Source organism: Tachypleus tridentatus, chromosome 2 (genome assembly GCF_004210375.1).
Source record: "Tachypleus tridentatus isolate NWPU-2018 chromosome 2, ASM421037v1, whole genome shotgun sequence".
NCBI classification, from domain to species: Eukaryota; Metazoa; Arthropoda; class Merostomata; order Xiphosura; family Limulidae; genus Tachypleus; species Tachypleus tridentatus.
The window spans coordinates 23,808,792-23,864,711 of NC_134826.1; the positions used below are offsets into that span (position 1 = coordinate 23,808,792).

At 35.0% G+C, this 55,920-nt stretch overlaps 3 protein-coding genes across 3 annotated transcripts; 1 reads left to right on the top strand and 2 right to left on the bottom strand.

Moving 5' to 3' along the window:
* Positions 1-3,877: 3,877 nt before the first annotated feature.
* LOC143245450 (protein FAM200A-like) lies at positions 3,878-4,517 on the top strand. The gene is made up of 2 exons (XM_076491814.1): positions 3,878-4,205; positions 4,474-4,517. Exons 1-2 carry the CDS (start codon positions 3,878-3,880, stop codon positions 4,515-4,517), a joined length of 372 nt encoding a protein of 123 aa, XP_076347929.1.
* An 8,583-nt stretch (positions 4,518-13,100) lies between these two features.
* On the bottom strand, positions 13,101-29,019 carry LOC143239560 (uncharacterized). Its single transcript, XM_076480750.1, has 2 exons — positions 28,761-29,019; positions 13,101-18,050 (listed from the first exon to the last, which is right to left on the bottom strand). The coding sequence occupies exon 2, from the start codon at positions 18,010-18,012 to the stop codon at positions 17,035-17,037; it is 978 nt and encodes a 325-aa protein (XP_076336865.1). The 5' UTR covers positions 18,013-18,050; positions 28,761-29,019; the 3' UTR covers positions 13,101-17,034.
* A 5,669-nt stretch (positions 29,020-34,688) lies between these two features.
* LOC143239565 (trypsin-1-like) lies at positions 34,689-55,619 on the bottom strand. The gene is made up of 7 exons (XM_076480763.1): positions 55,462-55,619; positions 50,488-50,600; positions 49,746-49,834; positions 46,755-46,836; positions 43,147-43,336; positions 39,047-39,189; positions 34,689-35,096 (listed from the first exon to the last, which is right to left on the bottom strand). The coding sequence occupies exons 1-7, from the start codon at positions 55,517-55,519 to the stop codon at positions 34,941-34,943; spliced, it is 831 nt and encodes a 276-aa protein (XP_076336878.1). The 5' UTR covers positions 55,520-55,619; the 3' UTR covers positions 34,689-34,940.
* Positions 55,620-55,920: the final 301 nt, after the last annotated feature.

Consider the following 55,920-nt stretch of genomic DNA (forward strand, 5'->3'; position numbering starts at 1 on the left):
CCTGAAGCCGTGAGGGCGATATAATGTTACAGTCGCACAATCCCACCATTCGTTGGTAAAAGAGTAGCCCAAGAGTTGGCGGTGGGTGGTGAGGACTAGCTGCCTTCCCTCTATGCTTCTAAATAAGGGACGGCCAGAGCAGATAACTTTATGTAAAGTTCCAAACAAACCAATAACAAAATGATTTTTTTTTATTTCCACGTAAAAACATTATAGCCAGGTCATCTATTAACCGGGCTATAACGTCTTTACCCTCTTTACAATTTGTTGCTGCAGAACTTTACTCCAGGGATCCAGAGACATTTGTAGGTTACATACAACACAGGCTCGTTTGTACTTTTTTGGAAACAAATATTTTTGTAACTACGTTTCAGTTATCAAAATATTAAACTTGTTCTAACCAGGCGGGATTTTATAAAAATTGAGTTTTCTTTCAAACAATGCCCCACAACGACACAGTGATAGGTCTGCGGACTTGTACCTCTAGAAACTGGGTTCCGATAGCCGTGGTGGACAGATAGCCCTTTGTGTAGCTTTGTACTTAATAACAAACAAACAACAACTTGCAAACAATATTATAGCACTCATGCCTGTTTTAGGCCCGGCACTGCGAGGGAGTTTGATAAACTAGACTTTTATAGTTGTGTCTAGGAGTGGCTTAAGTTTTTTTTTCTAATTTCGCGCAAAGCTACTTGAGGGTTATCTGCGATAGCCGTCCCTAATTTAGCAGTGTAAGACTAGAGGGAAGGCAGCTAGTCATCACCACCAACCGCCAACTCTTGGGCTACTCTTTTACCAACGAATAGTGGGATTGACCGTAACATTATGACGCCCCCACGGCTGAAAGGGCGAGCATGTTTGGTGCGGCCGGGATTCGTAAGAGTGGCTTAGGATAACCATTGTTAAATACTAGTATTTACAAGTGATAAACAATAAGGTCGCGCTTTTTAACAACCGAGCCACATCAGGATATCTGCTGTGTCCAACAAGGACAATCGAATTTTAGCGCTGTAAATCCGAAGACTTATGGCTGTCTCACTCGGAGACTAACGACAAGGTCTTGACTCTCATGACCCTCTGGATTCTCGTTAACTGCCGTATTACGATTCCTGTCCGACATACTGAAGATAATGAGAGAAAATAGCATCCATAATGGCTTTTGAATGGTTTACAGGCCCGGCATGGCCAAGCGTATTAAGGCGTGCGACTCGTAATCTGAGGGTCGCGGGTTCGCATCCCGGTCGCGCCAAATATGCTCGCCCTTTCAGCAATGGGAGCGTTATAATGTTACAGTCAATCCCATCCCACTGTTTGTAGATAAAAGACTAGCCTAAGAGTTGGTAGTAGGTGGGGTGGTGGTAACTAGTTGTTCTTCTTCTTGTCCATCACTGCTAAATCAGAGAGTGTTAGTGCGTGTAGTCCTAGAGTAACCTTGTGCAAAATTCAAAACAAAAAGCAAACAAATATTTCGCATGTATCCTTCTTTATTTTGGTTGTGTGTATAGTTACGAAGTTTGGGGTAGCTATTGTTAAAGATACACATTAGAGACACTTCGAGAAGGTTAGGGTAAATACTAGAATGTTCTGTATTATTTGCACATCAGTAAGTGAGATTAATAATAGTTTTTTCGCTTCCTTAATTTGTGGTCAATGGATGAAGTGTAATCACGGTAATGAAAATAACATTCTGTGTAGGTTGTATATAGTTATCACGTGAGTGAAAATAGCATGCTGTGTAGGTTGCATACTGTGATTACGTGAGTGAAAATAACATGCTGTTTGGTTGTATATTGTGATCACATGAGTGAAAACAACATGCTGTTAGGTTGTAAATTGCGATCATGTGAGTGAAACTAACATGCTCTTAGGTTGTACATTGCGATCATGTGAGTGAAACTAACATGCTGTGTAGGTTGTGTACATTGGTCACGTAAGTGAAAATAACATGCTGTTAAGTTGTATATTGTGATCACGTGAGTGAAAATAACATGCTGTTAGTTGTATATTGTTATCACGTAAGTGAAAATAACATGTTGTTAGGTTGTGTACTGTGGTCACGTAAGTGAAAATAACGTGTTGGGTAGGTTGTATACTGTGGTCACGTAAGTGAAAATAACGTGTTGTGTAGGTTGTATACTGTGTCACGTAAGTAAAAATAGCATGTTGTGTAGGATGTGTACTGTGATTATTGTTTTTTCATCCCAATCTGATAATTTTTTAAAGACGATAAAATTTGTGTCCTTGAATTTGTGAAACATTTGGGGACACATGCTCAGGTGTATTGTTTGCATTTTATTATTCGCAGTTGTAAATGTGTACCGAAGAAATAATCATACTATAATAGGATTCTTGCTTACATGATACTAGAAAAACTTTTTCCGTTACGTGATGTACAATCCACAATTTCGCGAAATTTGTATCCTTTGTGCATGTAGATTTGCAATAGCGGTCACAAAATTTTTCTTTTCACCTCCCTTTCCGTCACGAAGAACTTATTTTTCTCCATTTTCAGTGTGCAGATATGATGTCATGCACACTTCACACGTGGATCTAATGCAGTGGTACCACAGGTAATCGGCTCAGTATAGTATAATGAATCATTCAGAAACCTTTGTTGATCACGTATTCTTATATTCTAAAGACGGCAAGTACGGGTATTAAAACATTAATTAAAATAAAATACAGAACAACGTTTCGACCTTCTTAAGTCATCTTTTTGTTAACCTGAAGAAGATCGAAAAGTTGTTCTGTATTTTATTTTAATTAAAGTTTTAAAACCCATACCAGCCGTTCTCTAAAATACGTTTTTGTTGATTATGGACAGCAACGTGTTTGACAGAATCAGTGTTTCTTTCAAATTTGAAAACACTTTAAAGTATTGTCTCGAAACAATGGGGCAAAACCTTTACAATCTTTCGTTGATTGTGGGCATTTTGTTTCACAAAAAGAAGCAACAACAGCTCTTTTTAAAACGAATAGGAGCTAAAATTTTTTAGAATTACTCGGGAAACTTCTTAGTTGGAAATAACCAATTATTTGAGAGGAATATTAATGCATGTGATCAGATTCTTATACATGATAATTGTTGTTTTCATCGCCGAATTGGGGCGGGCATGGTCTAGGGCAGTGATTTCCAAACTGTGCGCCACGGCACCCCAGGGAGCCGTGGGGATAGTCCAAAATTTCGAGGAAATCACAGCGATATCGACATCTGTTGGACACCGTGCGAACTATTATCTCGAGGTAATTCAGAATTTTAACATCAGATCGCGCTACATTCCTTTGGATGACGTTCTCGAATGTTGGAAATATGCATTTGTTTATGTACTTTTGGATACGCCAGTAACTTTCCGAACTTTCTTGTTTCTTAGATTTTGTATATAAATACCTGTCGACTCTCCGGATTCGTCAGTAATCAAAATAACTGAAGGGTGTTGTGATCAAGTGTCTCTGAGGTCTCGCGACGTTCAGTGAATTATTTTGTTGATTTTTAGTTCTTGTGCATAAAAACATAAAGATTTTTGAACATTAATAAGAAGTATTGGAGTGAAGAAAAGGATGGCGACCACAGACCAGTGGAAAAGTTGTGAAGAAACGGGAATATGAGAAATATGACGATAGATATCTGGGTTTTGGTTTTGTTTCGGTAGATGGCAGTCATGAAGAAAGTCCACAGTATGTATTATGTCTAGAAGGTTTGGCTCCAGAGTGCATGCTTCCAAGTAAACTAAAATTCCACTTAGAGACCAATCATCTTAATATGACTAGTGAATTCCATGATTATTTTACCAGAAAGTTAAAATAATTGAAAGAACAAAAAGGTACATTTTTGGAACAAGTATAAATACCAAGCAGTGCTTTGCTTGCATCCTATAAGATGGCGTATAGAGTCGTGAAATGTAAAAGGCCTCACCTAATCGCAAAAGTACTGATTTTACCGGCTGCATTGGATATGGTGAGCATTATGGTTGGTGAATCTGCGGGAAGACTTCTTACAGAAATGCCTTTATCCAACAATATTATCAGTAGTAGAATCCAACACATGGCCAAAGACCTCAACGATGAGCTAACTGACAAAATGAAAGAGAAGGAATTCTGGTTACAGCTAGATTGGGTAAAGGATAGTAACAAGGATGCTCATTTGATTTGGTACATACGGTTCGTGGATGGTGACAAAACTGTGGAAGATCTTCTCTTTTTTAAAGGTATCACTGCAGATACGAAGGTTCAAGACTTGTTTGAGATCCTTCACACTTTTATGTGTGAAAACAACTTAGACTGGACAAAGTGCGTTGGCGTCTGCACCGATGGTGGTCGCTCTATGTCCGACTGTTATGGAGGATTACAGGAACTCATATGAAGCAAAGTTCTTGATGCACTGTGGACCCACTGCATGATCCACAGAGAAGTTCTTGCATCAAAGCTCCTGAGTCCTCATTTTATTAAAAGTGTATATTTTTAATTATCTTCCAGATTTCCTGAGTTTAATAGCTAATATTTCCGTAATCCTGAGATAAAGCTCATCACAGGCCCTAAGAGCAATATTTTGTTGTTTACTGGTAGGTACATCCTACTAGGTGTCCAAAGATTATTTATATTATTGCTTTGGTTTAGGCTCTTTAATAAGTTTTGTAACCTACTGGCAGAAGGTCCGATATAGTTCTGTTTACTTTGCGAAAAATTGTTCCAGGGCTATCTAGTCTAGCAGTTCATAATATTGAAGTGATAAACTAGAGAGAAGGTAGGTAGCCAGCATCACAACCCTCCAATTCTTGAATTATTCTTTACCAAAGAATAGTAAGATTGAACATCACATTATAATGCCACCACAACTGAAAGGGCGAGCATGTTAGAAGGCGGGCAGAACCTGCGACCCTGAGATTGCACGTCGTGTGCTCTAGCTATCAGGCCATGATCTTATTATGGAATAACAGAACAGCGTGACTCAGTGGCTTTGTGCTTTGGACTGGAAGTCATGCAATTACATGATCGAGGTACATACACACTTTTTCTTGACCAAGTCACTTTATCTCACTTGTTCCAGTCTTCCCAGCTCTATGATGGATAGAACTTGTTGATTGCGGGTTAACTTTCAGGTGAAATACTAACTGTTGACTGAGGGTTACCTTCCAGGGGAAATGAAACATTATTATCTGCTTGTGCCACTTAAAACAGGAGTTTGAAACCACAGTCCATGCGTGTCTTACAAAGGAATGATAAAGATATAAATTTTCATTTTTTATAACGATATCAAGGCATTATAATACCTTTTTAATGATATTAAATTATTGCAAGACCTTTATAATCATATTAAAGCATCTCGATCTTTCTGTGATGATACTGAAATATTACAAACTCCTTAGACAGATATCAAAATATCACAAGCCATTTACACTGAAAAAAAAGGATATTTATTTGTTTGCTGTTATGCACAAAGCTACACAAGAGGCTACCTGTGCTCTGTGCACCACAAGTATCGAAACCTAGTGTAAGTCCGCAGACATACCACTGTGATACTGGAAAAAAAAAAAAATGTTTAACCATAGCAACTGGAGACAAGAAATATTCTACCATTATATTTGTTTATTTAAATATAAACTTCTACTTTGCGATGTTTTACACAGGAAATGCGATGCTTCATCGCTTTCCAAATGTCTCTAATATTGTACGTATTTTTACATGTAGCTCGTTTTCATAAGTTATCAGTTGAATAGACTGCGAATTTTCTGCCATTGAAAAGTCTGCTGTGACTAAAGATTATAATAAAAAAAAAACAGTTTGTTGTCACCTGATGGGCTAGTGGTAAGTTTACGGATTTATAACGTCAACCTTTGATGTTACATTCTACGTGGGGACGAAACGTAAATAGCCTATAGAATGGTTTTGCACCAAAACTAACCACCTAGCCGACTAAATGACCTGCCTTGATATGTTATAATGAAAAATGTTAGGATATGTGAAAACATGTCTTCCATTTTCTTAGCAGTAAGTCTAAGGCTCACGACCCTAAACAATCTGAACAAGGCCTGTGTAACTTTACGCTTACTAACAAAAATACACGAAGTGTTCGAATTTACGACAGCGCCACCTTTCATACCGTTAACATTAATATGGAGGATGTTTAAAGTGGCGCTGTCGCTGAAGTCCTGCTGCTTACTATAAATTCGTTCTTGTCCACACACGACTTTAGTTTTATGGAAATAGTTTTATTCCGTATGTAAAAATACCTTGACGTAAACAATTAACATAACTATATTTCTATATTAAACCGTCTTCAAAAAATAATACTTAAATGAGCACGAGACAACAATTGTATTTTAATTAGAAACAAAATGTCATAATTTGATTTTCAAATAGTTTATTGCAATTTTCTTTCAAGTTAAGCACAAAGCTACACAATGGGCTATTTGCCCACCATGAGTATCGAAACCCTATTTCTAGCATTACAATTCTACTGACACACCGATATGGTATGGTTTGAATTTCGTCCAAAGCTACACGAGGGCTACCTGCACTAGCCGTCCCTAACTTAACAGTGTAAGACTAGAGGGAAGGCAACTAGTCATCACCACTCACCGCCAACTCTTGGGCTGCTCTTTTACCAACGAATAGTGGGATTGACCATCACATTATAACGCCCCCACGGCTGAAAGAACGAGTATTTTTGGTGCGACGAGTATTCAAAACCGCGACCCTCTGCACACCACTATGCTACTAGGAGCCTTTATTCCAATGTAAACATGTTGTTATACCGATTATTGCTAATATTTACAAAATAATATTTACATAATATTTACAACCTAATACATAAGATTAATACAAAAAAAGAATGTTCAAATAATACCATTCACGTCTTAATCTGGGGTCGTATAATACAAAAAATAATTATTAGATACCTGAGATGGCAGCACGCAGGTTGTCCATTGTGTAGATTTGCCCTTAAAAATTTATAAACAAGTCAAAACAATTCTATCTAAAACCTGTTTGTGAAAGTATTGTTATAAAGTGATTGCTCTCGTTGTTCGGGTCCTTTAAGATTATGTGTTAAAAAGAGTACGAAGTCCAGTGTAGTTCATGATAATGAATGGAGTTGTATATTTAATAACGTTCCATGCTGGCTATGAGCCACGTTTACTGGTAGGCCTAACTCCAGAAACAACGTTTCAGCAGGATTTACGAAAGAACTGGTATGACTGACTTACAAATGAAACTCGAGTCACTCAATTGGAACATTGTTTAACTGATAGATCGATAACAAATGCGTAGACTGAATAATTTGCCGATTCGATCGACTAACTCTCAGTATCTAACTTACTAAGTGAATCATAGATTAACTTACTGTCTAACTAAAATTCTTTACCTGATCCTAAATTTATTAAATAGTCTTAATTTACCCAATCTGACGTTTTGAATTTCTATTTACTCTGTTCCACCAAAATTTAAAATTACACTAAAGCATGAACTTTCATGAAATTTCTATACTTCACACAATTATAATATCATATAAAAAAACTTTCTCTAGCAAATAAAACGTTAGACTGTTAATAACATAGATTACAACAGTATTACACAGGTGTTTGCTTTGGTTTGAATTTCGCACAAAGCTACATGAGAGCTAGCTGGCTAGCCGTCCCTAATTTTGCAGTATAAGACTAGAGGGAAGGCAGCTAGTCATCACTACCCACCGCCAACTCTTGGGCTACTCTTTTACCGACGAATAATGGAATTGATCATTACATTATAACGCCCCTACGGCTGAGAGGGCGAGCATGTTTAGTGTGACGGGGATATAAACTCGTGACCCTAAGATTATGAATCGAGCGCCTTAAATACCTGGCTATGCCAAGCCTGTATTAGTGAGGGGACAACAAAATGTCATTTTATATCAGCTCTAAAATATAGGCTCCATCTGTTGGATATTTACAAAATTATTAAAATTACTAAGCTATGTCACTTTATCATTCGATTTATCAAGTCGAAAACAAAAAAAAAAAAATATTCATAGCTTTTTCATTTCACAATATTATCAGCATATAATAACGTACTGTAACTTATTACATATAAACGAATTTTCGTTATGATAAAAAAAGAAAGAAAATAGCGAAATACAAGGTGCTCAAACATATCAACATATTCAAAATCTTTAATGGACGGTTTCCATACCACGATATAATTTTGCCGATTTAAGTTTTACTACTGCATTTTTATTGACCAATAAATTTTTCTTTCTTTTTACTTTTTATAAATAATGAAACGAAAGTGAAGTTAAATGTCATACAATGTCTCAGCGATACATAGGAACTCATGCTGAATTCCAATTTCGGTAGCACAAGTCGATGAGAATTGCTACACATTGTCTTTGAATGTGATGACAGGAACTCTTATGTTGCCCGTGTTAAAAATGGGCAGACTGCAACAATTTCGTTAAAGTATATTACTCAAAAACGAAACGAAAACTTTCTACGAGAAAGCATCAAACTCACAATCTTCCAAGAGCGAGCCAAAGAACTAACTACATGATCCAAATTGAGGGTTAATTACCTTTGGTGTAATGATATTATCCAGGGTTATTTTAAATAAAGAAAGGAACATTTTAGTGAAATACAAGTCAGAGAAACGTAGTAGTAAAATCTGTTAAAACAACGTATTCAAGAAATAACACCAGCCTTTAAAATATTCATTGTCACCCCTTACAAAAATGTTCCTCTTTTAGTCTGGAATTTTTTAGTTTGTTTCAAAACAGATGTTACATGTTGTAGTACACTTTTTTTTTTCTAAATGAAGAAACTGAGAATCTTTCAACTTTTCGTATCTTTTCCTTCAGATGGCGCTGTTTCAAATTGTGGTGAATAAAGGAACGATAGAACTATATAATAAAAATATATAAACCCAAACAATCTGCTAATTTTAAGACAAATCTTTTCTTTCCTATACAGCAGATGCTTTTCAAATTATCAACGAATAAACAATCACAATATGTTTTCATTTCATTCCACCAGCTTAAAGGATTGACGCTAATTCAAAATCAATATATAAAGCAAAAATAATAACAACACAATAATATAGAATTATAAATAATCAAAATATATCCAGTAAACATTACAACTAATATTTTTAATGGAAGTGACATAAAAAAATAACAGAGTATATCTTACTTCCTAAACACAAAAACAACTTAGAAAACAGAAAACAGTTAACGACAAGACCTTGATGGCAAGAAATTTGGCAGTTATCAAGATACGCAAAGTGAAAACCTCATTTAGATAAAAGTAGAAAAATGACTGTTCTTAGACTAGTTGTTGGTTGGTTGTTGAATTTCGCGCGAAGTTACAGAAGGGCTACTGTCTCGAGAGACATGACTTGGCATGGCCAGGTGGGTTAAGGCATTCGACTCGTAATCTGAGAGTCGCGAGTTCGAATCCCGGTCGCACCAAATATGTTCGCCCTTTCAGCCGTGGAGGCATTATAAGTGACGGTAAATCCCACTATTCGTTGGTAAAAGAGTAGCCCAAGAGTTGGCGGTAGGTGGTGATGACTAGCTACCTTCCCTCTAGTCTTACACTGCTAAATTAGGGATGGCTAACGCACATAGCCCTCCAGTAGCTTTGCGCGAAATTAAGAAAAAGAAATCAAGAGACTTTTTTTTTCTCACTTTTTAGGGTGGCTGAAAAGGGCCATCTGGAATGTGCACTGAGAGACATTTATTACATTGGCAGATAATGTGATGAGACGTAGCGTATTTCTTAGCTTCCTGCGAGTTATTTTCTTACCTTCTCAGGTTCGCAATCTATGAGCCCTCTAGTGACAGAAGAGCACACCAAACGCTTCACTCCTCAGTAAGTGTCTCCCACTCATTGAGACTGACGTTAGTTAATGGTAAGTTCCCGAAGGTATTGTACCTATTCTAACTTACCATATGGCAAAGCAAGTCATTGGATATGCGGCCATCTTGCATCCTCACAACGTAATCTAACCATTGCAATTGAAACTGGTACATAAGAGGAATGCCTGCCAATTGTATCACCTCTGATAGCAAACTTGACATGTTCTAAACATCAAGAGGTACATGATAACAGTGTGTGTAATTAATATTTGTATATATTACCTTCAATGTGAGCTATAAAGCTTGAGAACTGTTGCACTAACAACAAGTAGAACAACTTTAACAAATTATAAACATATCATTAAACCTTTCTTGTTAATTGATGCTTTACGCTCGGTGCTATTTTTATATTAAATATATAAATGTAGACTTTAGATCATCACACATAATATTTAAAATATAAGTTTTGAAAATTTAACTTTAACCCTGGATGAAATTTGATGACCTCGTTCATGATACCATCTACTACAATGTTCTCGACAAATGATTAACTGTTGAAAAACAAAAACGTAGACTACAAGACCAACGTTTTTCGGTAAAATTAATATTGTTCATTCAGTTGAAGTTACAATAATTTCCTGTTTGATTTAATGTATGATACCTTGTAGTTTTAAACTTACAGTTGTATCGAATGTTTTTATACCGAACAACATAATAGTGGAACCAAAGTTTGAGCCATACCTGAGGTAGAGTATTTCAAGGGAAAAGTATACGTGTGTTTTCTTCTAGCAAAGCCACATCGGTTTATCTGCTGTATCTACCGTGGGGAATCGAACCCTGATTTTATTCTTGCTAATCCGTAGACTTATCGCTGTATCAGCAGGGGACACCAAGGGAAAAGAAAACAACATTTTATTCAGTGGAATTTGTTTGCGAAACGGGGTTAGGGGTGAAACGCCAAAATCAAGTTTGTTTGTTTTGTAATGTAAAACGCTCGGTTAATTCGCTAAGTTTATGAGAAATTACCAATATTATTGTTTCTCTGTTTGGAATTAAGCACAAAGCTACACAATCAGCTATTTGTTCTCTGTCCACCATAGGTATCGAAACCCGGTTTCTCGCGGTATGAGTTCGTGGACATATATATTTATATTACAATATAAAAAGTTCAAAGTCAAATTTACATGTTTGTTGTTATTCCTCTTACTTCTGATGCAACTATTACAGTTCATTTATTTATACAAAAAAGTGCTATGTTCTCAACAATTAAATCCCCCATCCACGTAGGCACTCTAGAAACCGGTTTCGATACCGGTGATGAAAGCCAATTTTGTAGCTTTGTGATTAACTCAAACAACAACAGTTCGTGTGTTTTGTATGCATCACACTTCATCTTTCTTCCCTCACGTCTTCAAAGTTTTGCTGAAATGGCGCCACTGTTTGTGTTTCAGATTTAAACTAGTTTAACAGTTTTTAAATCTTACTCTTAGGAACTTTCTTTAGACCAACTGAATACTGTGCATAATAAAGATATTATAAAAAAAATTAATACACACTGAGTATACAAGAAGCACAGTCGAAACGGTGAAGTCTCGTGTTTCTAAAGAGAACACAAGAGTGGTTTGTTTTTAATTTCGCGCAAAGCTACACGAGGGCTACCTGCCGTCCTTAATTTAGTAATGTAAGACTAGAGAGAAGGCAGCTAGTCATCACCACCCACAGGTTACGCCAACTCTGTTTTACCAACAAAGCTACTCGAGGGATATAGTAATTTAGTAGTGGATTGAGGCAGCTAGTCATCACCACCCACCGCCAACTCTTTTACCAACGAATATAGGATTGACCGTCACATTATAACGCCCCCACGGCTGAAAGGGCGAGCATGTTTGGTGCTGCAACCGGGATTGGAACCCGCGACCCTCGGATTAGGAGTCGAGTGCCTTTAGTAGCTGGCCAGGCTGGACTTGAATCAAGTCTGAATGAGGTCATTAAATATATTTGGACGAAATCTCGACATGGACTAATGTAACAGTTGTAACTAATTTTATTTGTCTAAACTTGTCATTTCAACAGTTGTTCCTCTGAAACACATTAGATTACAATCAATTTTTCAAACATTCAAAATCACGTGGTTCCCGTGGGATAAAGGAACACATTTTCTCGCTTTGTTCCAAAATAAAACTTTAGAAACAACATCAAATAAACTCGCTTTCTTTTGTTACGAAACTCTTTATCAGATTAAAACGAGTTGTTCAGTTATTTTACACTTAGATTTTAGGGCAATCTGATAGAGGTTTATAGGTTTTAAAACCGTATCGTCTTCAGTTACAACGAAATATGTAAATGTTTTAGTCCAGCTGTTTCTTTCACATATCCGTCACTGATAAATAAACAGTTCTTGCAAATAAACATAAAATATGAAAACAGCGTCTTTAAGTAAAGTCTTACATTACAAACTTATAAAATGTGAGAGTAAATGTAATGTGTGAATTAGATGTAATTTACTATGACGTAATATCAATGACGTGTTGAAGACGGTTGTGATGAGTTGACTTGTTAATTATGTTATTGTTTAGTAAAAGCTACACCGACCACTATTCGCGCTAACCGTCCCAAATTTTGAAGCAATAAATTATAATGAAAGCAGTTTGTCTACACCATCCACTCTTTTGTCAGTGGGGTTGACCGTCATATTATAACTCTCATATGGCTGAAAAGCTGAGAACGTGGGAGACTGGATTCGAACCTGCGACCCGCAGATAACAAGTAGATATTCAGTTGCCAGCAAAACAAACACGACTTGGAATATTAGGTTCATCTAGAAATGAAAGATACTAAACTTTACTACCTAGCGGTGACAACCAGAAGTATGTATGTGTTGGAATTGTTCAGGCTGTTACATTATTATAAATGGAAAAAAAATCACTTATCTTGATAAAAGATATTTTCTTCTTCTACTGAAGTTCAAGCCTGGCATGGCCGAGCGCGTAAGGCGTGCGATTCGTAATCCGAGGATCGCGGGTTCGCGCTAAACATGCTCGCCCTCCCAGCCGTGGGGGCGTTATAATGTGACGGTCAATCCCACTATTCGTTGGTAGAGTAGCCCAAGAGTTGGCGGTGGGTGGTGATGACTAGCTACCTTTCCTCTAGTCTAACGCTACTAAATTAGAGACGAATAGCGCAAATAACCCTTGAGTAACTTTGCGCGAAATTCAAAACAAACAAACTCTTATCAAACAAAAAATATGATAACTTATTTACAAAACGTCTTGTTCAATAAATTTTGATACAATAAACACGAAGATAGTTATCGTAATATCTTTGGGTATTTTAAATGTCCAGTATTTTTTGTGATAATCGACGAAATACAAACGGCAATGAAACACAGTATTCAATTGACCGTTACACAATGTGTGATTCCCTTGAAATAATCCCTAAATGTTCATAACATACCACATGGGAACATAAAACCTGTGCATTGGAAATCAGATGATATGTAACTTTCTTCTGTATCCACCAAGAACAAGCACAATCAGAGAGATTGTACGCGTCTATATTGCATAACGTTAACACTTACCTTAGAAAACTCAGACGGCTCGGGGCAGCGGGCTAACAACCTACTCACTTAAATACCTGTTGAAGAATCCGCAAGCGATTGCGGCCCTATGTTCCTTGATGGAATCTAATGGTGATAACTAACTAACTAACTCAAGTTCAATATTTTCCAAATGAATTATTCTTGAGCATAAAGACAGCAATATTTTATTTATCGTGACAGAAAAATTGATGTCAGAAATTAGAAACAAAAATACAACTAACATTCATCACAAATAGCAAGATGTCTGTGTGTGTTTTCTTATAGCAAAGCGACATCGAGCTATCTGCCGAGTCTACCGAGGGGAATCGAACCTCTGATTTTAACTTTTAGAGAAGTATTTTTATTTGTTATCGCATTCCAATCACGAATCTCCATCGCGTTGGTTACGATGTATTTTGGGATACGTACCAAAACTGGAATATCGGTTTATTTAATACACCAATAACATAATTTAATATGTTAAGAATTACACCTCGTGTAAATGTCACTGCACAGCAACGTTTTTGCTTATTGAACACTGTTGGATGTTCCTTATAGATTTTTGGCTGCTCACCACAAAAATCACATCCAAATTTGCCCATCACGTACCGTTTCATCGAAATCTTCAGTTTCACCAGGACATTGCTACAATGGAAAAACGATATCAGGACAACTGGAATCCGTCAATGCTTGCTGACTACTGTTGGACACTGCAACGTGATGCACCGGACATTGAAAACAAACGAAAATCAGGAGCAAAACACTTTTAATTATGTTGAACTTAATAGCGTATTAGAAACATAAACACAATTAAATACGTTATTGCCGGTAAACAGTTAACTGTCTATTTCTCAGAGTTCCTACGTGATGAAGCAAAACCAAAACTATATTTGTGCATACCCACCAGGTACCTGTCACAATCAGCAAAAACTTGTCAGGAAGCAAAACTTTTCAAAAAAATTGTTGTGTAGTGTTACTTTATACACGTGTAATGAATGTAAGTTAATAAGAACAGAACGGAGATATAAGACGTTAGATCGTAAGACGATTGCTTTATAACTTTGATCAAAAACATAACGTCTACAGTTTTAAAAGTGTTTTATTTCATAATACGTGACTGAGAAAACAAAAAATGAAACATGTCACTGATAACACAGACAGGCGAAGTTAAACTTCATTAAATTTGTTTCGGTTTTAATAACAGATCTATAACTCAGCTACGCAGATTTCGAGAATTCATTTTATCTATCACATAAGGATTCTTTACAAATCGGGAAGAAAAAAACACTTACTGAGATCAAATTATTATATCGTTTACTACAATGAACATTTTTTTATCATTATGTTTGTTAATAAAAATACAAACTAAAGAAATGTGAAAAATATGGATGTCAAACAAATATACATAACATTCATTCTGATATTCGTTTGTGAAATTGACATATTTTAGTGTAATAACTACGCCATCTAAGCTTTCTTTTTTATATATACTGCATTATGATGTGTTTAGAAAAATCTATACGTGATGGAGAAAAATGGACACTATTTTCGGATTCAGTGTTTAAGAATTACAGTAAAACCATCGCAGGCCTGTGTTATTAATTCATAAAATATTATGTAAGAAAGTAGCAAAGATAAGATGAACATCAAAAACATTACAAGTGACAGATGTCAAACTCGTGAATATTTTGCGTGAACTAATCTGATACAGAGAGATAACTTTCTATTTTATCACTTTTTGACAAACAAAATAACTCAAAGACGTTTAACCTGTACCCATTGATTCAACGTTTCAAGACATACGAATTCTCTCTTACCAGTAAGCCAGAATGAAAAATTCATCATGTGAATAACGTGAAACTTACGTTCCTTACATTCGAGACAATTCACCAGAATAATTTGTATAATGTCACTTCAGTGGCAAGAAAGAGTTCTAACATGCAACAAATTGGAAATTCGAAAATAGTGGACCAGAAAAGTGTGGCTGGAACAAGTAAGGAACAAATATACTGTATTAACAGTTTTTCCAAGATTTCTATATAACTATATCTAAGTTAAAATTAATTTAAGCTTATTTTCACTCGTTGCTAAAGTCGTCCAGTAAACTGTTACCATAGCAAGAAAAGTTTAAAAAAAATATATCGTAAGCAGAGATTAAGCCTCTCAATATGTTACATCAAAGCAATTTGATTTGTAAAACGTGTATGAAAAATAATCTATGATATAACTCGATACTCCCTGATTTCTATTACAAATTTAAAATTTTCATGTTATAGCTTGCAATAACCTTCCGCTCGTGCAAATAGCCATCAGAATACGTTAATTATCCGATGTAGAAAAAACAACCTACAGTTACGAAAACATGACTCATCATGACGTCTCTAATTAAAACAGCTTCCATCAAGAAACAAACTAGGCATGTTTTTAGCGGTTAAATCTTTGTATTTGTCCAAAGCGAAAAAAAATCTTCACAATCTATTATTTTTAACATATAAGCACACGAGCGCTTGTTTTGAATTTCGCGCAAAGCTACTCGAGGACTATCTGCGCTAGCCGTCCTTAATTTAGCAGTGTGAGACTAGAGGGAAGGCAGCTAGTCATCACCACCCACCGCCAACTGTTGGGCAACTCTTTTACCAACGAATAAGGGGATTGACCGTCACATTATAATGCCCCCATGGCTGAAAGGGCGAGCATGTTTGGTGCTGCAACCGTTATTCGAACCCGAGACCATCGGATTACCTGTCGAACGCCTTAACACACTTGGCCATGCCGAGCCCCGCACGAGCCCTCATTGGTGAATATTTTGGATATTCCACACAAACATTCGGTTTTCTCGGACATTTAATTTCTTTTTTCAATGGAACACGTTGTTTTGAACCAGTAACAAACAAATTATCATTTGGTTTTAGAAACGCTGAATTTCAGTTATATTCGTATTGGGTCGTAAAGTCATTAAGAGATGTTGTCTTAAACAAGTATTAGACGACTTAAGGTCTCCGACTACAGTGATTTTCTTTATTTTCCCTATCAGAACTGTTAGACGAATTTTAAGCTGTTTTGATTACAATGAAAACCATCTCTACTTTTAACGGTATAAAACTGCACTATTACAAAGAACAAACAGACCGAAAATGTTCTCCCACAAATTACTTGTTCTTTTACAATGTTTATTGTTTCAGAAGTTTTTATTAATAATGTTTTAAATAACGAAACGGTTTTAAAGATTTTCGAAACAGTCACATAAGCTGTTCTGTTATTTTAACTGTCTATTCACATATCCCTGTAACCTTCAAGTTTTAAATATGTAGTTTTTATTTTTTACACCCAAAACTTTTAAAGATTCTCTTGTTCATGTGAGTATTACAAGTTACGAGTTCTTTCATTGTTTTTCCTCGAATTATTTTTCAACCAATCATATTGCTGTTTCGTATGGTGGAAGTTTTTCTGAGTTATTTAAACGAACATTATTTTTTTTATTGTTTTTCATCGAATTATTTTTCAACCAATCATATTGCTATCTCGTATAGTACTAATTAGTTCTGAAACAAAAATGACTTGATTCTCGTGTAAACAGGTAGGGCCTTATTTCTGTTGTAAATTGGAATACACAATTGTAATCGTGCCGCACTGTTCATGTAATTACTCTATCGTAGCTAGGGGGAGGAGATTCCGATTTAACATTGGAAGCTACTTCTTCTGGACTACAAACAGTCGCTCGGGGACATCCAAGAGCAGCTTCATACGAAGGGGGATCGTCCCTTGAGCTTACCTGAGCACTAAAATGAGTAGGGGACACGTGCGTTGAAAAAAAAAGTGAGCGAGAATGTTCCGGATGAGCAATTGGCGGGGACACTTGGTGATCCGCTATAAGTGCGGGGGACAATGGCGCACGGTAGGGAGAAAGTGGTCGTGGAAGCTGGCTGGACGACTGAATCCGCGGTGGAGGAGAGCTGGAAGAGTGCCTTCGAAAGGAGCGGCGAGTCCTATAAGGTGAAGGGGACCTAAAACTCAGGGGAGTGGGAGATCTCAAGGAATGCTGCCGCATGGAAGGACTACGTGAGGACTGTCGCAGGGAAGAGGTGGAAAGTTGATGGCACGAGGAATGAATAGAAACTGGAGAGCTGGGTACCTGTGGGGATGGGGAACAACTGTGGTAGTGTGAAGCCAGGTGATAATGCACAGGAGAGTGAGCGAAAGAGCGAATACCGGGAACTTCGTGGCTTACACTAGCTGAACGGCCACTGTTCAAAGGCCGATGCACGAATCGATTCGTCATGGTTAGGACACGATTCTGAGCGAACTCACGAGTCACTTCATTATTTGGCATAGCGTCTTCCAGATGGCGCCTGTGTGCTCGCAACAATGCCATGAGCACACAGGAGATGATAACTACCAGAAGTAGCACAAACGTGGTGAGAAAAATGCGTTGTGTAGAAGCCACGTCGCGGAGGTAAATCACAACAGGTATAGCAACAGGTAACAACAGTAAAAGACAACGAAGCAAGTTTTTGTTGAGACCACTGCTCGCTGCCTTGACTTCCTCCTGGTCAACAACCCCGACCTCGGGTTGCTGAGCCGTTTCTGTGTCGGTTTGCAGTCTATCTTCCATGATTTTGTTATCTCACCATCACCACCAGAGTACTGTTGCTGTGGATGGATAAAAAAATAAGAATAAATAACACAATATAAAATAATCCACCTACCTGATTTAGAGTTAAGCACCAAATACGCAGAACATGTTTTACGTCTCTCCCATCTTAACGTTTTACAAAATGATTGAGTAAAGGAACTCGTACAGTTAGGACAGGTAAGTGAAACTACAGTTAATTTGCAGTAGGTAAAGCCACACTTCATGAACCTACTTCTCCCACAAACATCAAACTCCATTGGCCTACTTCTTCCACAAACTTTACACTTCATGAACCTACTTCTCCCACAAACATTACACTTCAAGAACCTACTTCTCCCACAAACATTAAACTTCATAGGCCTACTTATCCCACAAACTTTACACTTTATGGGCCTACTTCTTCCACAAACATCAAACTTCATAGACACACTATTATTACACAAAAGTCCGAATAAAGACGTTATACAAGTGTTGTATACACAATAAGCCATGTGTTATAACAGTTAAAGAGTACTAATCGTTGTTTCTAACGTAATTAAAATGACAGTTATTATTTTGTTAGTTCTGGTTTTACAGCTGTTTAAACACAAAGCTTCACAATGGGCTATGTATGCTGTGCCCATTGCGAGGAATTGATCCTCAAATTTTAGCGTTGTAAGCGGGAAGTAATTGCTAATTCTATACAACGTTCGCACAGTATAAGCAAGCGACGTGTTTCGGATGACTTATTACTTATTAGCTCTTTTAGGATTGACTTATATCAATGCTCCTAGTTATTGTATAAATTTTAACTGGTTAAAGCATCTGTAGGGGAAGCGGGAACAGGAGCTCAAATCTCGTAGCTTTTGCTCTGTCACATTATAACGCCCCCACGGCTGAAAGGGCGAACACGTTTAGTGTGACGGAGATCCGAACCTGCGATCCTCGGACTATGAGTTGAGTATCTTAACCACCAAACCATCCCGGGCCAGAATTGCTTTTAACTACCTAATATGAGTAGTAGTTTTCATTCTGGTGTAGAATGTCTAAATATCCTTTATTATTTTTTTTTAATTTACAGGTAATTATAACAAATTATTATTACAATACTGATTCAGCATTAAAACTGATGATAAACTTTTAATCTCTTTCGTAAATATAAAATAATGAGTCTTCTGCTTTGAGAACTGAAAGACTCAGAGGAAGTTTATCGTGGGTAAAGAGCCTTGGGAAAAGACAAAAGCAAATAAAATGTTTGTAGTTAAGTAACAAGCTTATATCTTGCATGACTCCAGGCCTCAAAATCTAGCCAACGTCTAAAACGTGACCATATAAGAAAAACATTACAGCTGAAACCTTTGGCTCTGGCGCTCTGTTTACTTGTGTTGTAACCATGGAAACAAGTCTCTAGTTCATAATTCTACTGTATTGTGATACATTAGATTTTGTACAGTTTATAAGATTCTCGGTTTTTGTCAGATGAAAGATTGTTATACAAATGAGATTGTATAAGTGTTATTACATTACAACAAGTCCAAAGAACATTTAAACATATTTCATACAAATTCCATTAGAGGATAATATACGATATACTTCTCAACCAGGGAAAAAAATTCAAAATGAAAAACAAACAATATTATATTGACGAATAATAACCAAATAACACTTACACATTTTATATGTTCTCAGATGAAATGATAGTCTGTACAAAATTTTCACATAATGTAATCGGATTTTGATAGTCGTAGTGAGCATAACATAGATGGCATATTATAGTCTTGAACTTGACAGTCAAACACCCATTGTAACAGACTAACCATTATACATTTAGTTTAATACCTACATGTGTTTCAGTTTGATGCATGCGACGTATATTGTGCAAGTTCTATCTGTTCTCTAAATGAAGAAGATTCTTGAGAGTAAGAGTCAACAATGTTTTACGAAAAAGGTAGCGTATTTTCAAACACTGTTGAATGTTCGAGAATCTCGCGCAATTCGTATAAAAGCAGCTAGCCAAGAGACAGAATATTAGTATTGGTCAGCTAAATTCAGTAGATTAGAAGCCTTGGAAGCTATAATTGCAATTAACGCTTATTAATCGGAAAACTACAAAATTTGACAAGAGACGTTCATAGATTTTGAACATTACAAACCGTTCAATTTCAGTGAATTACTTCGAACGTTATTATTTCTCTGAAGACATTAAATATCTTCGCCAGAAAAAGTCAGCTTGTAAATGGTGTGAGGCCAGCCATGGAAAGACAGTGTTAACTTAAGCAATGCATAAAAATATCATCTTAGAACTAATTTGCTCGTTGTGAACCTGAACCACCGATAAAATATTCAGCTCTAGACCAGATTGTTGTTGTTTGGTATTAAGCACAAAGCCACATCAAAGACTATCTGTGCTCTGCCTACCACGGGTATTAAACCCGGTTTCTAAAGGTATAAATACGCAGACATGCCATTGTGCCACTGTAGGCTCATTGTAGTTTGTAAAACTCTTGTATATAAGCCAATATTTATAATAACTATTAATACAAAGTGTATGGTTGTTTGTACATTAAAATATTTATATGTTAAGAAAGAAAATTGTGTGTATTAATCTTGTTGGTAAATATCATTAATTTGATGGACATCGAAATTCAAATAAATTATAAATTAAAATTAAAATTTCAGGATGATTGAAATCGTAACACATGCCATAATAAATCGGAAAGTCGTCCGAGATAAATTACATTACGTAACATCTAGCGATGGATTTAAGTTTGTGTGGGCCCAGAGGCTAATAAATTTTGTGAACCCTACACTTCATGTAAGTTTACACCGAAAATATTATCAATGGGCCTACTTCTCCCACAAAAGCCACACTTCATGGGCCTACTTCTCCCACAAACGTTACACTTCATGGGCCTACTTCTCCCACAAACGTTACACTTCATGGGCCTACTTCTCCTTTCTAAACACGCCACGGTTAACACCATAGTTTGTCTTCATAACATTGACGAGAAAATTACTCAAAATGGAACATTTAAGGTATATGGAGAGTTGTTTTGTTTGTTTTTATTATTTCCCACAAAAGCTAATTACGAGACATATCTTATAAGACAGTGAGTATACCTACCAAAAGTACTGACCACTGAATGGCAGAAGGTTTGGATTTTCTAGTTAACCTCTGAATATTCACTTGAGGCAGGTGGTTCGACTTCAACGTAAGTTTATTTCTCACATCGTGGAAAGTCACAAGCTGGTGTGACAATGCCAAAACACGTTGTAGAGAGAGATACACAAACCAAGCAAACAGGCTAAGGATGCTATAGATGATGTTTCCTTTAACTTATAATGTCTGTTGTTTCAACTACATGGTCGAACTCCTTTCATAACCTGGAGTTTCTTCACATTGGAAGTGTTTTATTGTAAGTCTTATTTTCTTTCTTAATACAAACAGAACTAACTAATCTGTGCATCCAGTAACTGCTGCTGTCAACATCTTTAGATGACGCTGATTGTTGGTTTTTCTTTCCAAACAAAGACATGTCATATAGCTTGTGAGATCTAAGAGACATGCGGTTTGTGTGCATCTTAAAAATACTGATTCGTGGTTAAAGTAAGAGTGTAATATATAGAGCGATGTCAGTTTTATCCTACCCTAGGACATAATATTTTGTAATTTTCTTTGTCTTCGTTTTTTGGCAGTAAATGTTTTTTTTTTTTCTCAGACACGAATAAATAGGTTAATACAAGCAATATAAACGTCACAGCAGATGCAGGCTCTGATGCACTTTGCTGTTGACAAACAAGTGAAATGTCGTGGAAGACTGAATGTCTTGTAATGTAAACACCGTGTTTCAAAAGTAAATGGATTTATTGGAAAACACTACAGTAAAAAAGAAGTACCTTTTGCAATACTTTGACAGTTACATGTAATTGCTCTTACTCTATGAAAAATATCGATATTTTTCATTTATCATTAAACGAAGTATTTTTGCAATAACTTGACAATTTATTGCTCTTACTCTATGTTAAATATCGATATTTTTCATTTGACATTGCAGTAAACGAAGTATTTTTGCAATAACTTGACAATTTATTGCTCTTACTCTATGAAAAATATCGATATTTTTCATTTGACATTGCAGTAAACGAAGTATTTTTGCAATAATTTGACAGTTTATTGCTCTTACTCTATGTTAAATATCGATATTTTACATTTGACATTGCAGTAAACGAAGTATTTTGCAATAACTTGACAATTTATTGCTCTTACTCTATGGTAAATATCGATATTTTACATTTGACATGAGAATTTTTCAAGCTGCAAATTAATTTTTAAAGTGGAGCACCAGTTTTTGACGTAACATAGGAGCGTCGGTAACCCCCTTCTAAAACAGTGCTGCACAAGCACCAGTAGCTCTTCACCAACTCTTCTGTTTAGTGTACATGTGAGAACCTATCAATTCATTTTAATAAATACTGTTCTGTTTATCGATTATAGTTTATTTTGTTGCCAGTTTCGTTTGAAGGTTCTAAATATATATATAAGCTAGAAAATTAGTAGACATGTAAACAAAACGCATTATTGTAACCCAATATTAAACACATGGTCAGATTAACTCAATTCTTTTCAATCTGAAGGGATCAGAGAAGTCAGGGTTTGGCTATATGAAGTATATTAAGACAAATTTGGCATTAACGTAAACAAAACATATTACGATTCCTGTCAACAGTTGTAAGGTTTTGTCTTTTGTTTCTGAATTTCGCGCAAAGCTACACGAGGGCTATGCGCGCTAGCCGTCCCTAACTTTGCAGTGTAAGACTAGAGGGAAGGCAGCTAGTCATCACTATCCACTGCCAACTCTTGGGCTACTATTTTACCAACGAATAGTGGGATTGACCGTCACATTATAATGCCCCCACGGCTGAGAGGACGAGCATGTTTGGTGCGACTGTGATTGGAATCCGCGCCCCTCAGATTACGAGTCGAACGCCTTAACCCACCTTGGCATGCCAGGCCAGTTGAAAAGTACAAATACTGCTTAATAAACTGCTAGTAACCTTAGTTAAACAGTGTGAATATAACGTTAAACAAAACATGAAGTAGAGATAAATTCAGATATTATACTATGAATGTTACTTCACACACATGTGAAAATCAAGTTTGTGTAACCAAAAAGAAATAGTAGTTATTTTTATGTTTACCTTTCACCTAAAATAATCACTTCTAAAATATTATTAATGTATCTCAATGTATCTATTAATGCGCGAGATTCAAAACAAACCTTTTTGAACGTGACAATAATGATTTTCTAATTTATCTGAAACTTGTTCTCTTTTAGTAGATAATAATTTTTTTACTCGTTAAAAACCAAAATACCACCTACTTTCACCTGATTTCTACTTTATAAATTAATGTTCTTTTATTCCTGGTTAGGCTCGGCATGGCCAGGTGGTTAAGGCAGTCGACTCGTAATTCGAGGGTTAGGGGCTCGAATCCCTATCCCACCAAACATGCTCGCCCTTTCAGCCGTGGAGGCGTTACAATGTGACGATCAATCCCATTATTCGTTGGTAAAAGAGTAGCCCAAGAGTTGGCGGTGGGTAGTGATGACAAGCTGACTTCCCTCTAGTCTTGCACTGCTAAATTAGGGACGGCTAGCGCAGATAGCCCTCGAGTAGCTTTGCGCGAAATTCAAAAACAAAAAAACAATATTTCTGATTTACATGTTCAACTTCTTCCGTAACATCCTTTCTCTATTTTATTGTTAAAATTTCTCCTAATTCTATTTTTGTTTTAGATTCGATGTTTCGATTGCCTGTCCTTTTTTTTTTCAGATTTGCTCTCTCCTTTTCCAACACCGGAAATCACAGCTATACCTATCACATTCCATCACAATACGACTTCCGGGTTGTTAGATAGAGCCGACAGAGTAACTCAAAATGTCATTAGGATCATAAATCACATTTTATTTTTCTACAACCACGTGGTTTTGCAAGTGTCAATAATTAATGTTAAAATGTTTTGGTCTTTCGTCTGATCGTTCTTTATTTTATTTAATTATTTCTATATTTCGTTTATCACGTAATATTTCCAAAGGTTGTTTGATCTGAACCAGTTAAAGTATCAAACTTTCTGGTAATATATAAGAGTTAGAATCATATTTAAGCTTGTTAGCTTGTTATATATATATATCATTTGTAACACCTTATATTTTGTCCAGCTACCACCTATTAAACTACATACTTTCAAAGAGTTATTCTTCCAAAACGAAGGGTTTAAATTAACATAAAAGTTCACTCAATATCATACTTGCATCTTTTTTGGAGATATGGATAAAACTGCGTTAGATAATACTGCTTTAGATAACACTGCTTTAAAACTATAATTTTCATATTGTTTTTTTTCCTCGTTAGTGAAGTGAGCTTAAAACTGCATAATGTTTTATTTCAATTGTTTAAAACTTAATCCTCATAAAATTAAATGCTATTATATTAATTTAATCTATAATCCTGCTGATAAACTTAGAAACCCAGCTCTTGTAGCGATATATTCCGTTAAGTGACTCGCTCTTCTTAGGAAGAGGATAATAATTTCGATTGCACTTAATACAGAAATTAGTCAGTCGTAGAGAACACGCTATATTACAGGCTTAACTCCATGCCGTTGCTATGGCTACACTGGTCATTATACAACTTGTATCCACTTGGAAAGGAAATGTTTCAAATGATATCCGATAGGAGCCTCAGGGATTACTTTGCCAATTAAAATTTTAACTGAATCACAAAAGCACGACTAGTTATTATGTTTGCCAAATATAGTAAGAATTTTAATAACATTAGAATCCTGTTTATTGACGTAAATCAAAAGGTGGTATCGCAGTGAATTGAAATACGTAAACCTAACTTGAACATTAAAGACTTTTTATTTACACCTTTAGTATTCGTACATTTAAGTTTAAACAGTGAAATTTAACCTATCTAAATTTACGTTTTTAAAGACCAGACCTAGTTAAAGCTGTTTTGTTAAATGATTTTGAATATTGTGTTGATAGTATCATCGTTAAGGATATTACTACTGACAATTACATCGCTTGAAAACTGTTAGTTAAAAATCTCAAAATATCCCATTCTGATCGAGCCTACTGTGTGTAGGTTTTGTTGTTGTTAGTAAGTTGTCTTTCTTTGAAACTGACATCGTTTGCGGTGTCGATAAATCGATTCTTTGTTTAGCCTATTTGAATAATATGCTAGTTATTTGTCGATTTCACAGAAGAATAATTAGCTAATATTTGTTCATATTTGTGTTCTTTATCGTCTTTCTCTCCAAACAAAGACATAGGATGCAGCTTGTGGGGTCTATGTTCAAGAGACGCGTGGTTTGTGTGTAACTTAAACGTCGAGTCTTTATCAGTTACATTATCAGTGACGTAGTACTTGTGTACTCATTGCAGTTACTGGTAAGAAACTGGCGTTATCGAAACATTTATCCGAATGAAGCAAAGCTCAGAATTTCTTTCACAAGTATCATCAGGCTTTATCTATCGAAAAAAAACGAAGTGCTTGTGAAGAAATGGACACTAAGTCTACTACCAGTAACAGTTGAAGAACGGGCTATTAGCGAATATCACAAATAAAAATCATAAAAGGGAACATGGTTTGATTTACATTTTCGCTCTAACTTACAAGAGGACCCCTTCTGTGCTAGCGGACCCTAATTTAGCAGTGCAAAACTACATGGTAAATAACAACTCAGCACCACCCACCGCCAACTATTGAGCTACTCTATTACCAACGAATAGTAGGAGTGATCGTAATATTATAACACTCCCATAAATGAAGGGGCGAGCAAATTTGGTGGAAGGAGAATTTGGACCCGCGACTCTCAGATTGTGAGTCAAGCGCTATACCTTCCTGGCCGTGTCGGGGTATAAAAAATATATGTATAACGAAACCACTTAAGTAGCGGCAACAACTGATATTTTTCCTTCTTGTAATCGACACTAATATTTGTGATAAATACTGAAATAACACATACCCTTTATATAAAGACTACATCAAAATAACGAAAAATTATGTTAGAGAAAAACAAAGCTATAAATAAACACAATATCTCTATCTATAAATGGTGTTGGAAGGTTTGTTTCATTAAAACACAATATCACTTCTCCTCAAATCACTTGTTTCTGTCACTGATGTGCTACTCATACCACTTGTTTCTGTCACTGATGTGCTACTCATACCACTTGTTTCTGTCACTGATGTGCTACTCATACCACTTGTTTCTGTCACTGATGTGCTACTCATGCCACTTGTTTCTGTCACTGATGTGCTACTCATGCCACTTGTTTCTGTCACTGATGTGCTACTCATACCACTTGTTTCTGTCACTGATGTGATACTCATACCACTTGTTTCTGTCACTGATGTGATACTCATGCCACTTGTTTCTGTCACTGATGTGATACTCATGCCACTTGTTTCTGTCACTGATGTGATACTCACCACTTGTTTCTGTCACTTGTTTCTGTCACTGATGTGCTACTCATACCACTTGTTTCTGTCACTGATGTGCTACTCATACCACTTGTTTATGTCACTGATGTGCTACTCATACCACTTGTTTCTGTCACTGATGTGCTACTCATACCACTTGTTTCTGTCACTGATGTGCTACTCATACCACTTGTTTCTGTCACTGATGTGCTACTCATACCACTTGTTTCTGTCACTGATGTGCTACTCATACCACTTGTTTCTGTCACTGATGTGCTACTCATACCACTTGTTTCTGTCACTGATGTGCTACTCATACCACTTGTTTCTGTCACTGATGTGCTACTCATACCACTTGTTTCTGTCACTGATGTGCTACTCATACCACTTGTTTCTGTCACTGATGTGCTACTCATACCACTTGTTTCTGTCACTGATGTGCTACTCATACCACTTGTTTCTGTCACTGATGTGCTACTCATACCACTTGTTTCTGTCACTGATGTTCTACTCATACCACTTGTTTCTGTCACTGATGTGCTACTCATACCACTTGTTTCTGTCACTGATGTGCTACTCATACCACTTGTTTCTGTCACTGATGTGCTACTCATACCACTTGTTTCTGTCACTGATGTGCTACTCATACCACTTGTTTCTGTCACTGATGTGCTACTCATACCACTTGTTTCTGTCACTGATGTGCTACTCATACCACTTGTTTCTGTCACTGATGTGCTACTCATACCACTTGTTTCTGTCACTGATGTGCTACTCATACCACTTGTTTCTGTCACTGATGTGCTACTCATACCACTTGTTTCTGTCACTGATGTTCTACTCATACCACTTGTTTCTGTCACTGATGTGCTACTCATACCACTTGTTTCTGTCACTGATGTTCTACTCATACCACTTGTTTCTGTCACTGATGTGCTACTCATACCACTTGTTTCTGTCACTGATGTTCTACTCATACCACTTGTTTCTGTCACTGATGTTCTACTCATACCACTTGTTTCTGTCACTGATGTGCTACTCATACCACTTGTTAATGTCACTGATGTGCTACTCATACCACTTGTTTCTGTCACTGATGTGATACTCATACCACTTGTTTATGTCACTGATGTGCTACTCATACCACTTGTTTCTGTCACTGATGTGCTACTCATACCACTTGTTTCTGTCACTGATGTGATACTCATACCACTTGTTTATGTCACTGATGTGCTACTTATACTTATGTCACTTTGTCCCCTTCCAGGCATTCCTTGCCTTTTCCCTTTTATTAGTGGAAAATAAATATATCTTTTAATGAATATTTTTGTAAAATAAAATTTGATAACATTGTCAAAATCTTTATTCTGACATGTCACAAAATGACAATTATGAGATAGTATATCCTCATTTCCTTAAGAGTTGAAATGTAAAAGATATAAATTAATCATGATACACACATGTACTGATGGCTGACTAACACATAATGTACTAGAATAATGGTAGTAAGACTAGTTTTATATCAATCAAAAACAAAGAAACTACTTTATTGACATCGCTTCAAATTCCTACTTTTAACTCGAGTGGAATCAGAAAAAATATAACAAAACTTTTGACACAATCATCACATAACTTAATATGAGGCTATTTACGATTGCAAGTTTCTATGTTTCGTGTAATAATTACTGACTACTTTGATAACGTTGAAGTGAATTAGTTATACAACAGGCTGTAAATGAGCAATGTTGGTATGACAGCGTGCGTCATTTATGAAACAAAGAATAGCTTCACTGTCATAAATACCTGCTATGTTAGAAAGCCATCAATACATTATACATGAAGACACCTTACAAAGGTACAAAAGTTTCACTGATATAACTCCCCTCTTCGTTTTGTCCTGAGAAAGGAAACTCTCTCGAAATGACGTTATAAATTTAGTAAAGAAAACAACTAACTAGCAACAACAAAACAACATTTAATGACTTGTACATTAATTTCAAACTGAACTACACAACACTGCATGTGTCAGACAGCACTAAGAACTGTCCACATAATGGCAAAACAAATATTCTGTAATCGAGTTTTGCTTAAGTTTGTTTTAAGTTATATTATTAAATTCTATTATAAATGCAAACCTAACAAGTGATACTTTACATTAGCAATGTTTAGATGTCATTGTGTTGAAATCTATATATAACCTCCAAGAACCGTTAACATTTTTTCAAAGGTTAAATAAAATATAATATAGACGTGCATACCTTAACGTGTCGTCTAAACTTCCTTTAGAAATGGAACCGTTCATCGTAGATCTCTAAGTTCAGTTGTGTATTCTCAACAGCTCACGGGTTCCAGTCGACTCGCTGGAGCCTGTTATCGACCCGAATCAACGGCCACATTGAAATGGTGAAATGTTCCTGCTACAGTAAAACGGATTAATATAATTCTGTTTCCAAAGCCAAAGTTACATATAAATGGTGAAATGATTTAAGCAACAATAAAGGAAAAATACCGTTTTACTTTCTTTAACGTGAAACGTTATCTGGTTTAAAATTACTCAAAACTGGCAACTATACATTTCAATTATATGTATTTAAATCTCTACATTTTTGGCTATGAAAAAGTTAAACAGGTAGTTAATTTATCGATTTTTGTTTCAGATATCCGCTTTTCAACAAGAAAAACATCAAACTTTTTCAACATTATTGGTTCTAGGCTCGAGCCTGCACTTTGAGTTGTGGAAGTATTATAAAAGTGGTAATCAACACAGCTATTCGGTTATGAGTGACCATATAAGGTATAGGTGTTATTTATTGGTTATACTTTTTTTCGTCAGCAATTCTAATTTAGAGGTAGCAGTGTTTTCACCTTGTGTCTATAATCTAGACATTTAGGCCACTTGTCACATTAGAGGCTGTGTAGGTTGAAAATGTCATAATCCAACATTATTACCTCCATTCTACTTACATTGTTGAAGAACCACTACTGAGAAGATTTTACTATTAATCAATTTATAAAAAGTCTATTGTTCCTGTAATTTGCAAGAATCATTTTATTTCTACCAGTATTTTATGATATTGTAAATAATGATAAGTGAGTTTTCAGTTTTGTCAAAGCTTAAACATTTAAAAGATGTGTCGTGTCCTTGATATAGTTTTGAAATGACACATGAAACGAGTCATGCAGTTTTAAAATACATAAAAACTTTAGGCCGTAGAAGTATGTAATGAAAGGAGTGAACGTCCTGGAACCCTAGTTCATGTAATGCATGCGTCTCTGGTATTTCATGTGGTAAGAATATGACAGATGCAGGTCGTAGAACTATGTAAAGAAAGGAGTGAACGTGTTAGAACCCTAGTTCTTGTTATGCATGCGTCTCTGGTATTTCATATGGTAAGAATATGATAGGTACAGGCTGTAGAACTATGTAATGAAGGGAGTGAACGTGTTAGAACCCTAGTTCTTGTTATGCATACGTCTCTGATATTTCATATGGTAAGAATATGATAGGTATAGGCTGTAGAACTATGTAATGAATGGAGTGAACGTGTTAGAACCCTAGTTCTTGTTATGCATACGTCTCTGGTATTTCATATGGTAAGAATATGATAGGTACAGGCTGTAGAACTATGTAATGAAGAGAGTGAACGTGTTAGAACCCTAGTTCTTGTAATGCATGCGTCTCTGATATTTCATATGGTAAGAATATGATAGGTACAGGCTGTAGAACTATGTAATGAAGAGAGTGAACGTGTTAGAACCCTAGTTCTTGTTATGCATACGTCTCTGGTATTTCATATGGTAAGAATATGATAGGTACAGGCTGTAGAACTATGTAAGGAAGAGAGTGAACGTGTTAGAACCCTAGTTCTTCTAATGCACGCGTCTTTGGTATTTCATGTGGTAAGAATATGACAGATACAGGGCGTGGAACTATGAAATGAAGAAAATGAACATGTTGGGACTTCTTTCTGTAATGTGCAGAACAAAGTGAAAATAAGTGTGGTGAAGACTGAAGCAACAGAAAGTAGAAGAAACGTTAAGTATGAAAATTGAGTTTATTAGCAACGAAAAACAAGAACTGGAACAATGAAAGTTTTTCTTACAATACCTTATCGAAAGAGATGTAGTGGATGGAAAACATTTGAAATATATTTCTTACACATCCTAAGAATGAGAAGCATCTTTGCAAATATAGGATCTTCCATATCAATGTACATTTAATAATTATAATTATTTTTCTCTTGTAATGCTTCGGATATTCAGTAACATCGAAGCACAATGTAGAATATTGAGCATAAATACGACGTAGAAGTCGAAACGTGTAGAGTAGTTACAAGTGGAAGACGTTAACAGCTTTGATAATCATCTTTTATGTAAAAAAGAAAAATTGGACTTTATTTTTTTTACTTTAATGTAATATGATAATCTTCTTTGTGTTGTTAAAGTATTAATATCTATACAACGTACAGTCTCCGACAAGTTTATAAATATGAAGTGTACAGTAAAATCATGTTATATATATAATACACGACCTTCGTTATGAACGCACTTGAAACGTCCAATACGCCACGGTTCTGTCAAAATCATTTAACTTAACACCTTAGTTAGGAAGGTGCGTCAGGTGTTTAATGATGTAATTGGCACCAGTGTACTGAAAAACAAGCAACACCTAAGACTTTTATCCTGTACATATAACAGCTGTTACGTATAACGTAACGCTCAATAATTTAAAGCCATAATATGTAGGACTATCAGAAGATATGTAATAAGCGAAACAGCCTACACTTTGACGAGAAGATGGAATTTATGTCTGATGTCACTGACTTAAAACTGCCTCCACCAGACTCTCACAAATCTGTATATGTTATTTTTTCGTTAATTTCCAATAACGTTGTTGGCCAAAATCACATTACTTGAAAGTTGGACGTGATTAGCTACACTATATATATTTCTTGGTCTTATAAATGGTACGTGGTTTTTTTAATCTTGTTGACAGACTCATAGTTGTGGATATAATACAACTGGCTGAAAACGTGACAACTTGTACACCACAAAAATACGCTAATCCCACAGAGTCATCATTTATATTTAAATAAATTATTTTCTGAGCATTGGTTTAAGATGACGTAACTTACATCACACATATAAAACTGTCCTTTGTAAAGTAGCCACAGCTAAAAAAATATACCTTTGTTGAATATTATCAATAAATCAAAAGAAAATTCGTTCGGTTTCAAAACTTTCTGGATATTTATGGTTTCTTTGCACACCAAAGTTCAGTTACTCACAATTACATAGGGACGACTTAGTAAAACATTGACTAAATTATTCTTAAAACTCATAGAACTATCAAATAACCATAAAACTCAGGACCTATTGGTCGACAACTGCTGGTAACAGTCGACAAGTCTGAAAAAAATACTTCGCAAAGTCATTCAACAAAATTTAGAATTTTGTTGGATAATCAACATGATTTGATTAAGGAAAATCTTGCCTTACAAAATTTTTACATGCTTTAAAAAAGTTACTGCATATGTAGATAACAGTAATGTTGTACATTTGGCATATCTGGATTTTCAGAATGTGTTTGACAAAGTGCCACGTAAAACGCTTGTAATAATTATCTCTATAGGTGTGGAGGATAAGTTAACTAATCTGATAGAAAAGTGGCTTTATGGAAGAAAGCATAGGGTTGTTATAAATGGAGTTCAGTCAAACTTGATTAATTTTGCAAATAGTGTTCCTCAGGACTCAGTCTTAGGATCATTATTCTTTTTGATTCACATTAATGATACAAAAGATGTAAAGGTTAATATATTACTAAACTTTTCTGATGATATTAAGGTCTTGCTGGATGTGGACAGAATGCTGCTTCTTTACGATAAGATTTGGGTCATTTGTGAGTTAGGTAAATAAACGGCAAATGGGTTTTAATGATGAAAAATGCATTTATCATAATTTGTCAAGAGTGGGTTATCTTAATATGAACTATAAGTATAATTTGAAGGGAATAATCTTAACAATGTCATGGCAGAATCTTGGTATAATGGTTGATCAGTTTCTTAAGCCATCCAAACAGTGTGTTGTTGATAGTGAAAAGGTAAATAGGATTTGGGGCTATATTTAAATAAATACTGAACACAAGGCTAAAGGGGTTATAATTTCAGTGTATAGGTCACGGGTTAAACCACATTTGGAATATTGTGTTTAGTCTTGGGTTCCTTATCTTAGAAAAGACATTGAAATGTTGGAAAGGATTAAAAAGAGGGTTACTATAATGGTACCTGGGGTGAAGATGTCATATGAAGAGAGGTTAAGATCAGTAAAATTATTTTCTCTTGAAAAAAAAGTTAGAAAGGATCTTACTGAAGTGTTTAAGATTGTAAAAGAAATGAATAATGTTGATGCATAAACATTTCCCATACTTAACAGCGAGAATTACAGGACTAGGGAACCCAAATATAGATTTAGACAAGGCAGAAGTCGTCTTCGGCTAAGACAAATTTACTTTTCAAATAGAGCGGTGCACCTATGGAATGAGTTACTTTCGGATGTTATGAAGACAGTAAATTTGAGTGAGTTTAAAAGAAAGCTTGATAGCTATATGAATGATAAGGGCTGGTTTCAAACTTTTTAAAATAGTTTTAGTTTGACTTAGAGGGCGGGACATTTGAACCCCCAAAATATTAAGTGTGAAAAGACGATAAACTGCTGACATGTTATACTATGAAACAAACTGGTGATAAAAGAAACGTAAGAAACCATTTAAACTATTTCAATAAAGATTGAGAAACAAACAACTAACTGTCAAGTTACAATAGTTTGGGAGGAAAGACAGAAGTTAAGCTTTTAAAAAAAAATATTGTTAACCTCTTGATGGATCATAGGTAAGTTTAGGACTTATAACGCTAAAATTTGAGGTTCGATTCCTCACTGTGGAGAGATCGTAGATAGTTCGGTGTATACTTTTGCACTAAAACAAACAGTACTACTAAATTGATACCAATCTAACGTCATGATAACGTTATTATATTTATTTGATAAGTATTTATCCCGAATTTGATTTAATTTCTTTAGTTTATGTTGAGTTGACGAGCTACTCTCACTTTGCTGAATCAAATTTTTGAAATAAATAACATCCAAAGAAGAAACGGAATTTTGTGAAGCAATAAATTTGGTAATGAGCTGTCTTCAAATATTCAGATAAATTATATTCATGTTTCATCTAATTTATTAAAAACACTTTTGTCCTTGTTCGTAAGATCTTTATTGATTATAGTTATTAGCGGAACACTTAAAACGTGTGGAATTCCATGATTTCTTAGTGAAGAAAGTTTTTAACTGCTTACCAGAAGGATGGCAAACATTCAGCAACATCTGCCGCCTATACGGCTACTCTTAATAAAAGGTATACAGAGATTATAGATCAGGGCTTAAACCTTGGTCTTTGTAACCCGCAGCCAACAAGAACCATTAGACAAAACTCGGCCTTTATATATACCTTTGTAACTCAGTACCTTCATCACGAATCTATGTCAGATGCTGAATATTACATTAATATAATATTATTTTGGTGTAATTTAAGTAGGATTTTCTTCATGGACATTTGTAAGTTATAGCGTTAAACGTCGAAAGCTGACAAGAAAATGAGGCGAACAAGCATAATAGTAGTGAACAAATCATCACTAGATCTCAACTATTTTTTTCTACATCTTAAATATTCGTATTTTTTGTGTACTATCTGAAATGACATTTATTGCAACATCAGAACTCTGGACATTATAGCAGAGAATACTTTATCTAAAATGTTATTTTATATGTATTACGAAACATTTGATAACCTAGTGTTAAATCGCTGAAAATTTACGATGCATTAAAAACGTTAGGCCTATCATTAATTATAAATGTCACAATACATTGCTTTTTTTTTCATATTCCAATGTGGTGTGTTAACAAAAATAGATATACGTATTTCTTATTTGTAATATGCAATGTATTAGCTCGAAGGAATTAGGGAAAAAATAGTCTAATTTTTATTGTCATCTCTAATATTAGGCCTAATACTTATGTGTTTAAAACAAGCATACTTAAAAAAATATTTTATTTTGAATAGCATCTTCAATCAGATCATTTAATATTTTAGAATAATCACATATTTTAAGAGAGACTGAACGAATTATATAGTGTGTTTTTTTTATTCAGTACGGGCATGGGAAATTATATTGCAGTAGGGTTACTCCAAAGTCGAAAAATATTTACTCACAGCAATCATGCTTCGGTAATTGTGCAGCTTAGTAGGATTTATACAAAACTTCTTGAATACTAGTTTCTATAATAAAATAAAATACACAGGAAATTCACAAATGAGAATAAAAACAAAAACTTAGTTTACGTATTTCAGAAAAAAAACAACTTAAATTGACTTAATAAAACTGCGATTAAACGGCATACTTTTCAATCCAGTCCACAAAATACGGAACACTAGTATAAACACCAGCCTTGTTTGGTCGAGCACAACCGTAACCCCAAGATACAATTCCCGCCAATACAGCCACGTTGTTTTTATACACAACAAGGGGGCCGCCAGAATCATCCTTTCAAAAAAAATAAAAATGTCTCAAATCATTTTACCTTCAACACAAGACGCATATGTAGCTTAGGTGGACTAGCAAGTTGAATAATTGGACATAGTTCAAAGTGTAGATAAGTTCGATATTAAATATTCATGAGTTCGTAATTGAACTGATGTTAATTACTTCTGAATAAAATTAAAAAAAAAATTATTATTAGAATCAACAATGTAATTGTGAATCTTCGTTCTACATATTCGATATGATGGCTGTTATTCAATATTAATATCTGTAGCAAAGAAAAATATTTAACTTTTTTCTTGGTGCTATTTTCATAAAATGGGATTCACCCCAAAAATATCGAATGTAGAGTACATAGTAATAAATATTTATTGAAAGATTCTTTATCTAGTGTCAAATACAATTCATTTACTTTCTTATAATATTAATTATTTAATAATTTTTTGTCCAAAAATGAATTATAATAGCGTCAGTGCTTCTATAAATATGGCCAAAAATTGTTTATTTAGTATGCATCATTAGCAAAAATTTACTAATATCAATATGGATGATCTAGTGTTTATAAATGATACGGAATTTACACCTACCAAGCATTTTTACCATAAGTTTTAAATACTAAAATACACCCGAACACAATAATTAGTGTAATCATCGGAACCTGTTTTGGGAGGGATTTTTTTTTTATTTCGCGCAAAACTACACGAGGGCTATCTGCGCCAGCCATCCCTAATTTAGCAGTGTAAGATTAGCAAGAAGGCAGATAGTTATCACTACCCACCGATAACTCTTGGGCTACTCTTTTACCAACGAATAATGTGATTAATCGTGACTTTATAACGACCCCACGACTGATAGGACGAGCATGTTTGGTGTGACGGGATTCGAACCAGAGACCCTAAGATTACGAGTCGAACGCTTTAACCCACCTGGCCATGCCGGACCGATGAGGGAAAGTGGACAATTAAAGAAATTTACATTTTTTGTGAACTGACTGAGAAGTGTAACATTCACATTAAAAGAGATCATATTTTAATAGACTCACATTCAAAGTCTGAAAGAGGTTGGTCTTGTTTACTAAGTCTCCAATCACTGGTGGTAATCCTTCAGTTGCTCATTGGCACATGTGAGAGCTTATAACCATAAAAAATAATGTTGCGAAACTCGTGGTGGGGAAAGAAGAGTTTGTGTATGTTTTCCCTTACATTCCACCGAGGAGAATCGAACCCCTAATTTCAGCGTTGTAAACTCGTAGACTTACCACTGTACCAAAGGTGGACGGAAAGAAGAGATAGCCTATCGTGTAGCTTTGCGCTTAACAAGAACAAATGAATATTGGTGATAAATAAATTTCATGTGAAAACAGACTGTAAGACATAAAATCTTGTGTTAAGACAGCGACCACTGTTTTACTAAAAAAACAAGTGAAAAGATGTAAATTGTCTATGTATTCTGGTTTCCATACCCACATACTGAATATACTTCTAACTTCAATAACTGAATAATTTTCATCACATTAATTAAGTGAAAATAAGAAAATATTTGTTTCTTTGGTTAACAAGTGTTATTTGAATTTGGTTGATTCCAGACAGGAAAATATTTACAGATGAAAATAAAACTACCAAATAACGATAAACAGGCGACGTCACGGCACTGACACGCGCTATTTGTGGGAATAAAATCTGAATAAAGATTCTAAAAATCTCAAATACGAAAGTGCAGAGAAAAACGACTAGTAATATAATAAAATATCTAAATAGCCAAATAGGAGTGGCATTTAAAGATGACCCTGTAATGACTGTGGATAGTATATTTATTTATTTTTAGAGCATAGCTACACTGTGTTGTCTGCTGGGTCTACGGTGAGGGAATTGGATCTCGGATGTTAATCTTGTAAGTCTCTAACTTTCCCACTAGGTTAACTGTGAATAACAATGTGTTTACCTTGAATCAGACGAAAGACAGATGAAAAAAAAATCATATTCAATCTCGCCTTCGGAGGGTATTGCAATCGATTCTGTATATATGTCTAGGTTACCATGCGTGTATCTCAAAAAAGGAAAGACTGATGATAACGAACATTTCACACAATGCAGGAAATTGACAGTCTTCTCAAAATTTAGTTCAGATTAAAATCCAGATTCTGGATCACTGTAGAATATTTTTATAATGTAAGGATGGAACATTTTCGCGTTTTGTGCTTAATAACTCTGTAAAGTGTGTCGGATCTGCACAAAGTTTCGTGGACTCATTAAGTTTAAGACTCCTCATCACACTACAAAAAACGATTTCGGATGGTTGACCATTCTCGACCTGAGAAGAATTTTCTGAGTTTTCTAAGTTAAGTGTTAACGTTATGCAATATAGACGCGTACAATCGCTCTGATTGTGCTTGTTCTTGGTGGATCCAGAAGAAAGTTACATATCACCTGATTTCCAATGCACAGGTTTTATGTTCCCATGTGGTATGTTATGAACATTTAGGGATTATTTAAAGGGAATCACACATTGTGTAACGGTCAATTAAAGACTGTGTTTCATTGCCGTTTGTATTTCGTCGATTATCACAAAAAATACTGGACATTTAAAATACCCAAAATTATTACGATAACTATCTTCGAGTTTATTGTATCAAAATTTATTGAACAAGACGTTTTGTAAATAAATTATCATAGTTTTTGTTTGATAAGAGTTTGTTTGTTTTGAATTTCGCTCAAAGCTACTCGAGGGTTATCTGCGCTATTCGTCTTTAATTTAGTAGCGTTAGACTAGAGGAAAGGTAGCTAGTCATCACCACTCACCACCAACTCTTGGGCTACTATTTTACCAACGAAAAGTGGGATTGACTGTCACATTATGACGCCCTCACGGCTGAAAGGGCGAGCGTGTTTGGTGTGTGTTTTCTTATAGCAAAGCCACATCGAGCTATCTACTATGTCCACCGAAGGGAAATCGAGCTCCTGATATTAGCATTGTAAATCCGAAGACTTACCACTGTCCTACTGAGGGAACGAACATGTTTCATAAGAGAATTTCACACGTAGGCCATATAATTATAAAATATATCCAAGAAAACTCATTTTTACAGCTATGCATAGAAAGAAAGAAAGAAACCAACTTTCATCAGTTAAAAACATAATAGTTTTCCGATTTTTTTTCACAATTTAAAATCTTAACTCTCATTCAGGCCCGGCATGGCCAAGCGAGTTAAGGCGTACGACTCGTAATCTGAGGGTCGCGGGTTCGCATCCGCATCGCGCCAAACATGCTCGCCCTCCCAGCCGTGGGGGCGTTATAATGTTACGATCAATCCCACTATTCGTTGGTAAAAAAGTAGCCCAAGAGTTGGCGGTGGGTGATGATGACTACCTGCCTTCCCTCTAGTCTTACACTGCTAAATTAGTGACGGCTAGCGCAGATAACCCTCAAGTAGCTTTGTGCGAAATTTCAAACTTAACTCTCATGCGCTACCTAGAAGATTTTTGATATTTGAATAATCAAAAAATTACAAATAAATCTAAACTTTAGGCTGCAATAAAAGTGTGAATCATGAAAGACTAAAGATTTTAAATCTAGAATCAGATGAACTGCAGAAACACATCTGAACAGTTTTCAAACACATTAAAACAGATCAACGAGAAGTAACCACATAGGCCCAACATGGCTAGGTGGTTAAGACACTCGATTCGTAATCTTAGGGTCGCGGGTTCGAATCCCCGTCACACCAAACATGCTTGCTCTTTCAGCCGTGGGACGTTAAAATCCTACTTTTCGTTGGTAAAAGAGTGGGCCAAGAGTTGGCGGTGTGTGGTGATGACTAGTTGCGTTCCCTCTAGTCTTACTCTGCTAAACTAGGGACGGCTAGCGCAGATAGCCCTCGTATAGCTTTGAGCGAAATTCAAAATAAACAAGCCAGTAACCACATAGCTTCCAGAACGAGTGATTTTTCTCCTTACCTGACAAGCATCTTTACCTCCCTCGGGAACGCCGGCACACATCATGGTATCTGTTATTTGATTTTGTCCATGCTGCTTCTTGCATAAATCGTTAGAAATTATAGGTACTGTGACTGCTTTGAGAATATAGGACGGACTTCCACCTAGCGACAATGTAGTAAATCGTTTACTGTTATAATTATAACATTTGTTTGGTTCATCCAAACAAAATATATATACTGACGTTTTTTTTGAAACATTGTAATGCAACGGATTCAGAACTATCTATGACCTGTTAAAATAATGACTGCTATTTCATTTTCTGTCACAAATCTTTCGAGAATAAAGGAAGCTATATCAAATATATTTCAACAAAACCAGACAGGCAAAAAATTTTTTTCCTTGCGTAATACATATCATTACCTTTCAAATAACTGGATTTGAAACTTCCTTCGGAGACAATGATGGTATTTATCTTCGAGTCATGTCTCTAAACCATCACTAACTCTACCAAAAAATAATAGTTGTAACTGGATGGTTCAATACTTTTTTTTAAATTCGGTGATTCGTGATGACGAGAAAACCCACTCGTAGAGAATATATATATATATAAACGGCTGGTATTTGTAGACAAAGTACTAGGTAGAGGAGCAAACAACGTTTGGACCTTCGGTCACCGTCAGGTTCACAAAAAAAGAAAGTGTTACTAACTGATAGCTGGCCACATGTTTGAAGACGGTTGTGTAACTGAGTGTAGGAATGTAGAGGGCATGCTTAGATGTTGAATATATTTATTAATATATATAGGTATAAAGGTGTTCCTTTGTATTAGTCTATTTTGGGCTTCAGTTGTTGTATAAGTAAGACTTCTTTAATTTTGCGTTTATGTTTGTTTATTTAGTATTTGGGTGTTTTCTATGGTTGTGTTGTGTTTATTTGATTTGCAGTGTTCGAAAACGAGTGAAGGTGACTTTTTGTGTTCTTTGAATCTGGTTTCCATTTTTCTACTTGTTTCTCCAATACAGAAGTCGTGGCAATTATCACATTGCATTTTATTAATAATGTTAGTGTGGTGTTTGTCAGTGTAGTTTTTACATAGTATAGACCTCAGTTTTGTGCCTCGTTTTTGAATAAATTTAATATTAATTGGAATGTGATATTTTGTTACTAGTTTTTGCCAAATGTCGGTTATTTTTCTGCTGATGTCGGGAATATATGGTATGCAGCAGTATATGGTTTCGTGATCTTTTAAATCGTGGGATATATTTACTTTTGTTGGTTCATTTTGCTTTCTGTCTAGGTGTTTACGTATAATGTTTTCTATGGTTTGTGGAAGAAACTTATTGATGTTGATGAAGTATTGTTTTATTTTGTCTAATTCGTCGTTAATTTTATCTGGTGAGCATAGTTTTATGGCTGTGTTTATTTGTTTTTTTAGTATGTTGAGTTTTTATTTTCTTTCATGTGCTGAGTCCCAAGGAATATGTAGTCCAGTATGGGTGATTTTTCGGTGGATTCCTGTTTTAAATTGTGTACCGGTTCTTGTAATTTTGAGGTTAAGAAATGATACTTGATTGCTTTCTTCCTGTTCACATGTAAAATTTATATTAGAATAATAATCAGTGATGTCGAGAAAACTCACTTGTAGAGAAATATGTATGCAAAAACGGCTCGTTTGGGTTGAGAAAATATTTTATGTAGAAGAGCGAACAACGTCCACTGGAACGTTTCGACCTTCTACGTAAAATATTTTCTCCACCCAAACGAGCCGTTTTTGCATACATATTTCTCATATTGGATTGCTTGTGTTTCAACTTGTGTCATAAGAATATTGGCTAGAACTGGTGATACTGGGTTGCCCATGCTTAGGCTATTTGTTTGTATATAGTTGTGTTTGTTGAACATGAAGTTGTAAATTCGATAATGGTTGCTAATTGGTTGCTGGGAATGTCTATTGATGGGTTAGGGTCTCGGATATAGAGTTCTAAGGCTATCTTGTAGGCTTCAGTGGTTGGAACTTCTGTAAAGAGGGATATGACAACGAAACTGGCCATTGAGGCTTTATGATTACGGTTAGATTTGAAATTAAGAGTCTTTGATGAATGAGCTGGCTGATGTTACATATTTGTAGAATGCCCATGCTATGTATTTACCAAGATTGTAATTAAACGATTCATATGTGGACATTATTGGTCGTAGTGGACAATCTGGTTTATGAGGTTTGGAAATGCCGTATATTTGTGGTGTGCGTGAGTCAATCTTGCATAGGTAGGATTAAAAAGTGTTTTTGAAATTGTGTTGGCTTTTTTCATTTTTAGTAGCCATAAAACTATGCTCACACGTTTTCGAACACTGCAAATCAAATAAACACAACATAACCATAGAAGACACCCAAATACTAAATAAACAAGCATAAACAAACGCAAAATTAAAGAAGCCTCACTTGTACAACAACTCAAGCCCAAAATAAACGAATACAAAGGAACACCTTTATACCAATATTAATAAATATAACCAAACATCTAAGCACGCTCTCTACATTCCTACACTCAATTACACAACCGCCTTCAAACATGTGGTCAGCTATCGGTCAGTTACCTCTTTCTTTCTTTGTGAACTTGACGATGACCGAAGAAGGTCGAAACTTGTTCGCTCCTCTACATAGAGCTTTCACTATCCATACCAGCCGTTTTTAAATATATATATTACTTCGGCGATTCTTTATATTACTGTTATCAGCCTTCCACAAAGACTTATATGGTTTATATCGATGATTCTGAAGTTTTAATGGTCAAGCCTCCATCATTTATGTTTTTATGGTGAAATTCCATATACATTTGTTTAATTCGACGATTCTTTATGGTTTTTGTGTTCAACCCTCTTAAAAACTAGTTTAACGCGCCGATTCTCAAACGATTGTGGTAGAAATCACAATATTTAATTTGTTCCACGTGATTTAACTAAGAATTATGTTAGAAAATATTACTGGTATAGATCATTGAACTAGTTCATTTTCTTATAATCGTACAAATTTTCAAACCACATTTTTCATGTTATTGTCGCAAAATTTTCAAATTCTTTGTGACAATGACTTAAATTCAATTTTCATGGAAAGGTGCTCCAATGAAGAGACATTTCTAATTTTTTAAAGTACTTTTCAAGCCACTTTCTAAGTATTAGGTGAGTATTTTCATTTGTTTGAGAGCAAACGTTCATTGGGATATCTGCTATGTCCAATGCAGGTAATCGAAGTCCAGATTTTAACTTCATAAGTCCATAGACCTACTGCTGACTCTTTGGCGGACGAAAATTTTATAAGGTACAATAAAACATTATAAAAAGTTCTGTATAATGTTATACAATCGTCCGCCATTCCAAATATTCACATCTGCAGTCATTACTCTGGTCTATCACTTTTCATTTTCATAACATTTAAATACTAAAATAATGTTTCGTTCTGCACAATTTAAAAATATTATTATCTTCCTACTATGAATAATCTTTAAAAAATTAATCTTAAAGTATGATTGAACTAGAAATTAAACCTATGTACCTGAGTAACATATTGTTTAAAACTGTGCAACAACGAAAGGGCAGTGTACTTTAGTAAAAATTTTTAAAAAATGTATATTGTAACAACAACATTATAAACAGTTAAGTATCTGTTTCACGCCATGAAAAAAACTGCTTGTTTTTAAAGTCTAGGTTTCGTATGTTTTTCTCCATGTTTTCCAGACAGAGATAACATTTGTCTAGTAAGTTCGACTATTTCAGGAAATGTTATTAAGAAGTATTCAAGTTACCAAACCTTTGCCCTGTTTTAAAATGACCCCAGTTTTAATCATGTTATTTTGTAATTATACTAAATGACGATAAAGTGAATTTTTAAGTGTGTTTTTTAGTACTTGTTCAGGTTTCAGCTGTTAATAATAATAGATTACATCGCCAAAGGTTTAATTTATAAATCACGGATATAAATAAAGACACACGAAATCTAAAATGTCGTCTTAAAACAAACAGAAGTGATGAAAAAATTTGTAACAAAAATGTCAGCAAGTCAAATACAACGCCTTTCCTGTAAGAATAAAATGTCCAGTTCTTTAACATCAATATGGACTCACCTTCTTTAACATTACCCCAACCAGTGACTGTTGAGTCTTGACCAACGAAATCTTCATTCTTTGCAGGAAGACATACTGAATTAATGTAATGGTCATCATCAAATACGATGTCACTACTCAGTTTAAGAAGGGCAATGTCGTAATCAATTGTCCAAGTGTTGTATTTTTCGTGTATTTTGAAACTTTCAACCTGTTAAAAAGATAAAATAAATTAGATTTCCATACCTTCACTACACGTGCAATTTAAACTAATTTATATACATTCACGTATATGCACGTATAACGTAGAGTTTTCAAGAAACGATTAACTGCTTAACAAATTCAAAAAGCTATGAAAATTAAAATAATTATATTAAGAACTTCATGTTAAAATTTAAGACAGTTATTTCAACATTCTCTTAAGTGGTAATATTAGAATAGAAGAGGTTATTAAATAATATTATTTAGCTCTTGACTTAATCATTTGAACTTGTCTTTCTTTACTTATAGATGAGTGTTTATTTCACGTGACTTAAACAACATGCATTGCAAGTATAAAAAATGTGGAGAAAAAATATTATAGTTTGGAAGACAGCTGAATGATTTGAGTATTAAACTAATCGGTGTAACGTAATGTTTCATGTAGACACAATCGGTGTAATGTTTCATGTAGATACAATCGGTGTAAAGTAATGTATAATGTAGATACAATCGGTGTAAAGTAATGTATAATGTAGATACAATTGGTGTAAAGTAATGTATAATGTAGATACAATCGGTGTAAAGTAATGCATAATGTAGATACAATTGGTGTAAAGTAATGTATAATGTAGATACAATCGGTGTAAAGTAATGTATGATATAGATACAATCGGTGTAAAGTAATGTATAATGTAGATACAATCGATGTAAAGTAATGTATGATGTAGATACAATCGGTGTAAAGTAATGTATAATGTAGATACAATTGGTGTAAAGTAATGTATGATGTAGATACAGTCGGTGTAAAGTAATGTATAATGTAGATACAATCGGTGTAAAGTAATGTATGATGTAGATACAATTGGTGTAAAGTAATGTATTATGTAGATACAATTGGTGTAAAGTAAAGTATGATGTAGATACAATCGGTGTAAAGTAATGTATAATGTAGATACAATCGGTGTAAAGTAATGTTTCATGTAGATACAATTGGTGTAAAGTAATGTATGATGTAGATACAATCGGTGTAAAGTAATGTATGATGTAGATACAATCGGTGTAAAGTAATGTATAATGTAGATATAATCGGGGTAAAGTAATGTATGATGTAGATACAGTCGGTGTAAAGTAATGTATGATGTAGATACAGTCGGTGTAAAGTAATGTATAATGTAGATACAATCGGGGTAAAGTAATGTATAATGTAGATACGATCGGTGTAAAGTAATGTATAATGTAGATACAATCTGTGTAAAGTAATGTATGATGTAGATACAGTCGGTGTAAAGTAATGTATAATGTAGATACAATCGGGGTAAAGTAATGTATAATGTAGATACGATCGGTGTAAAGTAATGTATAATGTAGATACAATCGGTGTAAAGTAATGTATGATGTAGATACAGTCGGTGTAAAGTAATGTATAATGTAGATACGATCGGTGTAAAGTAATGTATGATGTAGACAACAATCGGTGTAAAGTAATGTATAATGTAGATACAATCGGTGTAAAGTAATGTTTCATGTAGATACAATCGGTGTAAAGTAATGTATAATGTAGATACAATTGGTGTAAAGTAATGTATAATGTAGATACAATTGGTGTAAAGTAAAGTATGATGTAGATACAATCGGTGTAAAGTAATGTATAATGTAGATACAATCGGTGTAAAGTAATGTTTCATGTAGATACAATTGGTGTAAAGTAATGTATGATGTAGATACAATCGGTGTAAAGTAATGTATGATGTAGATACAATCGGTGTAAAGTAATGTTTCATGTAGATACAATTGGTGTAAAGTAATGTATGATGTAGATACGATCGGTGTAAAGTAATGTATAATGTAGATACAATCGGTGTAAAGTAATGTATAATGTAGATACAAACGGTGTAAAGTAATGTATAATGTAGATACAATCGGTGTAAAGTAATGTATAATGTAGATACAATCGATGTACAGTAATGTATGATATAATATAGATATAATCGATGTACAGTAATGTATAATATAATATAGATATAATCGATGTACAGTAATGTATGATATAATGTAGATACAATCGATGTACAGTAATGTATGATATAATATAGATATAATCGATGTACAGTAATGTATAATATAATATAGATACAATCGATGTACAGTAATGTATGATATAATGTAGATACAATCGATGTACAGTAATGTATGATATAATGTAGATACAATCGATGTACAGTAATGTATGATATAATGTAGATACAATCGATGTACAGTAATGTATGATATAATGTAGATACAATCGATGTACAGTAATGTATGATATAATGTAGATACAATCGATGTACAGTAATGTATGATATAATATACATATAAATTACAGCTCTCTGATAGATAGATAGTTTTTCGCTGTTATACACTAGTAAATAAAAATCCATCTTGCAAATTTAAATTAGTTTATAAGATATATTTGCCACAATAGAACTACAACTTTATCCATTTACCTTTATTATTCACAAAATGTTTGTACGTGGTTAGATGTATTTATATTTACGATTAAAGAAAACCAAGTCGTGGACAGAGTAAGACCTGGGGTTTGGAAGTGGACTTGTATTTGGTGTGTCGCTGGATATGCTTTTTCCTTATCGTAATACAGTGATCTCACGTAGTAACACAGTTCTTAATTATCTCAACATGTGAACAATGCCTGTCTTCTAAGTTTGATTCATAAGCATTATACTTTGTTTGTTTTTTTTAAATGAATGGAGTTTCTAGATGCATTACCGAAGAAATACGAAACAATTGCTGTTAGTTTCATATTGAAATACTTTACCATTGAAAGAACTAAATAGTCTTAAAATTTTGTTGTTGTTGTAGTATCATCCTTCTAGTGTTGTTTGTAACAGCCCTCTCACCCAGTGACAGTGGTACGTCTACGGATTTACACTACATTAAACCGAGTTTCGATATCCGTGGTGAGCAGAATACAGGCAGCCCATTGCAAAGGTTTGTGTTTAATTTCGATCAATCAATCAATGTTTGTAACTAAGGACAAAGATATACAGTGAGTTATATGTACTCTGCCCATCACGGATATCGAAATCCGGTTTCTAGCATTGTAAGTCGTTTTATAGTTATATATTTCACACATTTATAACACATTAAGTAGTTGATAGAAAAGTGTTTAAAAGGAAGACTGACAAGCACATAAAACACAGACTCGTAATTTGTTTTTTTATCTCTGAACTAATAGTGGACGATAAATAAAAACTTCTATAAAACCAATCAATCTTGTAACACATAAATCCTTGGATGCTAAACTTTTCTGACAGCGTAGTAACTCAGTCAAATTAACTACTCGATCAGAGTTTAGTACTGAAATTCCTACTACCATATTACTATTGCGTTTCCAGTAATAACTCTAAAAAAAGTACTGGTTTACAAACCTTTACACGTTGTTCTCGTTTGTTTCCTGATATAATGTTGTGACCACCAATAAGAACTTCGAGCCCACGAGCCGAATATAAACTAAATAAAGAAAATAAACGATTATTATACTCTTTAATCAGAAACACTTTAGTCACAAGTTGGAGTTTTCTCTTCATTGAAGGTATCAGTATACACAAATAGAATATTTTCTACGTCTCCATTTAGGCTTAACAAAAAAGAAACAGCGAAGAAACTACCTAACCGATCACAGCGTCGTCTATAAAGAGGCAACGTAAAAATGAAGCCAGTAATGCTGATTGTTACCGATTCTTTTCGTGAGGATTATTTAACAGCAGTTATGTTTTTTATTCTTTAACTTTTTAAAGGATTTTGCTAATGTTTAGTTTGTATAGATAATGAATAGGCTAAACTAACACGGTAGACACTAGAGCTGGTTCTTCGATATCGGGCTTTGCTGTATGTTAGTATACTTTAAAATGATATTTATAAATTCGCATGAATGGAGCTAGAAGAACAAATGTTTTAGCACTGTTTATACTTTACTTATCAGAGTCAATGTTCTTGAATGTAATACATAACATTTTGTGTTTCCGTCACAACTACGCTTCATTTAGTCGATGTAGAAAATACTTTACAAACAGTTCATTGGCAATTTCAACATTTTTCAGAGTTATCGCATGAAAACTGCATTTTACGTAAAAATCATTTAAATACATAACACTAATCAAGTTAATATTGTAAGTTCTGGTATTGGTTGATTTACAACTTTCATCTAAATAACGAATCTTGACTGTTATGACAATATGAGTGGTTATTGGTGTAAAGAGTTTCTTGGTTATTTGTAACAATCATGTGACGTTATTTGTTTGTTTTAGTGGATTTAGATATTATTTAATAAATTCTCTAAATGTGGTTTTAACTTATAAAATAGAACTATCAATTGTGAGTGGCTGTTGGCCATTTGTATTTAGTTGTAGTTTTGTATGTGATTTCTCATTTTTCTGTTTGTTTTATTTCCTGTTTATTTGGTGTATGTATGACGTAATCATTGGTATATGTTTTAATGATTTGCGTGGTTGAGGTTATTGTTGTTGGTGATAATAATATTGTTTTCATGGCTGTCTTTTGTGTTTCATGTGTTTAATTCTGCAGGTTGAATATTGGCATTTGTATTATATAATCTTTCTTTGGTGCTCTTGTACTTAGAGTAACCTTTATAGTTTACCGTGTGTTAACAACATGTAAGTGTATCATTATGTTGGAGAGAAGTACAATCAACCGTTCCATATCTGTAACGTTGGCAACTATAACACTGAATTACTACTACTACGGGTGTTTTTAACATCTTCAGCGTTTGAATTTTGTTTGCTGGAGGTGGGGTTCGGTTTCTTGTTGCACGTGTTGAGTGAAAAGTCAAAAGTAGATGTTCATCCAGCGATATGCTGAATCGAGGGAATTTAAAAGTAGATTGCTACTCCGCAACAGCAGAAAATATTATTATTTTTTCATGGAGAAAGACAGCAAGATACGTGTTGACAGATTCGCAGTCAGCACAGGAATGCCACTGGCCCTACTAATGGTTGGTATGATTTATTTTGAATTTTGCGCAAAGCTACACGAGATCTATCTGCGCTAGCAGACTTTTATTTAGTAGTGATATATCAGACGGAAGATAGTTAGTCAACATCACCCAACCCCAGCTCTTGAGCTACTCTTTTATGAACGTCTAGTGGGATTAACCGTCACGTTATAACGCCCACATAGCTATAAAGAACTATTTTATGTCCATGTAACTACTTCGTAGGGTGTTGGTGGATCTTCACCAAACACGATATGGAGGTTCATTAGGTCCATAGGGAGATACATACAAATTTTTAGTTTTGCATTTTACTATTTTTTATAGGAGTTTTGCGTTTTTTGTATTTTTTATTACCACAACTTTGCCCCCTGTTGATGACTTTTCATCAAATTTAGTATGAAGAGATACATGATGTTTGTTTTTTGTTGTTTTTTGAATTTCGCGCAAAGCTACTCCAGAGCTATCTGCGCTAGCCGTCCCTAATTTAGCAATGTAAGACCACAGGGAAGGCAGCTTGTCATCACCATCCACCGCCAACTCTTGGGCGACTCTTTTACCAACAAATAGCGAGATTGACCGTCACATTATAACGCCCCCACGGCTGAAAGGGCGAGCATATTTGGTGCAACCGGGATTCGAACCCGCGACCCTCGGATTACGAGTCGAACGCCTTAACGCACTTCGCCATGCCGGGTCTAAAGATACATGAAAACTTATGGTTTTAAATTTTGTGTTTTGCTGTTTTATGCGCGCTTTCGCGGTTTTAAAAATTATATGCAAGGAAAGGAACCTTGATGTCTCGAGCTAGCATGTCATAAAAAATGAATTTACATAGCTTCCGGCAAGGAGAACGCCTTAACGCACTTCGCCATGCCGAGCCTAGAGATACATGAAAACTTATGGTTTTAAATTTTGTGTTTTGCTGTTTTATGCGCGCTTTCGCGGTTTTAAAAATTATATGCAAGGAAAGGAACCTTGATGTCTCGAGGTAACATGTCATAAAAAATGAATTTACATAGCTTCCGGCAAGGAGACGGGTACTTCAGCTAGTAATAAATATTATACTTTTTTATCGTGCCAAGAAAAACGTCGGTTTTCTGTGTGTGTATTTTAATCTTAATATAATAGTAAAATATACTTGAAATGAAACTACAAGTAGAGAAGTACATTACAATGTACTTGAAATGAAACTACAAGTAGAAGTACATTACAATGTTTTAGTTTCTGAAGGAACAGAGACAACTCTTGTTTCCGTAATATTTCAGTACAACATTATCATTAAATAACAGCACTAATTGATTAGTTTTACCAGACAGATACGTTGGTTTCATATGATGATCTCAGAAGAGGCTTAAACTAAGTCAAATATATTGTATATAAAATATCAATCACACGTTACTGAACTTACTCTTCCACACAGTGAGCTGCAGTGATGACCCATCTCTTGTTATAGACTGAACCTCCACAAATGTGATAACGATAGTGTTGAAGAGACACCTAGAATAGAATGTCACGAATTCATTTTATCCGTGTACAAAATTGTGATTTCAAATCTAGTAAATTTTCCAACTTTTGTTCTAAAATTCTGCCTCTTACAACTATTGAACCAAATTACGTAGCGTAATGTATATTTAGATGCAATGAACATCACCGTATTTTTAGTCTTATAGAATAGCTGATAGAAAAGAGATTATTATGAATTATTTTTGTGTGTATTTGTTTCACAATGTGTTATATATGTAGATTATTTATTACATATGTGTATTCTCAGATATTTAAAACTGGTTCATGATTATAGATGACGAATTTATTTTTGTAAATTGTAAAACCAGGACTTTTGTTATTGTTCTAATATTTAAAGTTACGCCATTAATCTATTTGGACTAAAAATTGTACACAGCGCACATTTACGAAACGACCGTATTTAGATTACTTTCTCATTGTATTAAGATTCATCGCGTTCAAGAAATTACCGAAAGATTTTAGTAAAATGTATCATGTATCAGTTAGAGCAGATAGTGTAAAAAATACGTGCGAAAGGTAAAACAAAAACGTTTATTTCGTAAGATAAATACAGGAAGACATTGCCGTGTTCCACAGTACGTATTGCACACTGTTTGTTATTACTGATATTTCAATGTTGCACTTACCTGCCAAGGAAATTCCCCTTCCAAAGCAAACCGACCTCCAACGATCCTATCAGAAGAGATTCTGACCTTACTTACACCACATGTAGGTCGTGACGCTTCAGGAATGGAAGCCCCTTAAGTTAAATAAAGAAGAATCAAATATACTTAAAACCCTGGAGATATTATACATGAGTACATGTCTCACAAGTCTTCACATTAATTGTGTCTAACTGGTTAACACGATTCACGATAATAGACAGAACTAAAGATGATCTTTATTGTATTTTCGGTTTCTCTGAATTTTGAGAAATTAAGATTTTCTATTTTTAAGGAAGATGTTACAGTACACTAAAAAAATAAACGCTGCCAATAAAGGGCTTTAAGGCTATGTTTGCTTGCTTGTCTTACCACGAAACTGTACATTGTCTGTTGCAGAAGTCAAAGAACCCAAGATTTTAGCTTTGAAGGGCAACGAATTCACAACCGACCAACCATTGGAAAACTTGAAGGTAAAATAATCATTCACAGAAATACTTGTCGGTGTAAACAATGTATTGGTAAATATGTTTGGGCCCGGCATGGCCAGGTGGTTCATGGCGTTCGACTCGTAATCTAAGGGTCGCGGGTACGAATCCCGGTCGCACCAAATACGCTCGTCCTTTCAGCCATGGGGGGGCGTTATAATGTACAGTCAATCCCACTATTAGTTGATAAAAGAGTAGCCCAATACTTGGCGGTGGGTGGTGATGACTAGCTGCCTTCCCTCTAGTCTTACACCGCTAAATTAGGGACGGCTAGCGCAGATAGCCCTCGAGTAGCTTTGCGCGAAATTCAAAACAAACAAACAAATATGTTTGACCGTTAAAGAGGAATGATCTGAACATTAACTGTGATAATTTAATATTCACGTTTGAAAAGAGTGGTAAATATAATGAACCATGAATACGTGACGTATTTAAATTACCTAAGTCCTCCTTATTAAATTCTGCCCCAGTCTTACAACGCTAAAACTCGGGTTCGATCCTTCGTAGTTAACATAACAGATAGCCTAATTTGGCTTTATTCTCAAATAAACCCTCCTAATGGAATTAATTAATGCTTAGCGCATTTTGTAAACAAAGTATCTTGAATGTATAATGTCCAAGTTGACAAAGCATCGTTTGTTAGGTAGTAATATGTGTGATACTATATCATAATACAGATTTCAAGTAATAATACTGTACAATTACATTTGACATACGATTTGACGGTTATGCTCCTCTACTGACGAGCCCTCCCTAATACTAGAGCTCACCAATCCAGCTGGATTACAGCATACGTAGTGAAAGCTGAAACACTGGTTACATCAAACAATAATGAGAGTCAAATTCAGTGGCAGCTCGTGGTGGAATATAATAGGGGAGAGCAGTTTATACATATCGCTTGGAGAAAATGACAAATAAATTTGGTTTTTATCATGCACTATCACTTGACGTCCATGGATTCCAGTGATGTTATTCGAAGAGGAAATCCATGCGACAATTCTTGGATATAGCAAATTCATTCTTTTCTGTGACCATTTGATTTCCAGTTCATATCATTGCTAAGACGTTCACCATGATATTCCGGAAATATGTTTTAAGTCTCTTCAATGTCCAAAAAGGCAATGACCAGGTGGATAGGGCGCCCGACTCTTAATCTGATGGTCGCGGGTTCGAATGACTGTCACACCAAAATATGCTCGACCTTTCAACCATGGTGGTATTATAATGTGACGGTCAATCACACTATTCATTGGTAAAAGAGTAGCCCAAGAGTAAGAGGTAGGTGGTAAAAGCTTGCTGCCTTTCCTCTGGTCTTACACTGCTAAATTAGAGACAGCTAGCACAGCTAGCCCTCGTGTAGCTTTGCGCGAAATTCAAAACGAGTCAATCACTTCTAAAAACAAGTGCTTGTGAGATTTTGTTGAATAGATAACCTTGGCGCTGATCCTCCCTTAGCTTTGGTTTCAATCTTCTTCTTTAATGTGAGAAGATTTTGTAAACACTTAACTTTATCTTCCATAATTCGGGATGGAACAAATTCGAATAAACTAATAGGCCTATACTTTGATTAGACACTAAGTTCTCACAAGTCAAAACCTCACACGATAATCAAAATCTTAAGAGGGAAGCACTGTCTGTTGATTACGTGATGTAATATTACATATATTAAGAGCTAAAGCACCTCTTCTATCCCTTCAAGGTCTAAGTAAACATATTTGAATGTTGTAAATGTTTGGTCTCGTCAACACGTTATGAGAGGTATAATTGTGCCGTTTACGCAAATTTATTTATATTTTTATTACGCTAATTTAGGAAAACAATGTTTCAGGATGCTTACAACGAAAGCATAAAATATTACATGTAGCTTTTGACGAGATATAAGTTGAAAAAAAACGTCGTCATCGGATTATATTGAAAGGGCGTTTAATTAGTCTTACTGATACCACAATAACTGAATGGTTTGGTTTGGTTTAAATTCTGCGCAAAGTTGCATGCTAGGTGTCTCTGATTTACACTAGAAGAAGAAATTTAAACAATAACACCCACTGCCACCTCTTTGGTTACTCTTTTACCAACGAATTGTGGGATTGAACGTCACACTCTAGCGTTCCACAGCTAAAAGGGCGAACATGTTTGGATTGTTTGTTAGTTTGTTTTGGAATTTCGCACAAAGCTACTCGAGGGCTATCTGTGTTAGCCGTCCCTAATTTAGTAGTGTAAGACTAGAGGGAAGGCAGCTAGTCATCACCACCCACCGCCGACCCTTGGGCTACTCTTTTACCAAAGAATAGTGGGATTGAGCGTCACATTATAACGCCCCCCACGGCTGAAAGGGCGAGCATGTTTGGCGCGACCGGGATGCGAACCCGCGACCCTCAGATTACGAGTCGCACGCCTTAACACGCCTGGCTATGCCGGGCCTGCATGTTTGGAGATGGTAGTTCGAACCCACAACCCTCAGATTACGATTCAACATCCTAACCAGCAGACACTGCCAGATGTATTTCTGAATTAATTCTAACTAGTATTTATAAACGTTTTATTCTAAAATTTATTTCGGTATGTAAGTTTATAAAACTTTTGTGTGCACTTGTCTGTAAGCAAAACTATATAATAAGCTGTCTAGGCTCCGACCAATATCAGGAATCGAAATCCGGATTTAACGTTTCAATTTACGAGGCAAAATTAAAACGTGTTAAATAACTTCAGACTCTCTAATTCTTCTTAAAAGCTCAAATAAAAACTTTGTATCACTTTGAGCTCTGACGAATATATCGACTGGGATAGAAGATACTCAACACATATTTCGGAATGTTATCAAACATATAAACAGCAAGACTATCACTTCATCAGATAATTTTGTGAAACTAAAACACGGGTAACTTAAGGATGTTTGTTTTGTTTGCATTTTTGAATTTCGCGCAAAGCTACACAAGGGCTATCTGCGCTAGCCGTCCCTAATTTAGCAGTGTAAGACTAGAGGGAAGACAGCTAGTCATCACCACCCACCGCCAACTCTTGGGCTACTCTTTTACCAACGAATAGTGGGATTGACCGTCACATTATAACGCTCTGCTCCCCCCCCCACACACACACACGCGGTAACTTAAGGACAGGCTAGTAGTAAACGTTAGTTAATACTGAGACAAAGAAGCGTATTCAAATATTGGAACAATGAACCATATTACAATTATTGGTTTACAGACTAGTGACGAACATCAACAAATATTGGAACAAAAAACCGTTTATAATTATAGTTTTAACAGACTAGTAGTGTACATCAACAAACAACAAATATTGGAACAAAGAAAAGTATTATAATTATAGTTAAACAGATTAGTAGTGCACATCAACAAACAACAAATATTGGAACAAAGAAGAGTATTATAATTATAGTTAAACAGATTAGTAGTGTGCATCAACAAACAACAAATATTGGAACAAAGAACCGTATTATAATTATTGTTTTACAGAGTAGTGGTGAACATCAACCAATATTGGAACAAAGAATCGTATTATAATTATTGTTTTACAGACTAGTGGTAAACGTCAACAAATATTGGAACAAAGAACCGTATTATAATTGTTGTTTTACAGACTAATGGTGAACATCAACAAATATTGGAACAAAGAACCGTATTTTAATTATTGTTTTACAGAGTAGTGGTGAACATCAACCAATATTGGAACAAAGAATCGTATTATAATTATTGTTTTACAGACTAGTGGTAAACGTCAACAAATATTAGAACAAAGAACCGTATTATTACTATTGTTTTACAGACTACTGGTGAACATCAACAAATATGGGAACAAAGAACCGTATTATAATTACAGTTTTAACTTTAACAGACAAGTGATGAATAACAACAAATACTGAGACAAAATAATCGTATTTTAATCATTTTGAACAGACGAGTGTGTACTATCTAACACACGTCATTTCTATAGACAAACTAATAAATACGTTTATGTGAAAGTGTAATTTAATTATTTTACTTTTTATTTATTTATTGGACTATCTGTGACATGCTGATCGTAAGTATTAAAACCCGCTTTTTAGTATATTTTTATGGCTTCAAGTTTTGCGTTAAGCCACAAGGTAACGCGCTTGATTCAGACAACTGTTTCTTTAGTGATCGTTAAGGGCCAAGCTACTCGATAGTTTATCTACGCTGTACCAGTTGCATTTATCGAAACCCACTTCTTAGTAATGTAATTTATCAATCTTACTTCAGAAACACCATAAAAAATAATTACCTTACTCTAAGTATGGGTTATTTTTGTTTTAAAGTTTTTGTTATGTGAATGAAACAGAAGTCTTCTGGTGTAATCCTTATTTAACTTCAACAGTGTCAAGAATCTGGTTTCTGATTTAATAGCAATAACCACGACTGGGTTATTAAAACTCAATATAAAACGCAGCAGACTAATTGTTACTGTTGAATTTTGACAAGATGGTTGAACTTACCCAAACTGCCAACGACAAGTGCAGCAAAGCACAAAGCAATAATAACTTGGAAACCCATGTCTGTATTGTCGCCCCAACAACGTCCTGTAACAAAACCTACGTCGTATCATACGACTTTTATATAATATTTTCATCTGTGAGTATAATCAGATAGTTTAGGCCAAGGTTAAAAATGAAGTCTTATCAGCTCGTACGTATTCAGGTTAATAACATGTAATCCAATATCAAACATTATCTACCTAACCACATCCGTTTATTTATTTTTAAAATTGAAAAAAAAACGCCATATAATAAATAAGACTGTTCTTTTACTTAACCACGCAATAATTAGGCTTGATAATTCTGAAAAATATTTCGTATAGCGTATATTAAAAGTAATGCGAAAAATGTTTAAGTTGAAATGACGTAAGATAATAAAAATACTGTGTAAAACTCTTAAGTTGAAATTATTTAAAATAC

Bases quoted from the DNA above. Each gene is read 5' to 3' on its own strand.
- LOC143245450 (XM_076491814.1), top strand. From the start codon at position 3,878: ATGGCGTATAGAGTCGTGAAATGTAAAAGGCCTCACCTAATCGCAAAA. The intron at 4,206-4,473 runs GTATCACTGCAG...ATTATCTTCCAG, and splicing joins AGATCTTCTCTTTTTTAAAG to ATTTCCTGAGTTTAATAGCT.
- LOC143239560 (XM_076480750.1), bottom strand. From the start codon at position 18,012: ATGGAAGATAGACTGCAAACCGACACAGAAACGGCTCAGCAACCCGAG.
- LOC143239565 (XM_076480763.1), bottom strand. From the start codon at position 55,519: ATGGGTTTCCAAGTTATTATTGCTTTGTGCTTTGCTGCACTTGTCGTT. The intron at 39,190-43,146 runs GTGAGTCCATAT...CATTGTCGCTAG, and splicing joins TTGGGGTAATGTTAAAGAAG to GTGGAAGTCCGTCCTATATT. The intron at 35,097-39,046 runs GTAAGGAGAAAA...TTTTTTTGAAAG, and splicing joins GAGGTAAAGATGCTTGTCAG to GATGATTCTGGCGGCCCCCT.